At 40.2% G+C, this 59,617-nt stretch overlaps 2 protein-coding genes across 8 annotated transcripts; both read right to left on the bottom strand.

Moving 5' to 3' along the window:
* Positions 1–610: 610 nt before the first annotated feature.
* LOC310924030 (cilia- and flagella-associated protein 298-like) lies at positions 611–6,630 on the bottom strand. 2 transcript variants are annotated; one of them, XM_083885049.1, is made up of 7 exons: positions 6,477–6,630; positions 5,213–5,380; positions 3,944–4,011; positions 2,079–2,237; positions 1,611–1,742; positions 1,094–1,189; positions 611–1,004 (listed from the first exon to the last, which is right to left on the bottom strand). In XM_083885049.1, exons 1-7 carry the CDS (start codon positions 6,613–6,615, stop codon positions 894–896), a joined length of 873 nt encoding a protein of 290 aa, XP_083741175.1. In that variant the 5' UTR covers positions 6,616–6,630; the 3' UTR covers positions 611–893. The 2 variants fall into 2 exon arrangements, with proteins under 2 accessions (XP_083741175.1, XP_083741176.1); XM_083885050.1 differs by lacking the exon at positions 6,477–6,630 and adding an exon at positions 5,773–5,818.
* A 727-nt stretch (positions 6,631–7,357) lies between these two features.
* Positions 7,358–59,153, bottom strand: SYNJ1 (synaptojanin 1). 6 transcript variants are annotated; one of them, XM_083885047.1, is made up of 32 exons: positions 58,901–59,153; positions 57,540–57,685; positions 50,762–50,848; positions 50,112–50,379; positions 47,569–47,794; positions 46,266–46,349; positions 45,672–45,733; positions 45,315–45,411; positions 43,861–44,030; positions 42,069–42,150; positions 40,758–40,910; positions 37,559–37,724; positions 36,305–36,328; positions 33,127–33,318; positions 31,809–31,893; positions 30,651–30,791; positions 30,114–30,306; positions 28,707–28,865; positions 26,737–26,893; positions 26,285–26,402; positions 25,962–26,177; positions 25,252–25,330; positions 24,079–24,241; positions 23,271–23,477; positions 22,510–22,641; positions 21,887–21,925; positions 18,784–18,831; positions 17,232–17,270; positions 17,099–17,139; positions 14,256–14,364; positions 13,084–13,295; positions 7,358–9,979 (listed from the first exon to the last, which is right to left on the bottom strand). In XM_083885047.1, exons 2-32 carry the CDS (start codon positions 57,661–57,663, stop codon positions 9,128–9,130), a joined length of 4,725 nt encoding a protein of 1,574 aa, XP_083741173.1. In that variant the 5' UTR covers positions 57,664–57,685; positions 58,901–59,153; the 3' UTR covers positions 7,358–9,127. The 6 variants fall into 6 exon arrangements, with proteins under 6 accessions (XP_083741173.1, XP_083741168.1, XP_083741170.1 ...); XM_083885042.1 differs by lacking the exon at positions 21,887–21,925 and having other exon boundaries at positions 7,359–9,979; XM_083885044.1 differs by lacking the exons at positions 17,232–17,270; positions 21,887–21,925 and having other exon boundaries at positions 7,359–9,979.
* Positions 59,154–59,617: the final 464 nt, after the last annotated feature.

Genomic DNA, 59,617 nt, shown 5'->3' with positions numbered 1-59,617 from the left:
TTAAGATTCAAGAAAAACTACCAGACACCAAACCTCCCTAAAAGTAAAAAAAATCAGTGATTGAAGTAAGACTAACATGAACAGTTCACTGAATGGCATTAATTATCTTTTCTGCATCCAATCTTCAAGCTGTGAGTTCAGTAAACACTTGACTTTTAACTTAATCAGTGTTTCTTCAACCATACTAATACAGAAAACTATTATGATTTTTTTACTTCCACCCTAAGAGATTTGGTCCTAATAAACTTGGCTTTATCCAATCTACCTGCAAATGATGCTTATTTTTGTATACAAATTACTGTCAACCTCTATATACCAGCAAGAAAAACTAAACTCAAAGAATGAAAATTAAGCATTCCACGAGGATGTAACTAGTGTTTATATAAAAACACTTCCTTTAAACAATTATTAAGATGTTCACTCATTTCAAAATGACAGCTTGGAAATAGCTATGTTGAAACGTGAACAAGCACATAAAAAACCTTAATTCTCCCTGGATTAGTTGGGGGAAACTGATTTCCTATAAAATAAATTATCTTCTCCAGAGCCCACAATCTAATAGTAATGCAAGAATGAGGACAGAGTATAAAGACCACTCTGAACAACACCAAACATTCCAGTGCACATTTACTAGATCTCTTATCTATGAAACAGATTGACATTTCCATATCCAAATTACAAGTTTCTAATAAAATACCAGACCTCAAAAGAATTTGTCCATTTCTTTGCAGAGAAAAGTGCTGCTGCAGTGACAGAGAAATAGGAACTTTTATTGAACATCTAAGGCCACAGAAGTGACAATTTCATCTGCTGTCAGAAGAATCTACCGCACACAACTCCTTGCTGCAAACAAGAGCATCAACCAAACAGCTTAAGAAGGGGTTTGCAGAGCTTCATCTTGGACCCCATTTGATGTCTTTTACACCATGAAATTGCCTTTTCAGAGCATGGTTGTCTGCCCACGCAGCATTGAGAAACGAGTCGTCGTCCTCCTCCTCCAGTTTCTGTGGCAGAGAGGAGAGGGAGGCGGTGAGGGACACAGCCTGAGCTCTGCTGGAGCAGCCCAGCTCTCGGGCACCAAGGGAGCACTTACCTTCAGCTCCTCCTGCTTCCTGTAGTAATACAGCATCATCTCCTTTTGCTCTTCATGACTGATCACAGGCTCCCGCCCCGGAGCTCCTTGTCCTTTCTGGAAGGGAAATTGTACATGTTGCTGACGGCATTTGTGATACAAAGGAGAAGCTGCTACACAAAGACATCAAAAATCTTTCTTCAGACAACTGGATTACTCAAATTTAATAATGCATACCTACCTTCCAAACTTTTCAGTTTGTATTTCGTCTATTCTTTAAATACCTCTTTGTTGTACTTCACAAAAATACTATAGAGCAAGAAATAGCAACTACAATATGTAAACGACAGGCAAAGGAATTACTAAAGAACAACTGAAGAGTATAATCCATTCAAACCTTAAAATAGGTGTACAGTTTTAAGATGCTCAAGCTGGAACTAATCTAATCCATTTTATACTCCTATGCATAGTTCCCTTCCACAGAAAACAGACAAGCAAGGGTGAGGAGCTTGTAGAGCAATCTCCCAGTAATACTCACTTTCTGTATCTTGACAATGATGGTTGTTTTCTCATTTTTGCCTACATAGTCAGAGAGCAACTTTGTTTCTTCCAACTGCTTTCCTGCCCACCATAACTGTGCTTCTGATTCTTTTATAACTTCAGTTCCAGCCTGTGACAAAATAAGCAAGGTGAAGAGTTGGGGGCTGTTGTTTCTTGCTTTTTTAATTTTTTTCCAAAACCAGATTTTTTTTTTTCTGAGGGGTAAAAAAAATAAAATCTTTCTGAAATTCCTAACATGAAGTGTAACTTTACACTCTACTTCTACATCTTTGTCCTCATACTTATCTATGGCATTTTTATTTATATTCCATTCAATCTTAATCTAATATAAACACTTTGGGCAACCAATTCTCCATATTGGAGAAAACAGCCTTCACTAATAAGAAGAACAGCATAGCCACGTTTAACCCAGGACTACATATAATGGTAATACATTAATGCCTACATGAGTTCCTGACAAGTCTTCTTTATCTTCGAATTCCATCCTGATTGGATCGTGTGGAGGCAATCCCATTGGATACACAATCATCACAGCCCCTCGGAGCTGCTCCAACGCATCTTTCACCGTCTCCACAGTAACACACACATTGGCCTGAACTTGTTTCTGAAATACAGACAGGGGTCATTGGCCATACAAGCAAACCTGCAGAAAGACTTTGCTTTGTGGCTAGTTCAGAGGTTAAGTGATGGGATATCTGAGCAGAGTTAACAGGCTGCACAAAGATATCAGGAGGGCAAATTTCCTCATTGGAATATTGGCTTGTAGTGTCAGTATATTAGTGGCTGTTAATAAACCTATCTTTACACCTGTTAAGTTTGAGCCTGTTTTGCTTTCTCCTAATCCCATCTCAGAGCAGAGAAAGAGTAAATGATTCAGGTAGACACTCAAACCACTACACTAATTTTGAGAAACAGGAATTGGTGAACGTGAAGCCACTACACAAATACATCTCCCATCTTTGGTCCCTCTGTTTAGCCTGCTTACGTGGGGGAGGAAACAAAAAAGGGAGATAGATCTTCACTAAACTGTGCAGGAGACAACTGCCTTTGGAACACCTTTGGGCTCAAACCAGAACACATATGAGCACAGAAGCCAGACAATGATGCTTTGGCTCCAAGCACTTGTGATTCATGAGCATAATTTAAGCCAGCAAAATTAAAGTGAGGGATGGAGAAGGGGCTCAAAACTTGAGAAAAAAAAATAGAGCACATGTGAGCAGAAATGTAAAGCTTGGCAAACTGCACAGCTCATGCAGAGATCTGTAAGACCAAGTACTTGACATCATTTCAAACCCGATTGCAAGGATAAAGGAGAAACATGACACAACTGGAAGAAAAGAAATAAAGATCTTCCCTACAAATTTAACAGTTTCTTAAGTACTAAGGTAAAAGAATATTGCCTCCTTGTGGACATTCTTGATCTGGTTAAGTGGGCATTACAACCTCAAACACATGGCACATTTCTTCTTTTTTGTCATTATAAAGTAGTGAACCAAACAAACAAACCACTTCCTAAAATATCCTTAACTCCATTCAAATATATTACTAAATTTGTGTTTCAAAGTCATACAAAAGCTGAAATAGAACACAGAGCACCTACAGATTTGGCAATGTGAATCTGACTGTCTGAGAACACCGTCCCATTAGGACAAACCTTGTGCTTGTCTTTGAAAACAAACACTCTGCAGGACTAAGCAGGAGTTCAAGTGCTTGCCAAATCAAGGCCTAACCCCTGCCCCATCCCTGAAGTGTTCAGTGCCAGGCTGGATTGAGCTCTGAGCCACCTGTTCTAGTGGAAGGTGTCCCTGCCCATGGCAGTGAGGTGGGACTGGATGAGCTTTAAGGTCCCTTCCAAACCAAGCCATCTGTGATTCTGTGATATTCTAAGAGATTAGAACACATTTTTCAATTAATTACACATAAAAATCAAAAGACTTCATTAACTCCAAGAACAGCACAGACTGCAGTTAATTTTTCACCAGAAAGCACGACAAGCATTCGCCCAAAGAACACATCAATAGCAAATTGCAAGGATAAAACTGAATGTGATTTAATCGTTCCACATGGGCTCAGCTGCCAGCATTCCCTTGGAGTTTAGTATCTGACTCCTTAACCTGCTGAACCAATTGCCAAAACCCTTAAAGAAAATCATTAACCAAAATATCAGGTTTCATTAGACTATTTATATCACTTCATGGCATTTCTCAACAACTGTCATCCCTTGCACTGAAAAAAGTCCAATTTTATTTAAGATGCCGAACTCCACAGCACTTATTAGGAAAGCCCCAGAAACCACTTGAGAAAACTTACCTTAGAGATTAATGCCTTGGCTTCTTCTATTGTCTTCTTTATAACTTGCTGCATTTTTTCATTTGGAGCTAAAGAAAGAGACATATTTCACAATCTACACTTACTGTAAAGAAACTGAGCACACATCCTGTCCAGACTCCACTGTGAGCAAATGGAACAGTATCAAATCATAAAGCAGGAGAAACATCACTATGCTGCAGCCCATTTACCACATACGTGGTTCACTTCCGTATTTCTTACTAACTTAAGAAACAAGCAGTATTTTCATGGGACAAACTTACTTTTCCCAATGACATGTGACTGGTATATGCCTCATCCCTGGAAGTGTTCCAGGTTGGACAGGGCTTGGAGCAATGTGGTCTAGTGGAAGGTGTCCTTGCCCATGACAGGGGGTGGAAGTAGATGAGCTTTAAGGGCCTTTCCAACCCAAACTACTCTGTGATTCCACAGTTCTATGGAAATCTGGTTCATGGCCAATCTGGAATTTCATTTAAGACAAAGGTCCTCAGTAGGAAGCAACAACCATAATCCCATACCCTCCACAACAAACCAAAGCTCCTTCCCTGCTGGACTATTGTGGACTGTACTGGCAGATATGCTTTAAAACTGGGCATAAAAACTTGCAGTTTTCTGACTTTTCCAATTAAAACCTCAATCTAACAGTGACGACAGTTTTGCTAATACACTGCACATTTCATATCACAGTTATCTATTTTGATTGCTATAAAAAGTCTGTTCTCAAAAACAAAAACTCAGTTAAAGCATACTCATTCCCAGTTTATGTCCCCCAAATGATGCACTTGAGTGCATCATTTGATAGCACTTGGTTTGGGTTACATATACACACTGTATAATATTCTAACTTTGTCAATATCACAAGGCTGTTCCCTCCCACCTACAAACACATGCTCAGTGAATCTGAGTCCCAGTCAGTGAGAAAAAGAGAGAAGTATTAGATATTATATGTAAATGTATCTTGGAGTCACCGGGGAAAACCAATTCTTAAGTGTCCATTTACAAATGGAGGGGAGTAAACTAAACTGGAACAGTCAAACTTGCTCCTGGTGAGGGTTTATGTGCTGAAGAGAGATGCTGCTCTTTAGGCTTGTTAACCAGCATTACCCTGGATTCTAACCCAAGACAGAATTCCTGTGTCTGGAACTTACAGTTTGGCTACCCCATTCCAGAATTAGGGATTTGTTGTTCCCTGTTACATTATGGATTGTCTTTGTCTGAAGGGAAAGAATTAAGAATTGACATTTGACTTACCAAATCCATTTCTTCGCCCCATTTCATCCTTCTTGAAGACACTTCCACCACTTGGGACACACTTCTCTGCCCACTCATCCTTTAACTTCAGCTCTTCAATCTGCTCATCTGTCAGTCCTTGCATGTTGTAAGGTAAAGAAATACCATGCTCTGCCAGCTCCTCCATCTCTTTAGAGTGTTTAGAGAACAAGATTAAAACTCTCTGTTACTATAGTCCATTGACAAAAGCTTTTCACATGACGTACATGCAGGTAAATCTTGCCCTTGCTTTGAATTTTTGAACAAGTACAGGGAATAAAGAAATATAAACTCACATATATAGATAGAGATGGTGTAATTATGTTGAAATTTATACATTTTCCATAACAACATAATGGATTACACTTGCAGGGATGCAGCCCCTCATGGCACTTAGTGGCCATAAGCCTTTTCTGTTTGGTATTTCCAGGGTCAGATTTTTTAAATTTCAGAGCAGCGTCAGTCTGGCCTCAGACACCCACAGACACTGTGGCTGTTTGCACAGCAGGTGTGGGTGGGCTGCACCCCCAGGTCAGGCTCACCTGCCAGGAATCTCTGCTCTGACAGCCCCATGGTGGGGTAGGAAATGTTTTTTAAAGCTGCCTCAGAAGCGAACTCTGCACTAATTCAGACATGTCACTGACTCCATTGCGTGGCAGAGGATGCTGGTGGTGGCCAGTGTAACCTCACACACACATTGGGTCACTGCTGGTCATGAGGGAGCACTTCACAGTGCCCTGAAGGAAGACTTTGGACAAGGGCCTAGAGTAACAAAACAAGGAGTAAAGTCTTCAAACTGCCAGAGAGCAGGGTTAGATGGGATACTGGGGAGAAATGCTCCCCTGTGAGGGTGGTGAGGCCCCGGCAGCGAGTGCCCAGAGAAGCCCTGACTGCTCCCGGAACCCTGGCAGTGTCCAAGGCCGGGCTGGCCGGGGCTCGGAGCCACCAAGCGGGGATCGAGGACAGCGTGAGGTGTCTCTGCCCACACGCCAGGGGGTGGGACTGCCTGAGCTTGAAGGTCCCTCCCTAACCAAACCATGTCGCGATTCCCTGATTTAAGCGGCCGCTACCGGCACACGCAGCGGGAGTTTTCGGCGCTGTGCGGCGCCCTCACTAAACACCAAAGCCCGGCATTCACAGGCGGTCGCGCTGCGCTATCACGGCCCCGTTAAGGGCGGAGGCGGCGCGTTGCGTTGCCAGGGCTTTCCTGGGCGCCGTTCCCGCCCCCCGCGGCCCCCGGCGGTACCTAAGCACAGGCGCTGCACCTTCAGCCGCCCGTTGTGGATGCGGGCGGCGAGCGGCGCCAGCTCGGCCAGGCGGGCGCTGCCCGGCGCCTCCAGCAGAAACTGGCTCTCGCCGCCGCGCTTGACGTGCAGCCGCACCATGGCGGGGCCGGGGCCGCCCCTCAGCAACGGGGCCGAGTCCCTGGATACCGGAGGCAGGGAGGGAGCGCGGGAGGGAGCCCACGCCCGGTCCTTAAGGAGGCGCTGAGGGCGCGGCGGGGCCGCTGCCACCCCCGCCGGTAGCACCGGGATCCTTCGGGACCCGCAGGAACGCTCCGGCCCCGCCGCCTCCGCCGGTCCCGCCGCCGCTTCCACTTCCGGGCGCCCCGCGAGGGGACGGAGCCGCTTAAAGGGCCCGCGCGCCCCGCCCGGTGCGGCAACGACAGAACGCCTTACTGACCGCAGGGAGTTTAATAAGCTTTGAAATTAATTGTTTCAGTTAATCATCACCTGTATGTATGCAAATTATCAACAGTGGGCTATTATTAAATTACTCTCAGCCAGTATTTAGCGAAGTTGTTGTAAGCTACTTTTGTGGGGACAGCTGAGAAGTCCTGAAAGATTCAGTGTCGATAAACTCTGATGTGTCCAATGAGCAAAGCCCGGGAGAGAACGAGGGACTGGTGTGGCTGGACATCTAGAATGCAGAATTAATGGATCACAAGGACACTCTGCAGAACTACCAGATAAAAAACTCAGTATATGCACTGGAAATTCCCTGCTAAAGGGAAAGATATAAAAAGACTAAAAATACGGACTAATTAGCGTAAGAAGTGAGAAATCAATAACCGTAAATGACAAAATACTAATTAATGAAAGATTATGATGCAATTTAGAACCAATGAACGTTAATGCCTTGGTTTACTAAAAACGTGTAAGTAAGTGGAAAAGTTCTGTGTCTGTGTGGGGGCTGGAATGCTGTCAGCCCCACAGCCCCTGGCGAAGAATGAAATAATCAATGCCTGACTTGCTGACACTAAAAAGATGGTTGTAGAGGGTTTTATTTATCCTGAAGATTTAGGAGGATTTGGGAACATGAGGGGCACAGAGGGAGCATGACCACCAAAACTGTGAGTGGGAATATTTCACGCATACCAGGGGACACAGCCACGGAGAGGTGAGTGGGAACACCGGGACAGGAACACCGAGAGTCCAGGGACACACAGGGAGTGGGTCTCACCTTGTCCTCTGTGTTCTCAGAGCATCTACTGTAGCTCATCGCTCCCGTCAACATGCGGCAGAGCCTTAATACAGCTCATACATACATATATAGACACTGGAATTTTGGAGCATCATTCCCTGTGGTCCCCACAGTCCTGTGAAGTGCAGAGGTGCCGCACGCCAGGTACAGTTCAGACAGATAGTTTTTAATCACTGCAATTAAATATTTGACAACATATTTATCACGTGACTCCCACTAGCAAAAGTTCCCACCTGATTTTGGTTTGCTAATGTAAGAATATACCAAAACATCAACCACACAGATGTTTGCAGCAACAGCATAAAACAAGGTAACTCACACACTGAAGCACAAGTAGTACCACTGCTGTTCCAAATGTACAACTTGAATGACCTGAACAGAAAAAAGCGCAATAGAAAACTCACTATCACTCCTCTAGGCAGCTGCAGCTCGTGGCTAACCAGGGGCTGTCCGAAGGAATAGTGGATTATTTCATGGATCATGTTGTGAAGCATTTGAGGATTTAAAAAGCGTGGTGCCCTGGGATATTTCACTACTCTAAACACAATCCAAGCGTGTTGTTTCACCCCCTGGCTGGCAGTCTACATAGTCTGCAACTGGTAAATACTGCTTTGTATCTCAAAGGCCAAGGGGACTTTTTTCCAGAGGTTGAGGAAAAGCTTGCTGTATCAGCTGTTTCAAATTTGTGGGGAAAAAAAAAAGTAGTATAGTTAAAACAGTAATGAATAATGGATGATATGGAACAATTACTCTGAATTAGTGCTAGTGAGTGTATGTCAAAACAGGATTTAGTAACTGAAATGTACTGACACAGGAGATTAATTGAATATATTAATATGCAAAGTTCTGTTTCTATTTTGAACGTAAACTATTTTTGTTGTGCCTCGAATTCAAATATAAGCCTTACAAATATCCATAGCCTCTGTTATAAATTAAACAGTTTCTAAACAATACTTGTCAACATTCAAATCTCAATAAACTTTGGCAGCTCTTTGGTAAATACTTATAAATATCAAATACCAAAACAAAACAGTCAAAAGGGAGGGGGGAGGCTACCAGCAGGGAGCCTCTTCTTGTGAAATTCCACAAAGGAGAACAGAAATGAAAGAGCTCCCTAAATAAAATCTGTGTCCAGGATTGATAGGTTTTAGTGAGACAGTAGCTCACCCTTCTTCTCTTTTTGTCTATTCAAATACTATTACACGAGATTTTAATAAACTTCAGACCATTTTTTGTGCTCTACCATATATACACATTCAAAATTTATACACAAGCAGAAGTGGCTGTTTATGAGCAGAGTTAAGTTTCAGTGCATTTAACAATTAATTATTGCACACAGAATAATCTCAAATGCCCAATTATTCTACTGGATAAATGTAGCAACAAATATAACCTTCTGTATCTCTGACCATCTTATCTGTCTGTAAAATCACGAGTTGGTGACACCTTGGGTGCCAGGGAGGGGAAGGGATCTGCAGGGGACCTGTTGCTGGTCACTCTGGATGGCACAGGGGGTGCGGGTGGTTTTCTTGCTGGCATTGTACAGAAGCAATCAGTAGAACTTTTATTCCAGTCACCATCAAAGTTAAAGTCTGAACAAAGGAAAGCCTTTTGTTCAGTTCCCAGCAAACCTGGGCATCCAGCTGATTTCCCGGAGCCGAGTCGCTTAAAATCCGGAACACTCGCAGATGGCTTTAGCTTCGTGGTAAAGTTCTCGTCTTCATCAAACGTCACCCACCCTTTGGGCTGCACGTTTTCTACCTTGAGAGATTTGCTTCGCAAGCAAAATGTGTTTTCAGCTGCATCCACAGGAAATACAGGCTTGCTTGTGCTACAGCTGGGGGGGGGCAGAAGAGGGACTGTGTGGGAAGCAGCAGGTCCTACCAGTACCTGTGAGGGTATCCCAGACTCCCGCATTTCCGTCCTAAATGGATTCCCAGCATTAGGAGTTCTTTCAGTGAATGGATTTGAGCAGTTCAGCCCAGTAATAAATGGATTTGGAGAGTTGTGCTGATGTTCCTGTGATGAGTGAAAGGTTGGAATAGGAGGCATCGCTGGCATGCAATTTACAGTATTCGAATTATCCGCATTTCTTTGCCTTGCTGAAGACAATTCTATCAACTCCTTTTGGTTTAAGGTTGGAGCAGGTGATGTTCGGACAGACGTCTGCATCTTGGACACGAGCAGCTGAAATGACAGGTCTTCAAAAGGGTCACTGCTGAGCTGGGGTTCAGGGTTAGTGCCATATGTCCCGTTGGGATTCAGCTGCAAAGGAAACAACATGCTCAGGAATCATGCAGCTGGTTCCAGGTTATTCCTACTGCCCCCCTTCTCACTGCTCAGCTGAAACTTTAACCTGGTTTTGTTTTAGCTAGAATGGAAACAACGGCCTGAACCCTCTGTCTAACAAAAAGCCTGTAAGTTGGTAAACACCACTCCCCCCTCCTCAGTGGCTGATGAAGCTGGAACCTACTTCCTTCAGGTCCCAATCCCAGCAAAAAACACTAAGTGAACTTTGGATAAGAAAATGTTCGGGAAATGGTACTGTATTCTAAGCAAGGGATAGCCCAGCACAACTATAAAATGAAAAGCTCCAAGTTACATTGGGAGTTTGTCATACTGATGTTACAAGCAGCATTAAAGCACCACAATGAAAGGAAACATTAGTGTTATTAGTATATGCAGTCAGACATTTCTATGTAGACAGGCATTCGTAGGCACCTCCAGTATTTCCCGGCATGGAAATGGACAATCACTTGTTTCATAATTAAAATAACAAGTTATCCTTGGAGAAGACAGTTTTCTCCACAGAATTTCTGAGCTTTTCAAACCAAAATATTCCTGCTTTTATACACTGCTTCAAACAACAATGCAACTTTTTTACTTTTTACTGTCCAAAAAGGTGGATTACCTACTTTGTTCAGTATGCACGCTGACAGAACAGAGTTTGGAGCTTCCCCTTATCAAATGAATTAAGCTTAAGTTAAAACAGCTTCTAAGAATTCAAATGTCACAAAAAGATTTTATGATTTTAACAAATAAACTTAATATATCCAAACAGTTGAACTGACTGCCTATAGCTGAAGTTTTTTGCAGAATAATATTAAAACAAAGCAACTGAGTAACTTAGGGAAAAATGTGAAAAATTGAACTGTAGAAGGAATAGAAATCAAATGCAGATTGGCACCAGCTGCTTAAGTCCTGCAGTCATTTAAAAGTACAAGTTCCCAAAGAAACTATGAATCCAAATTGTTCCTTGCTCTAAGTAAAAATTTGCTTTGAGTAATTCTGGAACCAAATGTTTTTAAAATTGCAACAAACAGATTGTTTCAGTTTGGGTCACAGTAAGTCCTCTGTTCCTTGAGAAATGTGATAGATGGGATTCATTTTGGAAAAAAAAAATGTCAGTGCAATAGCATCAGGATTTATTTGCATTAAAGAGAACATTTATTGCCAACACTGATCTTTTTTTCCCCGGACAGACCAAGATCAGGAGGTTCAGCAGTGACTAAGCAACATAGGTGAGGGTCCAACTGTTTCATAAAAGATGATGACGCAAAATAGCTGCTCTGGCCCTAATAAATGCAGTCTCATTTTTAAATGTACTATGAAAGGAAAAAGCAAACTATGGTATGATAGTCAATCCATGAATGCAGACAGGTGGTTTTTAACGGGGATGGGACTGCAGATGTATGAAAACAACATTCATACATCTTTTCTGCTTGAGTAGATGGAGACCACATACAAGATTTGTAAATAGTCAGATACCTGTTACCCTGATGGTTGCTCCTGCTTGTGAAAGAGAAACAGACATCAAAGGAAAGAAAATTAGGAAGAAAATCCAAGTAACAAAGCAACCTCACATTAAAAATACTTTCAGAAGTTTTCACAAAGCCGTTTTTTGAGCTATGAATACAAACCACAAGTATTTACTACACACTACAGTAAATTTTCAATTTCTGTTGTCTTCTGCTGTAAGCTCGACCATTAAGAGTCATAAAAAAACAACTCAAGTCCATTCTGATGGTATTTCCATACACATACTCATTGTGCAGCTGATCGTAGTATTTTTTGGAGATGAGAAATAATAAAGATTTTAAGAATCTGAGAAGGGATGGTCTGATTCTAGTCACCTATTAATATAAAAAGCCCCATAGCTCTCATTCTGGGAACTGTGTTGGTATTTTCCCTCATCTACAGTAACAGTTTTGCAAGCTGAAAAACCATAATGCCTCTTCATTCTGTGGAATTCTAGAATCCCCTTTCTTTACAATAAAAATATTTATTTAGAATAACTAATTCTCTTTTTCAATGTATGGATTGTATAGAGTCCTGAATATTCACACTGTACAAGCAATTATTTTTATAAGGAGAGATTTAGTTTCTTCAATATCACAATTAAGATTTGCATGGAAGAATGGGCTTGGAATTCACTACCTCTCAAAAGACTTCGTATTTTTTTAAAGACCTTTCCTCAGAAAACTATTTTTTGGTCTAATTTTTCCAAAATGAAAAGCAGTTCACAGACAAAGAAAAAGGTTCAGGAGAAAGAAAGGAAAAGCATTTAAATATTTTTTCAATTCGAATTCAAAAATCAGCTCGCTGAGGACTGAATTTGGCTGCTTCACTGTGGTACAAAATAGGCATGAACTATTGTAGCAAAAAAGGGCTTCAGATACGGGCATAAGGAAAAACCTGAGCAGCACTGAAAACCTGCTTCTGCACTTTAAGCAGTAGTAAGAAACTATGGCTTTTCCTAGAAAAAGTCAGTGGTTTTTTTATCATAACAGTCTAAATGGTCCCAGAGAACAAATTGTTACTGTATGAAATTTTCACATTATGTGGATAGGTTTCTGTATTTTAACTGACTAGGGGGAATGGGGTGAATTCTATTTCTCTTAAGTATTTATTAACATTGACTTAATTTATTAACTTATTTATCAGTATCATCTCCCTTCAATGAATGATCACCAACATAAAGCATCACATCATGCAGTAACTATTTAAGACCTGTGCTAGGTACTTACTATTCAGCTTGTCATGCACATATCATTATAAAATTAAATTTCTTAGATTGAGTGTTTTTCCATACAAACACTCCATTGCCAAATGACAACATCATTTTAAGAATGAGCTGTCCATAAATTGTAAGGCAATCATAAGAAATCCTAAATTCAATGTTTAGTATTTAAGATGTTAGTTATTCATGGACAATACATAAGCAATTATTACTCTCCTAGAGCCCCATGACCATGGACCCTTATTTTTGTTTCTGTGCTTGCTTTAAGGGTCCCTCACAAGTCTGCAGTACAAGCTGTGTTAATTTACACAGTGAAAAGAAGGTACCTACAACGTTTTTTTCCACTTACTTGCTGCTGGGAGGGAGCAGGTTCAGAAGGCAAACTGTGAGACGAGCGGCTACGAGGTGGCGGCTGGGGGGGCTCCAGACTTTGCGGGGCACTTGCCTGAGATGGATGCGGTGCCACAGGGATCAGGGGCTCCTGCATCCTTAGCACAGGAGTGCTGGGCTGAGCAGGTCCAGCAGCCTGAGGCTTTAGTGGTTCAGGAAGCAACGGTGAGCCTGGAAGTACATTTGCAGTGATTTTCATGGTTAGGAATTGTAACGAATCTTAAGGATGGCAGGATGGGGAACCACCCAAGAGAACTGCAGAAAAGGGGCCGTGAGAACAGCAGGTGTTCATGGCAATGGGACTGGAAACCATCAAAAACTCAGCAGACCTCCATTAAAAATTTTTACTTAAGTTTAAGCCAACAGAGGGCAGGGTTAGATGGGATATCAGGACGAAATTCTTTCCAGTGAGGGTGGGGAGGCCCTGGCACAGGATGTCCAGAGAAGCTGTGGCTGCCTCTGGATCCCTGGAAGTGCCCAAGGCCAGGTTGGAAGGGGCTTGGAGGGGGCTTGGAGCAACCTGGGATAGTGGAAGGTGTCCCTGCCCATAGTCAGGGGCTTGGAATTAAATGACCTTCAAGGTCCCTTCCAAAACAAACCATGCTGTGATTTTACACAAGACACAGAACCAGAAGCCATGTCACTCCAAAATGTACTTCAGTTGCATTGAAAAGTATTTTGGAGGTTACTATTATAAACCATATATTTTTATACATATAAAGATAAAGGGGGTTTTTAAACTATAAGTTTAGGAAGTTGCTTTGAGAGTCAGACATAAATGCTATTCCAAATTTTATGATTACCAAACTACCAGTGCATAGAGTGTCTGGTGATCAATAGCCAGAACGGGACACACCAGCGTGCTCAGACCAAACACTGCAATCTTTGTGCAATTTCACTGATATCAGGAAATCTGTGGGTCAAGATCTCATGTGATCTTGAGATTAGCCTCTAGAAAGGGTCTGTAATACTTTTGAATGCTTAACACAAATTGCCAAATGCTATTACATCCAAGAAGCTTAATTTCTACTGAACAGTGGAGACATCTGTTGAAAAGAAAGCATTCAAACCATAGACTGTAGTGCTTGACTGAATAGTGACATTTATATTTAACTTCTAAAGGAAACTTACCTCTTGGTGGTTCACTTGGTTTGGTCTGAGTTTCAGGTGCTGGTCTTGCCCCTGAGGGACGGACATGGCTTTGTGGGGCACTGATAACTCCAGCTCGAGGAGGAATAGTCTGACAGGAAAGTTGGTAAAAAGAAAGTATTTTAGTTCAACTTTGGATCTACTGCTAAATGATTCAGGATAATCAGGATTCTGTGAAAAATAAGTTCTTTGATAACAGCTGCTGAACTGTTTTTTTTACACATATGCAAGAACAAAAAATATATTTTCAAAACATGATGATGGTTCAATTCAAAAGGATTTTTACAGTGGTTTTCAACTTTATATAAATATTTACCTGTGCAATGATGCTAGAAACAGTTACTATTTTACTAGTATTAATAAGACATTTTACCTAAGTCTGTGAAACGTAAGCAACAAAACCAACAAGAGCAACTACTCTATTTGGAGTTCTCCTATTTCTCAGCAAACAGTATTAATGAAACACACATTGTGCCTCATCTGAAGGCTAAAGTCTTCCTGAAGTTGATGGAATAGAAGTTAATATGCTGGGAATGTAAATTTAAAAGTCTACATCAGTATTTAAAGACACATAGGAAGCTATTCCAGATTACAGTTGAAGCACAGTAAATTACAAACAACACACTGAAAGCTGAATAAAAGGCCTAGGGATAAAAATGCCAGAGATCAAGGGAAACAGATCAAGGATTGTGAGACAATATAGTTTGTAACATTTGTTTCCTGTAAAACGCTGTGTACCAGTGGACATTCTAGAAATGGTTTTCAGAGCAAACTCTATTGCACAACTGTACACAAAAATTAATCAGAAACAAGCAAAGAAACTTCACCACTATAAAAAAAAAAGTATCATTCTTGATCTAGTTTTAATAGATATATGTCCCTGAGTGTGTATCACATGATTCCTTATGCTTGGCTGAGTCCATTTACCAACTTTCAGCCACCTGACCTCATAAATTCCTATCTGATCTGAGATTGCCAAGATGCATTTTGTTATTCATTTCAATATTCTGATAGTAGGCAGGAGAATAATAATGGATTATACACCAAAATGTATTTAAAAAAACCAAAAATATATCAAAAAGGAAAAGAAAAAAAAGATAAAGAAAGTGTAAACCAGCCCTCAGGAGGATCCCTCACTGGGAAGCAGGTCCACTGCAGCTACTGTCCTTGCTCCTGAAATCCTTGAAATGAAATCCAAAAACCACTCAATACAAAGGCAAGAAACACTCCTAGAATCACAGAATGGTTTAAGTTACGAGGGACCTTAAAACCCATCCAGTTCCAGACATGGGCAGGGACATCTTCCACTGTCCCAGGTTGCTCCAAGCCCATACTGGCCTGGCCTTGGACACTTCCAGGGATCCAGGGGCAGCCACAGCTTGTCTGGGCACCCTGGGCCAGGGCCTCCTCACCCTCATAGGAAAGAATTCCTTCTTGCTATCCCATCTAACCCTGCTCTCTGGCAGTTTGAAGCCATTCCCACTTGTCCTGGCACTCCAGACCTTTGGAAATAGTCCTTCCTCCATCTTTCTTGTAGCTCCCCTCAAGTCCTGGAATGTTAGATAGGAAATCCAAACGAGGGTTGAGCTAAGGCATTCTGGGAGATATTTTTCCAGGCCTTCTAATATGTTTGGGTTTTTTGGGTTTTGGAGCCTTTTTGATTTGTTTTTCTTTTTCTGTTTTGATAATATGGACAAAAAAATGTTGCTTTTATGCCAGCTCTAAGACACTGGTGAAGTCTCTTTTGTACATCAGATTTTATTCTGATTTAGAAATGGCAAATCCTGTGCTAGCTCCAGATTATGAGGAGAAAAAAAAAGGAAGCATACAGTGAAAAATGAATACATTTTTTCCTATATATACCAGTTTTTCTTTATCCAAATTTTAGAAGAGGCCATTTTACATTTCCAAGAAAATAAAAAAAGAGCCAAGGTCATGAATTGACCACTGTGAGAATCAATCTCTTTGAGAAAAATCAATCAATGAAATTCATTTCAATGGAGACTTCCAACAGCAGTTTTCAGCAGTTCCAATACTGGAATATGCTGCAAAGTCAAAGAATTATCAACAGACAATTCCCTTATTTTGTAATTCTTTAAGAAGACCTGTAGCTACTAAAACACTTTCCTCTTACCTCATGCAAGGTTCCTACTTGCTACTGTTAAGAAAAATTAGGCAGATATATATTTTCTCTCTATTTCCTGTGTGAAGCATTTGAATGCCCATAAATCCCTTCGTTCCCTTCCTTCAGTTCAGTTCCACAAATAAAGGAATGAAACACAGTACTAATATTTGCTGAAACAGTTGAATGTTTCATTTTTATGTGAAGACCTTTATGAAAATTAGTCTTTAAAACAAGGTACAAAACTCCACGACACATCAAGTAATCACAAGATGTCACTTGCTTATGTAATCCGTTAATGGCCTGTAAGCAATTAACTGCCATCACGATTTATGTTCCAGTAGAGAAGATAATGCATTTTATCACACCAAGTCAGTAAGGACATACAATACAAAGAGTAACATTGCAGTTGCTTGAAAGGAGATGCAAAATGTGTATTTGGGAGCCTATCATGTGATTGCAGAACAATCAAGTCACATCCAGTGTGTACATTTGTGGTGGTTTCCTCTCCCTGCCTCCCCCCTCCCCACCCCATAATATTTTTAGTCAATAGATAAGAATTGTTGAGATAATTAACTCATAAAAACTCTAAACTGACCAGTCAAGTATGCAGATTTCTCTACATCTGTTATGAACAACAGAAACCTTAATGTAATAAAGAGTAGACACTTAGCAGGAAAAATAAAATTAAAAAAATACCTACCGGTCTGGTTGTACCCGCTGAATGTGGAGGCTGATTACGAACTGTAACAGACATTAGAGATTACTGACTTAGCACTTATTTCAAAATCAACTTCTATCTGTATTATAATTAGTACAAAGCATGTATCTATTACCTAAGTTATCTTTTCTTTGTGTTCCAGGGCTTTTTTGTGCTTTGAAGCATGGAAAAAAAAATTAGATTATCTGTGTTAGATAAGCCAGAAATGGATATTAGATGGCCATGTTACATTACTACTATGGAGAATGGAAGCAAGGAGATACCAGTGATTTTTTCAAAACTTATTACATGTCCACCAGCTGTCACTAGCACACTCCTATCCTATGGCACACATAAAGTAATTTGACCCTTTTTATTACAAATTATTTAAACAACATCCTATTTGTTGCATGCTAAAGACACCTACTTGTACAGGTACCTTGTGTTTTCAATCATGTTGGAAGCTGTTTTGTTTTGTGTATATTCTGTACATGTTCTACCAGCAGTGGCTAAACCAAAGAGAACTAATCTGACAATTCCTGACCCCACTCTCTGTGTTCACAGGATAAATCTGTTAGAGCACCAGGTTCACCATGGCCACGCTGATGACAACCTCAGGTGCAACATTCAAACTGGGTAGTGCAAGAGATGAAAAAACTCTCTTTAGCTCAGACAAGTGCATAATTTCTAACAAGCAGGGAGGTTTAGGATTCTGGCTTGAGTTTCTGCTGCTTATTTTCCAGGAAGGCAAAGTCACCATGCCAGTGACAGTAAGTGGAAGGAACTCTGGTGCATCACAGTTTATCAGATTATCTTCCAGCCATCAGACTGCCCTGGAACCAGTCAGAATGGGTTTCTGGGTACTGTTCTTAGTGAAGCAGCTCACACCCTGAGCAACCTGGTGCCAATTTACCCTCCTTGGAGCAGGAAGCTGGAGTGGATAACCACCAAAAGTGCCTTCCAATCACAAATATTCTGTGCATAGAGTGATTTTGCCAACTTATAAAAATGAACCAGCAATGCAGCCAAAATTAATTGTAAATACAGGAGGAAACCCTGCCAGTGACTCTGTTAGGACCTGTATTGCTATTTGCTGTGAAGGACACATTCCTGAGGGATAAGGAAGAAACCCAAGCCCATGACTCTGCTGGCATGGCTAAAGTAGGACCCATCCAGCAGTAGTCCCATGTACTCCAACCAGAATGGTGCAAGAGAAATGCTCCTCACAACTGTGTGCTGCACACAGCTGGCTATTTGAATCAAAGTACCTACATTGTGCTCTTCAGAAAGAGGCAAAATATTAAATTATAGACCAAATTGTTTCAATGGAAGTTTATCCCCCCAAAATACACGAATGCATGTAGTTCTTTACGAAAAGTCAGGCTCCCTAGACTCTTGATTTAGTTACAAGTATAATGATCACTCTGATGACGAGTCAGCCTTCAAAGCATTCTTGATTAGGGCACTCTAAGTTTTCACTCAGCTTTTCATAAATGCCTTCTGCAACAATTCCCACCAGCACTGAAAACCAGGAAGCAATCTGGCTGGGTGAAAGCTATGCTAAATAAAAGAAAGATCCTACATGATAAATACCTTCGTGAAACCACCTTTAGTATCACAAGGGCAATAATATTACTCAGTTGTTAAATTAGAAATCCATTTCTAGAACACAAAAATTGTTATGTTACCTTCTACTTCTCTCCTAGCTACCCCAGGACTGGGAGGAGCTCCAAGACCTTTTCAGAGAAAGAAGAGAAGCTGTATATTGCATAAGAAAAGTAGAAGATTGAGAAAGAAAAAACAGAAAGAACACTGCCACAAGACAGCTTTATACAATTTAACTCTGGTCTAGATAGATTACAGTCACTGTAGGAAATAACTGTTTGTAGCAGCATGGGGAACCAGACTGGTGTGAATTACAAATCATCAAGTACAATCATGTTTAATAACATCTATTATATTAATTTTACATTACAGTTGAAAGAGAATTTAATTCCTTCAGAATGTTCACTCTCCACAAACTTTTGGCTATCCAGTGTGATCTGACATGCTGGTCTTGAACCTCTCATGAAGCAGAGCACAGACCTGTACTCAAACACTGGGGAGTAAATGAACAAATGAAATGAGCACTTACACCCTGCAACATTAAGCCTGATCTCTGTCATTCAGAACACTGAATAGTCTGTTTCTTCTACAGTACAGCTGAATAAGAAATTCAATTAAAGCAATGCTTCCCACTTCCTACCATGTGCTGTATCCTGAAGAACTGCATTACTAAGTTGCCTCCATGCAGCACTGTGCACTTGGGACAGCTGTACCAATTGGTTTTACAGTTCAGATTGAGAGAAAGATGTACCATCATGCATAACCATGCTGATTTATTTTATTTCTGCAATATCATCAAGCATATACTGGGCTCCTAAAATTGTATGGCAAAAACATGGCAGGACATAGACATGATGGAAATACTGAAGGCATCCCTTAGCCATGACACAGCCTCCTGTTTTCTCACCATGTGCCCACGTGTGCATTCTGCCCAGGAGAAGATCTCAAAGGTCTCTGTGATCTGTGAGTTCTGTCACAGAGTGGGCAGAGTGACGGCTGCACACGAGGCTGAAATGGGACTGTCAGATCTCTGCTTTGGCTGAACATTTGTTTCAAAGATGCTAAATCCTAGCATGTGGTGTCTGTTCTGGCTGAGATCCAGGCTCTGCCAATTGCCATCATAAGTTTCTGACTGTGAATGGCTCTGTGAGAGGAGCAGCAGTGAAGCTGCACAGGAGTAGGGCACTGCCTACAGAAAACATTGCTCTGCTCTTGTCTTTATGCAGGAGGACAACTAAAGCCAGCTCCTTTCAGCAGAAGGGTGACACAGGCACACACTGCTATGTCAGCACACCACTGGCCATGAGGATCTGGCAAATAAAAAAATATTAACTACATGGGAGACAAACAGCACAGAGGGTAAATACCTGAGATTTTTTCACTTACTCATAATACTCTTCAACAGTGAGAAAGCAAAATTATTGTGCTGTGATAATGCTATCACAAAGGGCAGCATAGGAATATTTTAATCTTATGGACAATGAAAAACAGTTTAAAACGAATGATAAAAGCTTTGGCCGCAACAATCAGAAAAACCCTGACTACTAGTATTAAAGGAAAAAACCTCACAAATGTTATTTATTAACTTCAATTGACAATTAGTAGCCTTTATAGTTTTTAATGTTCTCTGAAAATTTAATATGTAATGTATTAAAAAAATATTGGGTAAACAGAGTCCAACATCTTAATTTTTAACTATAAACAATTGGAGCTTATAAAATCCTCAGTGAAATTTTTTGTGTATTAGCATACAAAAGGTTTACACTTTGTAAAGCCCTGCAATGAGTGTAGAGCCTTGTTCACCTGAATTCTGAGTTACTTCTGATATAAAGTATGACCAAACAAAAACCACTTAGATGCCCAAATCCTCCTCTCATCTTCAAAGCATACTGAGCCATTAGAAAATAATGCCATGGGCATCGAAGGGACTGAAATACTTGGGGGAAAAAAGGTCAAAACACATGAGAAAAAAAACCCCTAACATTTAAAAGGCACAACATTTCAAAGACATGATCAGTGTCCCTTTGCATGTGCTATGGAAGTCTAAACCTGAAGTTTGATCCACTTAGACACTACACAGAGATATTTCCACAAAGCTTTAGGAGCCCTCCTCCTAGGGAGGAGACACAGTTGCCCTTTCTCCACTAAAGTAACCCATAAGTTCATTTATTTTGGTTCCAGCCCTGTGCTAACTTGCTTGGAGCTGAGCTCAGACACCTGTGAAAAGCAAAGTCTTTTTGCTTATACATGTACACCATGAGTGGAAAATGGAGAGCAGAAAAAAAGAGAAGAGCTTTTGGCTGGAATAATATATGAAAAAATATACTAGAGTCTCAAATGACTGCATAAAAAGCAAGTTTTATGCAAGTTATGACTCTATGGAAGGCTATGTTGGGAAAGAGGACAAAAGAAGACAACTGACTAGTCTTTGCACAATTGAGACAAACTAGGCAAACAGGACTGTGTCAGTGCACAGAAAAATACACAGGACTGAAGAACAACGAATTAAATCTCACCTATATTGAATGTGGTCTACCAACCACTTCCTAAAGCGCTTATTTCTGCATTTTAACTCATCTGAAATACTACACATTGGGCAAAAAAATTTCCTTGTGTCACCAGTATCTAGGAGCCAAGTACATTTTTGCCTGACACCAAAGTTAGTTGATAGTTACAGACTATGTAAAATAGTTTATGTATTTTCTGAGATTACTCAAAACTTTGGAAGCATCTTGTCAAAAACCCCTTTCCAACCAACTGAGAGGCAGTGCCTGGAAGTGTCACTAACAATTCTCACTCCCTCTCATGTACTGATGAGCTGATTTAAGTCCAAGCAGGACACCAAAATATGTGACACAGAAGGACAAAGGCTACTTTAAAGAAGCACTGCACAGAAAAGTTAGCTGGATGTATTAACCCAGGACAAAGTAATAAAAACCTGGAACAACTTCCATTTCTGACTTTAAAATACCATTTTCTGGAGAAATAATATTTCACTGAAAAGTCAAACATAGTTCAGAGGGGGAAGAAAGAAATGACAGTGACATCCTTGAATTATTCAGTTCTATAAATTTGAGAATTGCCCATTTTTATACCTTTGGAAATCATCATGTTAAGTATTGTCACAACAGATCCCCACAGCAGTTTTGCTGTACAGTCATATTCAAAAACAATTAAAGTCATTACCTCCAAATTCTTTTCTAGCAGGTGCAGGACTCCTACCGCCTGACAGTATTTAAGAAATGAGTGCAGCAGTAATGAAAAGTATCAGTATAGTAGGAGGGAAGAAAAAGAATGAGAAAGTTAAAAATCACAAGGGTCAGTTTGTTATTAACTACATTGCCCAAATGCTTCTGAACATCCAGTTTCTCTTAGTGCTCAATTGTTCACATTGTCAGATGATACAAATGAAGTCTACATTAAAAACTTGGACATGATAAAATACATATATACTGATGCCAAAATTAAAGAAATAGCAATGAATCAATGAATGCACAAGTTTATTTTGATTTTATATTAAAATAGATGCTATAAAAAAAGGAAAATGTTGAGTAAACATTGCTGTAAATTTTGACATTTTTAAAAACTGTGAAAATAAGTTTTTATAAACTTATTCACTAACAATATTTAAGTGGCAAATATGCTGTTATTTCCCATGCTGTTACTGCTATTAAATATACCAATTAAACATTTCAGTTAAAAACCAGGGAGCCCCAACTGTAATACGCAGTTGGGGTTTGCACTTTCAGATTCATCTCACAGACTTGAAAACAAATATTCCTGAGCACCTGAAAAGGTCCCCATGTTACCTGAGGGTGGAGGTGGCCGCTGTGGAGGAGCAGGACGTGCAGGAGGAGCGACGGGCCGAGGGGGTGGAGGACGCTTTGGCTCCAGGCTCTGAGGAGGCTCCTTCTGCTGCTGGGCACCAGTCTGGAATTCAGCTGAAGGACATGACAGAAAACAATGCAAAAATTAGTATTTTTAACATTCTAAAACCAGCGAAGCTTTTCTAGTTTTTCTCACAGAGAGGACAGTCAGTTCTCAGCCTTGGAAAAAACAATCCGGAAGTTTTTGAGAGAGGGAAAACAAGAGCAATGAACCAATGATGAAAAGCAGATTTCCTAAACCAAAACTTTTGCCTCATGAGTTTTAATAAATTTATGTTTTCCATGAAATCTTGAAAAATCTTACCAATTTCAGCATTCCAAATTTTTATTTTTACCCTCACCTGTGAATTAAGTTCTCTGGAAGAAATGCTATGAAGGGAATTCTCAAGGCATTTGAGCAGTTAAAATAAACTCAATTAGAGGCCATTCCAAACACCATCATTGTGTTCACATGTTCACTTCATTATTTAAGAAAAGGCTTTGTTTAAACGGAAGCTTTCATATTGTGCTCCCAGTTTACAAATGCGCTGATTACAATATATATCTTGGAGCCGACAGGAGTAGGGATTGCCAGGGGCTGTACTCCCAGAGTATGACTGGGATGAACCAGGATTCTACAGACACACTGCAATAGAACTTGGGTGTGGTCAGTTCTTGAGGCAGTGGAGCCATGCAATACACACCGTGTGTGGACACAGGCGGTCCAGGAGCTTTTCCTGGGGCTCGGCTGGGTCTCGCTGGGAGCGTGGGTCCATCCGACAGCGTCGGGGACTGGCAGGGGCTGGAGCGTGGGGAAGAGCTCGGGGAGGTTCCGAGCCCTGAGCTTGATGTTGGCTGTAGGTGTTGAGGAAGGATTTCTTCTACTTCAGCACTGTAGTCATCGATGTCTCCTAAAAAACAAGCCCCAGAGAAGAAAAGCACATAAAAACTGATTCTGGACATGGTATTTTATGCAAATTCCAAAGTTCCAAGGAAGTAGCTCAGCAACAACAAAAGGATGATCCTTGCATCCCAAAATGACACATGGTATTCAAACCACCTAAAAATACTTCAACTGCATAATATATATCATAGATCTTTATTAGAGGTAATTATAACAGTGTGGCAGCTGTGAAGTTGATTAATCTAAGAAACAATTAGCTTTACAGGTTATTCCCTTGGTTTGCAATACAGCAAGCTTCACTCGTTCTTCAGAGACTGGGCAAGGGATTTCAAGGTATCTGTTATTTGTAATAACATCTGCTTGCAAAAGGTGGAATGGTGTTTAAAAAAAAGGCTCAACATGGATGTGCTTTTGAAGAGTAAACTGTCAATTTAGAATATACATAAATGTAGATGAGAGTGAAGCAGATTGTTGAGATACTGTTGGAAATAATGTGATTTCTTATCTGTTTCAGATGGGCATAAACTTGTTATGTATGTGCATTAAATTAACCACATTATTTAGGACTGTAAGCATTTCAAAATAAGGAATGTCTTATCTCAACAAACCTTCCATATCATAGTCTGCAGTAACCTCAGCATCTTCACAAAGCAAAGTGGAGCTTGTTGATGAAGGCAGCCCAATATTAATCTTCTCTAGATTCATTTCATCTTCCAAACTTCTGATCCAATCGGGATTTTTCAAGTTGATGTTTATAATCCTTCCTTGTAGCTGAATTGCCAAAAAAAGGTATGCACAAAACAGAAGTCGTTAAGAGTGGGAATATTAAAGCTCAGCATTCTAGATTTAAAAAGAAAAAAATAATCCCTGAAAATATCACAAATAAGGTTATCAGAATTTCTGCACCTAAAGAAAAATAATTCTGATTTTCACTTAATTTTGATAATAACTACATTTATGTAATTTAAACTATTTATTACAACCATTAAATTGGTTTTTTTGGTAGAAAAACTAGCAACTCATCTCCTATGGTTCTCCTTTTCAGTTATCAGGAAGCTTCTGGTTTCTTTACTCTGACAGAAATGCTATTATTTATAAAGAAAAGCAGACGAGCTTATAAACTACATGAATAAAGTCATTTTTAGAGGCTGGTACAGAGCAGGTCTTCATTCTGCAAACTGACATTCTACTCAGGGTCCCTTTCCTGTCTGAACTGTCAGTGACATCTCAGTAGATGCAAGGATCCATCTGTAAACATAACATATTCTAAGTCTTAACAGCCACAGACTAGTAAAAATTTGAATGTCAGAAGTTAAATTTTCACAGATTAAATACTGATTCCATGGAAGTCAATGCAAGTTGAAATTTTGACATTTTTTAGAGTTTGCAGTACAGAAGTGCTAAATGTTTAATAACTGCAGGCTATAAAGATTTTAAACTGGTTCATTCAAGAAACTAAACTCTGCTTTTTAAATCATAAAATCCCCCAAACCCCTCATTTGATGAGCATGTTCCTCAGTAGGAGATCTTCAATTCTCTAACAATACTCCTCCTAAAAATAAATTAAGTTTGATACTTCTTTTATATGGCTTTAGAAACTCAACACACTGGTATGTGGCTATCAAAATGAAAAAAAAAAAGGAGGATGCAACAGTCTAGTAGGGAACAGAAAAAACTTCTAAGAATCAAAGAAAAACAAAAAATCCAACCCACTCAAGAACACTTAAAAATGCTGGATTTTTTTCTCTTGCTACATGAAGGTTTCGTCATTTTTACATTACCTCAATGCCATTCAAATTCATAACATTCAGAGCAGAGCTTCCTTCCAAAAATGTTACCCACATCTTGTCTTCCACAAACCTGCAAAGTTCATTGGAAATAATAACCAGCAAAATTCCACAACACTTAACAGTACAATTGCCAGCCTACTGAAAATGCAACATTCTCATTTTCAGTTCATTTAAAACTACTAACTTAATTCTAGAATACAAAATTTGTGTAAAATTCTCAAAAATAAAGAGTATCTGGAAAAATCTGAAAACTGAGACATATACAGGTATTTAAAATTAATTCTAAAGATGCTTAAGTTGAAATTTGAATGTTAAAAATTAAACAGATCATAACAGAAAAGCTAGCTAAGGAAATTTTTTTTTCAGGAAATTGGTGGGAACAATGAAGATAAATTTTGGGCTTGCTCCAGCAGTTTCAAGTCCAGATAGGACAAAGTGGGAATGGCTTCCCTCTGCCAGAAGGTAAGATTGGATACTGGGAAGAAATTCTTTCCTGTAAGGGTGCTGAGGCCCTGGCACAGGCTGCCCAGAGAAGCTGCAGCTGCCCCTGGATCCCTGGGAAGAGTCCTAGGCCAGGTCAGAGCAACCTGGGATAGCAGAAGGTGTCCCCATGGCAGCAAGTGGGATTGGATGATCCCTTTCAACCCAAACAATTCCACGATTCCATAAGCAGAAATTAAAAGCAAGGAGGTTTTTTTTACCTTATAAGTATAACTTCACCATAGCCTGCAAATTTTTGAAGAAGATCATCAATCAAGTTATCATCAAAATAGTTTTCTTCTGCTGAAGAACCTCTGATGGAGACCATCACAGTACCATCGGGTGGTCCTTGCGTTGCAATCACCTCCTTATACACTTTTTGTCTCTCTTCTGCTTCAATTTCAAATATGTCAATGTCAATCAGTGCAACCACAGGCCTTTGAAAAAACACACAAGAAAATGCTGTCAGCAGAGTATCTAAGCAACAAAATACGGAGCATGAGTATTAAATCTTAGGAAGTAATGTATAAAATTAAAATGGAACCTATGATCAGATGTTTTCAGCTCTGCTCTTCCATAGTGCAACAAAGTGCCAGGATTCCATGTATAAGGGACATTACTGTCACTGTGAAAACTTGCATTCAGGAGATCCAGGTCTTCAGCTACAATCAGCAATGAAAACAAAAGAGGAAACATATAGTGATTGCAAGGATGTGCTATTTATAAAAAGAATAAACATAGGAAGTAAATCCAAATGTCTTACAAAAATGCCCCCCCTCAAAGTTCCTTTTCCACTCCTCAAATGTCAGTAACTGGGATCGGATTCATGGCCCTCTCTTCAGCATCACTGTGTTTACTGAAGGTCTGTTACAAGTGTTCTGTCTCCTACCAAGCCAGGAACAGGAGCTCAGCATCACTAGCATGGGGAACATCACTGAACGGATCCTGTAAGTCACTTAAAGAATATTTTGAACAACTGAAGGGAAACCCTCATACCTGATCGGTCAAATGGCCATTTTCTTCTCCTCCAAAGGATCCGATCTGTCCATGCCGGTGTGCGACACTTTTCGCTGGTGTCATAGTCATCAGAGAACAGATCATATTTGTAGGTAGGGGCAAAATTGATTTTCCCTTCCAGAAATCCCCTAAAAATCTGTAAAAAAAGAGGACAGAAACAGATGGGAAACAGTGTGAAACTAATCAGAATTCTCTATTCTAACACTGACAACCTCTATAAACATCTCAAAATAAAATAAAAACCCCTGTTATTTGTTAAAATGGATTCCTCTCCACATTTTGTCTGCTGAAAACATTTGACACTATGACTAAACAGTGACCCAGACAATCATCAATGAGAAGTATGCCAGCAGTCATATCTTAAAGCCCACGCTTACGAACAACCCTACTGTTGCTCCAATGTCATTACCAACTGCAGGTCACCCAGAACACTGATGGTGTACCACAGCATCTTAATCTGGTGCTTAGTTGTTCCTGTGTCAGCAAAAGTTGGGAATTAAGGCTTACATCTTATCTATCTGAACATGCCAAATGTTCTCACAAATTCACAGACTCACAGACTGGTTTGGGTTGGAGGGGACCCTAAAAACCATCCAGTTCCAACCCCTTGCCATGGGCAAGGATGCTGTTCACTAGACCAGGTTGCCATTCAGCCTGTCTTGAACACTTCCAGGGAAAAGCCGACACAAGATGCCCCCTCAAATAAGTGGGATTTAAAAAAAAAACAAATTAAAAAAGGAAAAATTAGAGTCCTTAATACAGTCAATGTATTCAAATGAGCTTTTCTCTCATTAAGTGTTTAAACTGGACACAAGCTAAAACCCTTTAGCTAAGTCAGCTCCATTCTTGAGTTCAACCTTTTGTGGGTATCTTTCCTTCACTTTGGAGATCTGTAAAATAGAAATCTAGCTTGGATCTTACAATCAAATCTGCATCAAGTGATAGGCTGACCTGCTTTTCTTGTTGGAAATACAATTTGAAATCCAGTCAATTTAAAAGTCAATGTCAGAAGATCAATGTCAGAATGCTAGAAGTTCCACAACTTCTGAGACAATTAATTTGCTTGGCTTCAGTAATTATTTTCTAACCTACTTTTATGGAGCAAGTTTCTATGTAAACACCTTTCCTGAACAGCAGGTACAGAAGTGAACCTGCACAGCCATAGAGCTCCCCCAAGGACACGGCTCTGGTACCCAGCCAGCAGCTTCTGAACCATGGAATAGCACCCCAACAGTGCAATGCTTCTCCTGCTCCCCAGCCAGGAGCCCTTTTCATATTCTGGCAGTTTCCATAGGTTTCTCCAGCTTTTTAACTGCTGGAGGTGTCTCCAAAACCTCTACACATCATATTTTGATCTATTTAACAGACAATCAATGCTGCCTGCCCATGTGAACGTACATCTTGCTTTCTCTAGGAAACAGCTTTTAAAAAAAATAAAGAGAGTAAAAATATCCAGTGTTTTGTCTTCTGCTCTGGTGCACAAGATACCAGCACAAATGGAAGGGAGCTCTAAATCAGCAAAAGCACTGCTTGTGATCCAAGTGCTGGCGAGCAGACAGAACCAACAATAGAGGACTGTCTCTCTTTTAACCATATCCAGCCTTCCCATGCAGAGCTGCAAAGAGAGAACAAGAAACCCTACAAATCTAAAAAAATGTAGCTTTCTTCAGACTTTGTTATTCTGTGTCTTCTTTGCATATAAAAAAAGCTACTATTTGGATTACTCCTTTTCCCAGCAGTAACAGCATTAAGCCTATTACAATTTTACTAAAGAGTAACATCACCAAACATTACAAATATTCTTTTTAAATAATTACACCTGACAAAAAGAAAAATATTAGAATTAGAAAACTCCATGCTGAGCATACAGATTTACAGGAGCATCATATAATTGCTAAAAGCAGTAAAAAACCCAAAGTATTCTCAAGTATGGTAATGTTTGAACACACCTGTCCAGAGTTTTTTTGATTGATAAGCTGGTCTCCTGCTATGAGGGGATCCCAGTTCTGTTGTCGTATTAGGTCCTTCACCTCCTCATTGGGCAAATCTATTCGATAATTGAAGTCTCCACACCAAAAAATATAGTCATGGGAAAAGAGCATCCTTCCCTGTAAAACAGCAGCACACACTGGAGTTAAAAACAACTGAGTGACAAATTTACTACTTCTAGGTTCAGAAATTCAGTTTTTAGCTGTGAAATATGTATAATTTCTGGGTGATGAAGGCAACTGAAATACATCCTAGTATTTAGTGTCCGTATGTGTAGGACAGCACGATCAACAGTATGGTGTTTACATATGGAACACAAGAGAAGTATCATTTCCCATGGAGTTTCCATTTCTAAAACACGAATCAACTGAATTGGATTCTAAAATTCTTCACCTTCCTACTCCTGTTTTAGAAGTCTGCTCAAAGGCAACGGCTGCTACCTGTGTCAGAGGAGAACAAAACACCTCCCTGGCACTTTGTGGCACAGTCTCCTGGCAAACTGCAAATCCAGAGCTTTATCATTCAGACTAAAATGAAGACTTTTCAGTTACATCTGATTTTCATCACTAGAGAAAGACATTAGTTATATTAGTTATAGAGGGCTTTATTAGTTTAAACAAGGCCCAGAGTTTAGAGTGAGAACTTTTACTTCCCCCTTTGTTTTGATTTTTCCACTTCCCCTAAGTAAAACCAAGCAGATACACTGGCAGATTGAAATTGCAGCATTCAGTAAACTGCTGGATACAGCACTTGCTAGGAGAACTGAAACATGACAGTGGGGACAAATTTAGAAAATAAAAATCCCCTGTAAAATAAGATGTAAGACTCCTGCACAATGTCACAGAAATTAACAAATTACAGTTTCATGACAAAATTTAAAACAGCTTTAAGTCTCAAGGAAGCATTTTGTTGCACTGATAATGTTTTCAACTTGGTGTTTGATAATGAGAACATGGTGTTTGTTTATGAGAACGTGGCATCATCCCTGTGTACTGAGAACAGTGCTGTTTCCCAGTGATTCTTTTCTCATAGGTGGTTGGTCTCCTGTGCCTACAAAAGTTTGACTGCATGTCAGGGATCTTTAAGGTCTCTTTCCTAAGCTAAGTTCATGATTCTGAGTGCAAGTGAACTCAGGTTTCATCATCTCCATCATTGCATTGGCAAGGTCTATTCTGTCTGCAGCCTTGTATTTTAATAAATACTGTGGGAACTCCGTTCCCTCTGAGATCTCTAATCCAAGGAAACCTGACTTCCAGAGGAAACTGGGGAGGGGGAAAAATGCAAATGGAGTTTGGGATGACACTTGGATGCTGGAGCTCCAAGGGTTTCACTTTTCATTTGTTATGGAATTTGAACACCATGCTTACCATCGGAAAGCCAAGCTTGCGAGATATTTCTACAAAGTCTTCGTTTCTCTCCTTGACTTGGGATTGCCCTGCAGCAAAATGACTGCACACAAAGCAAAGGCTGGAGGTGTGGAACAGCATCCGGATGGCCACTGCACCTTTGTTCCCAGTGGCTCCTCCCATGCCAGTCTTTACAGTATCAACAGCAACATCCCTGAAATAGTGAAACAGCTATTAAACCTTCTAGGAACCTGGCACAGATGGCTCTGAGCATGACATAGGGCTGGGAGGGACACATTGTTCTTGCAGCCACAGGGTTAGTTTTTAAAAGTTCCAACAGCCACTGAGCAGTAACAAGATAAAATGTCAGCTTTTCAAGCTCTCTGGGCGACCAGCGAGGCATTTAAAAACTAAGATAAAAGAACTTAAACAACTTCTTCACCAGAAGGTAGAACAGCTCTTTCAGAGCCCCACATGGCTCTGAGGAGGTTTGGGTGTTATCTTCCAACACAAGGCAAGCTGAAGTGACCCAAGCTGCAGCCAGTTGTACTCACTAACCTGATAAAGGGAGCGTGCTGGGGCCTGATGAACACGAAGAGGCAGACACCCACCAGCTGCTCTGAAGCCAGCAGCACGTACTTGTAATCTCTGGAGATGGTCTTCTGCAGCTCAGCAGCCCAGAGCTTCTGATTCGTGGTGCTGGCAGTGAGATTAAAAACACCAGGTTGAAATAAACCAAACTGAGCAGGTTTCTAGATGGTGATTGAGCTGACTAAGCTACATCTAAGAACCTCAAGTAAACCTTGAGGCAGTAAATCAAAGCCAAGTTGGGAATGGTGCTCAAATGTCTCCCAGCAGAGTCGCAGGCTCCAGAATGTCATGACATCATTGTTTCAAATTCAGCCTCTACAAATGCTGCCTCAACTTTTCCCAACACCACAGACAACTTTAGGAGCCATGGCTATTTTGCTGTCTTTACAAGCCTAGACTAGAGGAGGAAACCTAAGAATTGTTTTAGAGAGTTACTTCCTAGCTCAGTGAATATTGGAAAACGGGTGTCCATAGTCTTAGATCAAGAAGAAACATCCTCAGAGACTTAACAGACTATTGTTTTCAGAGTCAGCACTGGATAGGAATGAAAAATGCCAGGCCTGGAAACAGCATTAACTACACATAGGGTGAAATTAGGGGATGACAAGCTGACACTTGGTACCCAAAAGACAAAAATCTGCACAAAGGCTACAGCATTATAGGCTTTAGGTGCTCTTCCCAATGAGTTAAACCTCCCCTAACACCAGGAAACATGTAAAGCAGGCAGAGAAAACAACGGACAAAGGGAATGTGGTCCTAGGACCGAACACACATACATCACTGGTATCACCTACCACTGGCAAAAATGTATTTCCATAACCCAGTCTGTTAGGAGTGAAAAATCTCAACTCCACAGTAATATAACCACGCAATACATGGAATGGCAGTGAAAACTAACAGTATGGAGGGAAGCCTGCCTTTATACAGATCACAACCTGTTAGATAATGGCATTCCAACAACACATTCTTTTGGAACGATTTTCTCAGGTTTGGCTGTTCCCAGCAATACAAGACACACAACTGAAGAACACTGCAAGCATTGGCGAAACCAAAATTTTAAATAACGTATGGCTTGAAAAAAGTGATTATCAGCCAAACGAGAACTGTGAGGATTGGATCACGCACCTGGCGTTCACAATGTTTCCTGCATTTAACTCCACCATTTCTTCAAATCCAATGGCAAATATGTCCACAGGTTTGCTTTTGCGATCTGGAGGTAAATAGGGAAAAAGTTATTTCTTTTTTTAAATTAACTTAAGCACCAAGAGCTCATATATATATATATATAAATTTTAAGAAAGAAATTCCTTACTTGGAAAGAAATTCTTCTCTGAGAGAGTGGTGAGGCCCTGGCACAGGGTGCCAGAGAAGCTGTGGCTGCCCCTGGATCCCTGGAAGTGTCCAAGGCCAGGCTGGACAGGGCTTGAAGCAGCCTGGAATAGTGGAAGGCATCCCTGACCATGGCAGGGGGTGGAACTGGATCTTTACAGTCCCTTCCTACAGAGTTCTACACTTCTGTGATACCTGTTTCAATGTTTGTGATCTACTTAGAAAAATCAGAGTGTTGAGGGTTAGATTTGGGTTTTTTTCTTACAGAATTTTTCCTGTTAATTACCAGGAAACTAACTACTGAGGACTTATGGGTGCTTGAGGAAAACAATGAAGTGGCCAAAGGAGATGCAGCGCTGTGCTACACACTTTCTTTTTTTTTTTTTTTGGTCTCTGGGAGCTTTCTCTCAGAGGGGAAAAGATACCTCGAGGTTTGGAGGCAGGTAAAGGACCAGGGCGGGAGCAGCTATGCTCTCTTGCTCTCGCCATCAGAGAGAGGACAGCCAGGCTGTTGCTTGCTGCAGGAGGAGTTCCGGTCACCACTAAGTCCAGTCCTGGGAAATCTACCACCATCTGCCTGTGTGCCCAGGAATTCTGAGCTCCCCTCCCCCTGCCCTGCTGGAGCTGGGCCAGCCCTGCCCTGCTGCAGCTTCATGGGCACTGCTTTGAGGCTTTTTGCTACACTGTGGCCCTTCAGTGCCCTGCCCTGCCGGGACATCCCTGCTGTTCCAGCTACCACCGGTGGAGCTTCTGGTATATCTCATCCACCAGTGTGGGATATTCCACTGTTCCAGCTTGGTGCTCTTAGACTCCTGCAGGGGCACTGAGATCAGACTGCCCTGGGCTTTGTGAAGCAAAGCCCCTCAGGGTCCTTGGTTCTGTTTATTATTAATGCTGCAGTTGTTGTTTGTTTGCCTTGTTATGCATACTGGTAGAGAACTGTTACTCCTATCCCCATATTTTGCTGAAGAGCCCACTTAATTTTCTAAATTATAATAATTCGGGGGGAGAGTGTTTGAATTCTCCATTCCAAGGGAGGCCCTGCTCCTCCCTAGCAGACATCTGTCTTTCAAACCAAGACACAGAGTTTTCAAGAAAAGAACACAAATCCTACCTTGGAATTCATGGATCCCAGCTAACTTTGGTGCATCCAGAAGCCAGTCAGTTAGGGTTTGATTTCTGAAGGCAATACTTCGAAACTGCTTTCCCCCATTGACGTTCCACGTCCCAACGCAGACTCGGATTTTTTTCGGTTTTGCATACTTATAGAAGTTCTCACACATGCTCTTCAGTACTTTTACTGATGCTGGAAAAACATTTGAAAAGACATTACTTTTACAGTGAATGTATCAGAAGACTTGGCTGTGAGATCTTTCCAATGTACGTGCACAAGATTAAACTCTGAAAGCAAGAGGAATGCAGCTTTCCCAGGGGAAAGTACCCTCAGACACACATTACTTGTGTGGGTAAGATACTGACTGAAAAACAGCAGCAATTTGTTCAAAATTATATAGAGAAAAATCATACAAGAAGGAAACAATTTCCATGTTTTATAAATATCTGCTGTTCTTTTATCTCATACGTGACTCTCTAAGGAAACCATCATTTTTTGTACATATCAACAAGGATATCTATCTCATTTTCACAGATTAAATTTATGAAATCAAATCTCTGTTACAGAACCAATGTGCAGATATATTAATTTCCGGAAGTGTAAAAGTTGCTGATAAACTACAAGTACTAAAATAGAGAAGGTACATTATTTCACCATATCAGAGTATGTCTATTTAAGCCACAAGTCTGAATTATTTTTAGGTCAGCTGAATTCCTAAAGAGCTGCTTTAGTGAGGACAGTGGGCTGGGATTCAAAATAATTAAACTCATTTTTCTGTCCCATCAGCCTTCCCTGTGCCTTGTTTTCATCTGCCAGATGAAGAGAGAGGAATGACCCATATCTAAAGGACATTGTGAGAAACACAGGAAGAAAAAAGCTGATTCAATGGTCAGGTACTTTACCTAAGTTAAATTAGTTTACCTATTTTGAATGTTCTCATGGTTATCAGACTCCAAAAGAACAATATAAACAATATTAGATGGAATTCTTCCCTTCACTTGTTACTGTCTTGAAAAATAGTCAGTTACTGGGAACAGTACTTTCACTTAAATTCCCCAAATAAGATGATTACTGAGCTGCTGCTGTCTTTTCAGTTATTAAGTTTGTCATCTTGGCTACCTGGTTAAAACAAAAACAGGTATTCTCTATCCCTATTGGGTTTGAAAAAAAATGGAAGCAAGAGAAGAAAATATATTGTGTTTGTTGTCTGTGAATGTTTTCCCTGCTGAACAAATCACACATCCATAAATGGCCCAACCACATAGAAAAGACAATGAACTGGTTGGTGTCTCCTTGGGGTGCTCCAAGCAGATCATGCTTTTCTCATCAAAATCCAGGGAAATGAAGTCTAGAAAACAGCAGTGAGCCAATGGTATACTTGAGCCCTCCAGGTGAGAGTCAAATACTGGGTCTGCTTCTGACCCACATCTCAGGTGATTCCAGGCAGGAAGACCAGCACATGCCCAAAAGGCCACAGGAGCTACCTCAGCATGTGGCCAATGAAGGGAAATAATCCCAGGAATGCTGCAGCCACAACACATCCAAAACCACAAATCATCCAAAGGGTTGGCTGAACCCCAGGAACCCAAACCAGCATTGTAGGCAGCTGTGCAGACCTGCAGATATGAGCCTCTGCAGCACTGAGTTTAAGAGCAGAGTTTGGATGTTTCTCATCTCAGGTTCCATCTTTTTCTTTTGAAAATGTACTGGATTTCAGCTTCATTTTAGTTACTCCAAGTCATTCTGTTGCTACTGAGCAGCTTTTAAGAAAAATGCAAAATTTCATTATTGCCTATTTAACTCCTGATATTATGAGAACCGATTGTGAAAAGCCTTACAGGTTAGACTCTCACTTTAGAAGTGAACTGACAAGCTCATTACAAACAAAAAATTTCTATGTTTAAACTAGCAGTCTTCTTAAATTGTAGAATGACTCCTTATAAATTTGAGTAATTAAAAATTTCTACTGCTTTCCAAAATACTGAGTGAACCAAGTGTTTTTCAGAGCTCCTGAGACTGATTTTCCTACATATTTCTAGTTATTTATCTCTTCAGCAAAACTGTGCCTCACTCTACAACATCAGAAATCTCATCAGATACATTTTTTGTTATTTGCAGCAAAAATACTTTGACTGCTGCTCTTACTAGGCAAATAGAAATTTGGAAATCAGTTCTACAAAGGGAATGTTAATTTAAAATTCTGTTTGGACTATTCTGTGCAACTGAATGGAACTGCTGGAACTTGATGGAACTGTTTTACTGCAACCAAACTCCTGTAGGAATATTTCAATATATGCAATTCATTCCCAGGTGAAACCCTGAAATGCTAAAAACCAGTTGATTCATAACTCTTACAAAAAATAGGCATTCTAATAAATAATAAAAATTAGACATAAATAATAATAACAACAACAATAATTTATGCATATATAAAAATCATTGTCTCTTCTTTCAGAGTTTTAAGATATAAGGTAATACCATCAAGTGAGAGTGTGACAGATCATTCCAATAAGCACTTGATTACACTGACAAAATGCCAGTGGATCACTTAATTTCAGGCATACATTACTTGTGACTCACATTTTACTCTTTAGATACTAAGAGTTAAGTAGGTAAAGTAAAACACACATAGGAAAGGCAAAATTGGCAAATGTAAAGGCCACTTGAATTTGCTCAACACACAGTAAAATCTGAAGAGCATTAGGAGTATTTTATTTTAAATAATAGTTTCTGGGAACAAGAACATGAAGTGCTGCACAGCTGATAAGTTTCCTGCATGAGCGCAAGCATGTTAAGCCTTCTAGCAAAAACAAGATAAAATTACAAATTGTAGTGAAGAATTTCACCTCTTATCCTAAACAAAACAAAAATATAGAAGCCTCCAAATCAGATAAAAAGGAAAACTCCTTTACAGCCAGAGCATGTGCAAAAATAAACCCCTGCAAATTGGTTACCTCATTTCCTAACTTGCACCCAAGCTCAACTGCAACATTTTTCACCTCTTATATTCTCACTTTTCTTGGATTAAAGGATGTTAGGGCACAGGGATGCCAGATCCAAACACCACCAGGAAAATGTGAGCCCATAGCTAAATATTACACAAACAGACACAAAAAAGCCAGAAGACAACAATAGCTGGTCAGGTATTCACAGCTTATTTTACTCTACTATACTATACCTGATTGTAATGATTGCTCTGAAACTACGGATGCAGTAAGAGGGAAACAAGAAAAGATTAGTCAAATAAGTCATTGGTTTTTAGGATTTTCCAGCAATGTGTGAGGAAACATGCTGTTAATACACGATTTATTACACATAACCATTTGCATCAGTTAAAGCACATGTTTTATGCTGCAAAATCTACCAAGTTTCACAATGGGATTAGTAAATTTTCTTTTCCTCCTCTATTAATAACAGATTCACACATGTTGAAGTACCCCACTGCTTAACTTTCCACCTAGCAGAGAATGCAGAGAGATTTCAGAGAAGAGGGATTAATGCTCCTCAGCTGTCAGGAGCTGCAAATACAAAAAAACCAGCTTGCATTCCCAGAAAAAGTGGGAAGAAATGAAAACAAATTTTAACTAATTTTGAGGTAAGGCTGATTTAGCAGGTCTTGGATGTAAGAAAAATCACAATTATGTGAAACCTTGTGCTAAACAAATGGGACAAAACCACTCCCTTGGATTCCGTATCGGATCAAGATTTGGACCCCTGAGATGAAGACTACAACTGGGCAACAATTTACTTCTTGAGCCAGAGATTTTCACTGAAGCTTTGACATATTTTTCCTCATTCAAGGTTAAGATGTGTCCAGCAGAAGGAAAAAAAAAATGACACGGAAAATTTAAGAATGTTATTAATCCCTAAAAACTGCAGTAACCCAGAACATTATTACCTGGGATCTTGGAAAGAAGGCTCAAATTTAAGCTCCTTCTTTGCCCAAATTTGAGCTCCTATATTTTTGATGTCCCAAGGGAGGACTGAACACAGCCCCATGACTGACCAGACCTGCAGAAGATGGGATTGAATGCAGTCCTGGGGACCACACAGGCTACACCTCTTTGGGGATGCAGGATGCTGGTTCAGCACCCTGTTCTCACGAGGGGAACCACCTTCCTGGTAACCAAACCCCCAAGACTCAGTGGCTGCTCTGCACAAGCAGAGTTTATTATAGAAATCTCTCTGGTTTTGATGTAGAACTTCACCCACAAATCATAAACAGGTAAAGCAATTTCTGCAGCACATTACTTTGGCACTATTAGTAAAGCAGAAGTAATTTCCATTTTTTAGTAAGCCCAGAGAACACAAAATAGCATTTATACTTTCCAACAGTGCTTTGAAAACAAACTCTACACTTTTGAAAACAAACTCTACACAGCTTTCTTACACCAAATAGTTATCAGAGATTAAAATCCTGAAAGACACATACCGCGTAAACTGCTGGTGGTTAAGAGAGCCCGTGCTTTATCTGCTAAATCACTATTTAGGGTATTTCCCAATAACAAAACATCAATGGCCTCCTGCTTGGAGCTATCAAAAAAGTTATTTTGGATCGTTCTGGTCACAGAACGAGCACCATCCTTCAGCTTTCCAGCCTGTTAGGGAGGAACATGTATAAAATATTTTACGTCGGACACTGCTCACAATACATTGGCAATATTCAGTAGATATATACGTAAACAGTGTTAATGATTTTAAGGGCTAAGGCAATTTTCTCCTTTAAGTATTAAATCAAGTTGTCTGAGCCTACTGAGCTACATATGTTTTACCCCCCACCCCCAAATGCTAAAAAAAACACAGTAATACCTACAAGGCATATCTAACAAGCAGATCTAAATTAAACTAAATAATGTTTAGCTTATATAATACTGCAGGGAGGAGAATTTTTTTTCCCCTATACTCTAAGTCTTTACAAATTAATTTGATATAGTGCCATGTTTAGACCATGACAGGGATTTTGGGCTTTTCCCCAAATAGTGAGAGATGAGCAAGCACTCGAATCCAAACACTGTGATACATGAATGTATATGTTTATGCACTTAGGAGTTAAGAATTTGCATTCTGGAATATCCATGTTAAAAAGAGAGAAAGCTTCGACTTAAGAGCCCCCTATATTTGTTGAAATAACATGCAAGTCTCATGCAGCATCCCAGAAGGAACACAGACACTAATCCATGGCTACAGACACACCCAGACAGTCTCTGCACACTCTGGCCTGACTGAACTGCAGTCCAGAGGAACAGTGCCCAAGCACCTGGGCTAAACAAGGGTCTCCAGAAAAATGTGCTGCTGATGCAGATGTACCCAAGGGTCACACATACCTAAAGGATAACGTAAATAACACATAATGCAGTCTGGTACTCAATTCCAAACCCGGCAGTGTTGATTTTGGCACACAAAAACACCTTTCTGATTACACATGTTGTTGCATGTGCTTTGCCTGTGAGGTGTCTGTGAACATACACTGCTGCAGGTCCATGAAATACAGACTGTGATCCACCAGGAATGCTGCAAGGGATTGTGTCATAAAAAAAATACTCCCAAGTTTACACCTTGCATTGTCCATGAAAGCCTCTTAAATGCATGTGGAAGGAAAGAAGGCAAAAGCTTAAAAAACAACTCTAGGATTTAGTTCTATGAATTGTACTGGACAGTGAGACAGAAGCTACTCTTTTGGCAAGGCTAAGTGACTTTGGCAGACAATAGGGATGAACTGTAGGGAGCACTTATTGCAAGAGGATTTTGATAGGATGCACCCCCTGGCAAACAACGTTCAACTGATGGTCCAAAAAACCACACTCACCATTCACATATCAGGCAATTAATTGAAAGGAACCCCAAGAAAGCAAAAGAAAGAGCAGGTAAGGAGTTAGATGTAACAAGTATTACAATACTTTAAAAAGAACTGATTTTCATTATAGAAAGGTATATTAACACACTTAAGGTTAAAATAATTTTCTCCTATGTGAAATTTCTATATTTTTACTTCTAAGTATTCTTGGGCTTTAAAGAATCAAACAGACAAGTAGGAAATGAAACAATTTCAGACATCAAACTTTTCTTTTGAGAAATGAGAATGCAACTTAAAAACTACATTTTAAAATATATACTCAGAGTACTCAAAACCATAATGAGTCAGGTTTAATTGAAACAAGAGCAAGTACTGGAAGGCTTTGCAAGCATTAAAGATCTTCTTTCAATAGATGGGACTCGAGTCAGAGATGTCTGATTTGATTTATGAGATGTGATGCTAATTAGAGTTGTCTCAGCACAGGGATCCAGAATTATTCCAAACAGCAGAGCAAATGTACTGTTCTGGTTTAATAGACTGAAACCAGAACAACTACTCTGTGTTTCAAACATTAAAAATGGAAATGTAAATACATTGAATGCATTTTTAAAAGTAAAAAAAAAAAATAAATAGCCAAATGAACTAGATGAAATAGGTAATTATAAATTTAGGAGACGGAAGAAAGAAGCTTGAATGGCAAAGTCAAGACAAGGGGAGACACACAATAAAATCTTACTGCAGTTTTCCTAGCAGTTTAGGTGACTTTTTTGTAAGGAAATAAAACTAAACATCTTGAACCAAATTCCACTCTATAGTAAAATACAAGCAATTCCCAAATGAAGAAGTCTTGTATGCACCAGTCAAGGGGCAGAATAAGCAACAAGTTTATTTGATTCTTTTGTTTTTACGTATTTTGCTGTGATACCTCTTACATGAGCAGAGAAGAACCCTGACATACTGAATGAACAAATGATGGACAATCCAAAACAGTTGTCTATGGGTACATAGGATATAACATGGAATGAGAGTAAGCACATTCTTTACCAGAAAGTTCTTTCTTTAGAGAACTAAGGGCAAAATTTGCTAGGGGGCAACATTTGTCTTGACAGGTATCACCTGGCAAGGGACAGGATCAGGGAAACAAAAAAGCAACATAGTGAGAAAAAAACAAAAGACAGCATTAGAAAATGGGAACAACTCAGGCATCAAGCCAGACAAAACAAGTTGAAGAGAAACATTACACTGTCACAGAGCAGGGAACTGTTCACACAGCGTTAGAAAGCAGGGTAGAAATAAAATTTGGATTCTTTTCAGTAATTGCGAAACTAAAAGGAAAAAGCTGACGAACATACAAACAAAACCCGCCAGGCTACAACTAGATTAGTATGAGCACTATTAAACACTAAAACCACAAGCATGTTTCCCATCAAACATACTTGAAAAGGAGATACAGTGAATGGAACTGAAATAATAGCAGGAGAGGTACAAAGAGGAAAGTACAAATATTCAAAGAAACTAAAGCTGATTTGAATATACATTCTTCTGAACTATGTTCTAAATAAATGGAAGATTTCAGCCTTATCCTTTCATACAGAATGGTGTTATGTACAAGGCAGAAGCATGGCTAGGAAGGGATGTACAGAAACACAACCTGGTTATCAACAGAACCAACCATTTTAAGTTAATTTTTTGGTTGGTTGGATTTTGGTTGGAATTCTTTTAGGATTACAAAGAGCATGTTTTTTAAAGAACAAACATCCCCATTGATATATTAATGGCAGAATTTATTAAAACCCATCCTGAACACCACTAAAGCATTTGAGAAGATGTATTTTACCTTTGCTTTTCCTTCAAGGGCTCCAGTTCCAGCATAAATTTTACTGACAGAATCACCATTCACAGACCACATGGATCGGAAAACTTCCTGAAAGCGAGTAACTAACTGAGGCTTCTCAGCTAATCCTAATACCTCCAGCTGTTTTGTCAGCATCTGTAACAGGTGAAGACAACAATAACAAAAAACCCAACAAATCAAACCAAAAACAAACACCCCCTCTTACCCTTTGAAATACATTTCCTAAAACAGGATGTTTCTTAACATCCTATTTTTCAGCATATATGCATAAAACCCCACAAATCTTGGGTTCATATGTACCATTCTGAGCAAACTGTCAGCATGTTACACTTGAAAGGCTGCATCATACATGTAGTTTAGTACCAACACTTCATTTTTCTTTGAAGATAGGTAGTAATACAGGAAAAATATAATGTAGCTGATTTGTAAATTATTTCATCTTAAAGTTCACCAAACTAAACACAAAGCTATTTTCAAGAGCTTTTAAAAATCTTTAAAACCTTAAGGGGTCTGACAGCAAGAAGCTGCCTCAAATAATAGACACCGAATGGCAAAGGCAAAATTCTGAAGGTTGGGCAGGAATCAACAAAAGATACAAAAGGAAACTTGCAAAACAAAATTAAGAAGAAACATACAAGAAATTTTAGAAATTGGGTGCTTGCTTTTATAATTTTAGGGGGTCATCTAGAGTCCAGTACCTATTATTTAACACAACAGATACTTAAAATAAAGTAAGAATTCATATTTCTCATTTAATAGAATTTTAAAATTAAGTAAGCAGTTCTTCAGGTTTAACCATTTCCCTTCTTATTAATTAGTTTTATGCTTTTAGCTCTCATACTTTAGCTGAAATCATAATTTAATTCTCATTGCTGAAAAATCTGCATACCTGGTTTAGGGGTTTATCAAGGGCGTAGAAAGATATATGCCATATATATACCATAGAAAACTTGTGTCAAAGCAGCAGCCAAGCACTACATATTTCAGAATCAGATATGTCTGTTCTACAACCAGTGCCTTGTAAGTTCTCAAAGAAACTTCTCTTAAGAGGAGCATTTTAACTAAATAAAATTCAGAAAACAGAAGGATAATGATTTTCTTAGGTTTGACTTTACAGCACCCATAGTTTTTCATTTTCAAAGATGCTGAAAGTCTCCTCTCTGGAAGTCAGAGTAACAAACAGCTCACACTAGAAATCCACCTACAAAAAGTTCATTCACCCTTCCTAGGGAAGGTGACACTACTTTTACAGCCTATGTGCCCCAGAAGCAGCAGCTGGATGTGGTTTCCTACCTCCAAGCCAAAGAAGGCCTGCACACTGTTTGTTCTATCCAGACAGTCCAAGCAGTTGGTCCTGACAGTGCCACTCTGGGATCTGTGCCAAGGACAACAGGAGAGGGAAAACAACAGAAGTAACTCATTTAACACACATCTCCTCAACAGAGGCAGGGACAGGGAGATCTGAACCAGAGCAGTAAATCAGGGCATTGTAGTGCAACGTTCCTGCCCCACAAGGACATTTATAAATGTATCAGCAACAGAGGGTGAGCCTCAAGTGCTCACTGAGCACAGCTCAGGCATTTTCGGCAAATAACATTAGTCTTTCTGCTTCAGTTTCTCCCAGTCCTCCTTGCTTGCTTGGTGGAAGTTTTAGGCAACATTAGGTTTCTTTGAAAACTTTCTTTTCAAACAATTCAACTAACACACTTCCAAAAAACCTCAGAAAGAAATAACTTAGTTACAACAAAAATGAAAAAAGTACTGATACAGTTCTTGAATTTTATTTAACTAAAAGTAACTGAATTTGTGATGTAACTAAAGCCAATTCCAACACCTCATTAGTTGCCCATAAAAATGATAAACAAGTCTCTCCCCTTTAGCTCAAGGGATGTTTGAGGCCCTCAAGCTCTCAGAACTGCTCCACTTCCTTTGGGAGAAGCCCAGTAACTCCTGCTAGAAAGGTCTCAAAAGGATCATGTTAAGTAATATCCACGTGCTGCTTGCTCAGCCAGGAGTTCAGAAGTCTAATGACTCTCCCAAGGACACACACTTATCCCCTACTTTCGTCATTCCCACTACACACTTTGTCCAAAGTCAGTATGGTTTCAGCACCTCTACTTAGAGACCTAACCACAAACTGCAGCAAGTTCTGAAGAACTTTCTTCAAGACTTTTTTTTGGGCATTGCTATCTCTGCATTTGATTTGAAACAGAAAGCCTGACATTTCCCAAAGGAGATTGTCCATAAACTCACAAGCATTATAACTGTATCTTTTATTAACACAAGTCTTTGAGCTGTCACAAGCCATAACTTTTTTTTTTTTTTGCTTTCAGTCTGCTGCATTTTGATTTTTGATGGCTTTATTTGAATCCCCCAATAAAAAAACCCCAAAAAAGCCATTTTTAAAGCTTTTTAAATTCCCTCATCATTCTGTAACTCTTTCTCAGGGAGAACCTTACTCAGCACTTTGCTCTGCATTAGTTAAAAGGAGGAAGGGTGTGGAAGGGAGAAGAGAGTTGCCTACTTCTACCCCTGCTTCTCTTTTCCTGCTTCGATAAGCACAGCCTTTGCTCCAGGAATAACTACAGAGGAGAGCAGGAAACATGTATCTTGATCCTGCTTTGAGAGAAAGGAATCTTTCAAATGGGGGATCCAGGCACAGTCAAAAACACTGCCCTGAACATGAACATTTGCAACACAGAGAAAATAGTACGTTCCACCACTGAGGGAAATACTCAGTATGTTACACAGGAAGATGGAAAAATAGTCCATGTGACTGCCTTCTAGAAAGAGGATTGACCATTTTCACAAAATCCTGAGGTCAAAGGCCTGAAATTACTTCTTGCCCCTTGAATGTCTCACAGAAATCTTCCTTAGAGACTTTTAGAACATACACAAAATGAGACAAGATCTTACCAGAGTAAAATAGGTGACTCATATTTCAGCAGTTAAGGATCACCCAGGATACACTAAAACCACAATAACAGAGGCAACATTCTTTCTCTTATCTTCTGGCAGAGGGGTGAAACACATCCCAGCACCACAACTTAATCTGAGGAAATATAGGGAAGTTACACACACAAACCTTTTCACTTCCTTTCCATCAAAATAAAAAAATCCACACTCTAGGAATTTCTGGACTTGAGGTTTAAGCACACTGTGTAGTTTTTCTGCTTTTCCACCTTTAACCATCTGATGATAGTCGAAGTTCACCATTTTGATATCAGCTGCATGTTCAGATGCTTTCAAATGGCTCTAGCATGGTAAACAGAAAAAAAAAAAAGTATAAATATACCAGTACCCGAATAAACAGAAGTACGAGCTAAACAAGAGATTACAAGTATTTTAAAAGTTGTTTTATTAGCTTTCTTTTTGGTAAAATGAAACAACTTTTATCACCACTGAAACAAATCACTCAGAACAGATTAATATTTCACGTGTATTTTTGTTTTCCTTGTCACAAAGTCAGATTTTTCCCTTACTACCTCAGGGATCACCAAGGCAGCCTATGGCCTCTTCTGCTGTTCAAATGCTTTCACTTGCAAAAGGCCGTTTCAGTGAAAAACCCCTTTTCATCAACAGTCGCTGACATGCTGGTCAGCGATGGGGATTGAGTCAACACTTCATCAACTACTATGGACAAAAAATCCACCCAAATTACTTAGGCTGCTGTGGAGAGTGGCTTGAGCAAAACTTTCCCTAATATCCCCTGAAAAATCTTAAAGTGCCCACACGATGTTTGTGGGCAAAGCCCTGGGTATCAATGCACATCTGGGAATGCTCCTGTCTCCTACCACAAGAGCTGGACACAGCAAATGCCCCAGTGAATGCTCCAAGCTACTCCATCACTACAATACAGAGGGAAAAGGGAGAGGGAAGTAACAGATGGCTACTGACATGTTCTCTGGCTTCAGACAGAACTCCTCAAATGGTTGGTATTTATGAACTGCAAAGTGAGGTTTTCTTTTAAACTAACCAGTGGGAATTAATGAGAGCAGCCACTTATAGTTAACATCTTCTGAACAAACATTTCCTGCTAGTCATGAAGCAGCTCCATATTTAAATTGATAAGTTTTGTTTTTTAAAATTAATAGGTATATCCCTTAATTAAAAAAATTTAAGGGATATAGCTATTAATTTCAACAGAAATATCCTTAAGAGAAACATCACAGCATTAGATATCATAAAGTATAATGTATTTACTCATCAATTTTGTAGTATAAAAAAGACTTATGTTTTCAGTAAGACACCAGTAAGCATGAAATACGAAAATAACTTAAAATTCCTCAACATTGTCTACATAGCTGTTATAATTTTCCAGTACAATAACCAATCTGAACACAAACAAGAATTATGTAGAGAACTTTTAACAATTAATTTCACATCATGCATCTTAAGCAGTGCTGTTATGATAAATCCAGTTTTAGCTCCCAGAGCACAGCATACCTGGTGGTTTGGTTTCCAAAGGCTATGTAAAAGCTTCATTGCAAAAAAAGCAAATTCCAAGCATATGCATAGTGAAAGAACTGTTATACTCACCTGGAAAGCTTTGCTGAGCATGTGCTCCCCTTCTTTTGCCCCAAGTAAATTTACAATAATTTGCTTGCCATATAAATTTTTAAGAGTTTGGAAATGCCTGTTAACAGAAGAAAAATTCCACACTCATCTTCTGGCACACAGAAGATTAACACCAATGCCTGCAACGCTGAGAAGTTACAAAGTATTCAATATAAATTTTATTCACACTTTCCAACAAAGCATTGAAAGGCATAAGCAATCCCTAGGAAGTTCCCATCTTTGCTGAATCCCACATTTGTACAGACAAACCCTCCCATCTGGATGCAGCAGAACTTATCAGAGTTTTGTGCATTAGCAAAAATTTTAGATGTTTTTTACCTGTCAAAAGCTGGTGCATTCGCCTCGAAACCCCTTGACATCCTGACACGATGGGATCCCACCTACGACACCAAGATTACATTAAATTCTCTTGTTTTGAGTAAAAAACACATGAATGTTTCAGCAGTTCTACTACAAAATGCTGGTATGTCTAAGGAACCTAGAGTCCCTGTAAGGCATAAACTTTTTTAACCTTTCCTGTAAAAAAATGTGTCACAGCAGCAGTTACTCAGTCAGTCCCTCTTTCAAGAAAAGTATGATGAAATTCTATTACAGTAACTCTTGATCCTTATTGACTTCTTGAAAAGACTTCTCCTCAAGAACAATTCAGAAATCTGTCTCTTAGATAACCCATTTAAAAGAGGAAAAAGAACTACTAAGAGAAGACATGGAAAAAAGAATGGACATTCAAGTTGTGTGCAAGTTCTAGACTTGAGAGGAGCAGGCTTGGTGAGTCACAATAGCACAAATGTGCTCCTAAAGGATCACCTCATCCTCCCAGGCACTGTGAAGAAGAGCCCAAAGGCTAGTAGATGATGTTTAAAAGGACATAAATAAGAATTATCTGTATAATTAAATCTATCTCCTGCATACCTGCAGTCCTGGCTGTTCCCAAAATAATGGAACAGATCCTCGAATCTGTATGAAAGATGACACAGAGTCATCCAAATATATCACCTGTTAAGGAAAGTAAAGCATTGTATTAATAATTATCACAGTGTAAGATTTTAGAATTCTTAGCCTTAACTAAACACGGAGCAAACAAAACATATTTACGTATTACATTTTCCACACTACAAGCTAAAATATTGTTTCCAAGACTCTGAACAATTCCTACAAAAAGTTCTGTCATTCTCATGCTCCCTTCCAGAACCCACAATTCACAATGTCTAAGGAAATACAGCTTTTACTATTTGGGCTTGAGTAACTTCTGCACTAGAAGTAAGATGTTTTAAACAATTTGGTGAGACTTTCCTGCAGGAATAGTTAAAATGAACACCTCTGCACAGAAAATCACCATGCAGCCTACTCAGAACACTTGCACAAATTTTCTGCATCAAAAACCAACATAGCATGGGGTCCATGAAGTATCCAAGAAAGGAAAACTAAAGTGGAATAACACACCACAGCCATTCAGTGACATTGACACGCTAGGAAACTTGGGCAAAGAAAGTGCAACAAGACTGTTCTAACTAAACTCCTGAAACTGGAGGTGTACAAGCAGAGCCCTTCCTGCACAAAGTCCTCCTTCAGTCACCTGGGTTCTGGAAGGAGTCAGTGAGTCAGCCAAAGAAACCTAGAAGCACGAACACAGTTGCAGGAACAACCCCTTGGGAATAGGCTACCATGGAAAGTGAGCCAAGGAAAGCCAGCAAAGAAAGATTTAGCAGGTTCTCACATTTCTGTGTAATGAGGGCAGAGCTATGAAATCCAAGGCAGGAGAACGACAGTGGCTTTACAAGCTGCCTTTCAGAGGAGCTGTGCTAAGTGGAATGCTTTTATCTTTCCTGAGCCACAAGGTACCGTTGTTTTGGTATCTGCCAAAAATCCCTTTTGCCTGTTTCTTTTACTTTAGATTAGCTCAGGCCAGAAGTGGAACATGCTGCCATGCAGCTCAAGGGGCTCAGGGGAAGCACAGCCACCCACAGGAGTTCAGCACCTTCTTAAGCTACTGCAACTGAGAGGCAGGCATGCCCTGACCATAAGCCACACTAAAAACCAAGATCATCAAATTACATAACCTACTTAACCTCCAAATTTAGCATCAAAGAAACTATTCCAATATATGCTGGTGGCAGATGTGACTCGTGATTTCTTGATTTAGAGCAAAAACCTAACCACATGGGGGCTTACATTGGCTTGTCAGCCAAGCTACAGGCACTGGAGCGTAACATACCTGCTCTGTTTCAACAAAATTGGCAACGTGACCATCATCATTTGTTCCCCGGACGTTAAATCGTGTCCCAGCCCGTTCACAGCTTAGTCGTGAAATGAGACACGCCTTCGCCTGCTTGTGAGCTGCGTAAATGGTCCTGATCTCCACTCCTCCACACATGAGACGTAACAACCAGTCATCACAGTTCACGCCGTAGTGCTTCAGATGTAAATGCAGTGACTGGTTCCTATCAGAGAGAAAAAACCCATCAAATAACCGGAAGGAATTACAATTCAGCTCAAACTGTTAAGTCAACTACTAACTCCTTACATTTCACACCTACTAACACAAATAAGACCAGGAAAACAGGCATGCTATAATTTTGTGATATAACTCTCATTTCCATGTTCCTGAAATAGCAAATAGCTATTGGAGTGAAGCTATGAATTTCAATGACCTGAAAATAATAACCCTTATAGCCCTTGCTTGTCACACACCAACAAAGCAACACTCCAAGCTTGTTTATACTTCTCTGCTCAGCCTTGTTTTGAGAAGCCAAAGATTACAGACTCTAGGAAAGCAAGACAGAATTCTAGTGACAGGGTTACTTTTTTCCTAGTGTGTGAAGCACCATTCAATCTCAACACGACCGCAAAATAAAGCTAGAAAAGAAATTCTTATCAATATATATTGAATACTTTTGTTATATGCTGCCATTATACGCCACCTAACCCTAACCCCATGCTGCTCACCAGACAGGCTTCCAGGAACACATTCCCAGCCAAGTGGTTCTCAAATTTCTTCAAACACCATTTTCAGGGTTAAGTGCTGGTACTTTATATACTGCGTATCTCATTCTCTAATAGCAATTACTGTTCAAATGAAAGATCCACAGTTTGAATGTACCAGCACATTTAGCAGCATTAATCAATGCTGTATTAAGTAAGTAAGACTAAAGTTCGGGTTTTGTGAAATTTTTTGTTTGCCTCACTCTAGTGGGGCTTGGCTTTTGATCTTCTTTGGAAACATTTACTTGGATAAAAAAGCAGCAAAGTTTTCTGCATAGCAAAGAAAAGTAAACTCCAGAAAGATGTCTGGTTGTGTCTCTCCCAGAAAATTCTACTGGAATTGGAAACAGCATGTTCGTTATAATGGTGGAAGCTCTTTAATGTTAGTCTTTTCATACCAAACCTAAGTATACAGGTGCCTTATAATAGGACACTGCAAACAAACAATATTCTTTCCCTGGGCACTCTGAACCTGGATGTTTGTCACAGAAAAATCCCCAGGAAGCTCACTGAAGTGCATACGGAGAATACTTCCCATTCTTGACTTTTAGCAGTTACATTTCTAGCTTTTGGAATCTGGACATTCCAGCTACTTCCTGTGAGGATTGATTCTTACTGAAAGAAACAGAACCAGGTAACTTCAGAAGTTTTACAATAGGGGTCAGAAGCAGCCCAGCTTATTTGGACAGGGTCAACAGGCAGCATTTCTCAAGCTTTGAAGTACTGACTGATCAATGGAGAGCCAAGTCTTTTTCCAGATGCATACACAAACAACAAGATTTCTACAACCCCTGTAAACCTACATCAAGGAAATAATGTTTCTGAAGACCTAAGCTTCTTTCCTACCTTAATATTTTTTTAATATATACTTCACCCTGATCAGATTCCTCTACTTGACCAAAATAGCAGCTGGGACTAGAGAAGCAATGGCTCATATGCCAGAGCTGGTTTGGTGTATTTTGGCCAGAAGATGGGGACGGATGTAGCTTTTCACCTGTTCTGACAGTATAAAGCCAAGTCCTTAGCACCCTTCCAAGATTCCTGGACACATAGAGCATTTTAAAAAAGGCTGAATGGAACAGAATTTCTCACATGTCATTGTGCATTACTGGCATTACTTAAGCTGCTGATCGGCAGAAATAGCAGTATTCCTCTCACCAAAAATTCTTTGTGTGAAAACCTATACTTTATTCAAACATATCCAGTAAAAGGATAGTGAGTGCAGCAGCCAAGCAAAAGGCACTTTGTAGCAGAGCCTACCTGCTGTCTCAACAAAACCAGCAATATCACAATTTTCTGAGTAATGAAACTTTTGAAGTGCTTTCATATGTTGGAAACTGCTTTGGAATCAATCTATCAACATCACACCATTTTAGAATCCAGAATGTTCTAAAAAATAGTATTTTTTTTTCTTTGAAGCCTCATAACCACATCCATTTAAAAAACTGACACAACTGATAAAGAATTGCAAAGAGGCACCAAAACTGAAATACAACATCACAAGAGATGATCAGATGAAAATGCAATATAAACAGTGAAAAATCTGTGTACTGTTTCCAATTAAGAAACTCCCAAGTGGTCACAAAAACATCCTGTCACTGGTAACATAATTGTGCCCTTAGTGTTTGAGTAATGCTATTCTATTTCTTCAAGATTTAGGGGAGAAAGGTGTACATGTAAGAGCTGGGAAAGAAAAGGATAAAAACTTGCCAGGCATTAGTTTGTAGAGGAATTCATTACTCAATGTGACACCTGCTGAACCAATTCTGAACTCACCAGAAGAACCTATTGTCAGTGGTGTGCTCCTGCATGCTGCGGTGAGCACTGAGACTGAGATCTAAGCTGACACCAGTCGCAGACCACGCAAAATAAAAGTTCCCGGAGTTCAACACTTTGCGCACTTCTGAAATACGATCCTCGTCCGTTGGGTCAACTCGCAGTGACACAAACTCTGTGGAAGTCACTCGGAAAACCTCAGAGTCCTGAATCTTTCCCACTGACATGCATCCTGTTACTAGAACCAGATAATGTAACAGTGTGTCTCCTGCAAAACAAGGAAGGGCACAGGTAAGAGAACGGATCTTAGCAGAGCAGGACATTGATTTATGTGCTAAAGGCACACAGGCCCACCCCAGTTTGCCTGAAAAATGTACAAAAAGAACCAATGCCAAGAACACATTTCTACAGAAGAAAGGAGAAACTATGCTGTGTAAGAACAGGGATTGCAAAAACCGAAGTTATTTTTGTCCACTCCCTCATTTCTGGGAGTGCTCCAAACTTGTAAGTTATTCTGCAAAGAGGAAACTAAACCAAACAAACAAATTGAAAAAAACAAGCCCTGTTCCTGTTGCAAAGATCCAGTCTTACAGAAACAGCACAATATTCTGCCCCAAATGAAAAATTCAAGTTTTACATATTTGACTCACCGAGGTTTAATCTTAACACACCCAGGAGCCCATAGGCATCCATGACTTTGGAGTATGTATTCTTGATTGTGTCTTTTTCTGCAGCAGCTGTGGAGAGAAAATGAAACATTTGCTGATGCAAAAGCCCCAATACTATGGCAGCGAGAACAAGCCATTCCAAACCAAAAACCTGAGGGATTACAAAAGCAGAGCTAACGTGATGCTTCTGGAAAGAAACCAAAATGTATGAGCATATGGCACTTTACAATGGAAAATGAGGGTTTGATTCTGTGACAAAATTATCATCATGCTATGTTTTTAAGCATAAAAAAGCAAAACTCCAAGTGATATTAAAAGAGAACACTGGCATTTTTAACAACATCATTTCTTATTACAAGAAGCATTTACAGCACAGATAAATAAGATGCCTGATAATGCTCTCCTGTAATTAAAATTAGTGCTTAATGTTGCTTTTTTCATGGAAAAAAAACCTTACTCTTTTTCTCCAAGAATAAAACCATGATGTGGCAGTATTACCTCTGAACAAGACTATCAGAAATACATTTTAACTATCTTAGATATATATTCCAAGCAGATCAAAACTCTTGCAGGTCCATAAAAACTGCTATTTAAAAGCTATGTCTTAGGTGAATTAGGAAGACACAATTTTCATAGACAGTTTTGAAAAAAAAAAAAAAAAAACCAACGAGAAAAACCAAGCCAAAACAACCCTGTCATATTTTAGAAGAAATTAAAGTATGTCTGCCACTGCTCTCCTGGGAGTTCAGTGTACATTTTAGGCCCACAAGCCTGGCTGCAGAGCCAGCTGAGAGACGCTGCAGAGCAGCAGGAGCCTCAGCCACCCATCCTGAGCTATTGCTCATGACTGAGACTGCACCGGAAGAGCAACATCAACAATCCCAGCTTTGCCACTGGATCTACAGGGATCAAGATTCCATGGTTACCAACAATCAGCACCATTTTGCTTTGACACTAAAAACCTCAGAACATGACAGGAAGAAGAGTAAATCAAAATGCCTGTTTGCCCTGGCATTCTTCTGCGCTCTCTCTCACATTAGCTACGTCATTTAGAACAAAATCTCTATTTTATTTAGAATAAAAAACCCCCCTCTATTTTACCTAGAATTTCTCTTCCTAACAGGTATTGCCTAAGATGAATATAGCCCTGCCTGTGCACAAGCCTACTGCTTCTGTTCCAATATTTGCCAGCTCTTTCATTAAAGTGGATCAGACAATTTAATACAGATGAAATAATTATTTAACCACAGCTTGAAATCCAATCCCATTCAATGTTTTATTAAGAGGATTTTTAAAAAGTTTCTTTACCTTATTGCACTGATACCTATTGCACTAATATTCCTGTAATACAGATGTAATAAAAAGGGTTTTATAGCAGCATGAGGATTTATTTCTGAAGTCCTCACCTATGGTGAGTGTTAAGAACCTGCAGCCAATCTAAAAACATTTGGTCAGCCTCACCAAACTGTGTTTTTCTTAACCAGAAAACCACTGGGCTGGAAAGAACTTCTAAATTTCAGACCCTGGTTCTTTCAATCTGTTTTTTAGAAAGGGTTTAATGGTACCAGCATACTCTTCTAAACTCAAGCTTTGCATAACCAGAAAGCTGTGGTGTTCTTCCTCCACATTTGAAATTATTACAGAAAGTTCGGGTTTCATTTCAAACTTCTCTCAAGATTTTTCTTAAAGGCGCCTGCTGGGATTTAATGACATGTCACAACAGTGCCTATTCTGTCTTCTATGGATTTATTCTCTTTTTCCATTGCAGAGAATGCTGGCTATCTTTGTTAAACCACAATAAGTAAATGCTCAAAGTAAATTAAGTAACATGGGCTTTGCAAATCCAGACCAAAGAGAAAGGCCAACAAAGGCTAATAAAGCAACAAAGGGCTGCAAAACCAACCAAGTAACCAAATAAAAACAGAGAAACTTACTGTGGCTAGTCAATTACTATTTTCTTAAAGTGCCCAAGAACCAACCAAAAGCATTTCATGACATGCTTTTCATTTACAGTGGACCTAATTCAGTGCGAACGCCAAGCTCTTCCACAGTGACCATCTAAGTGTTTCTCTCTCATGCTGCCCACACTTTTCCCAACTCAATTTGTTTTTTAAGGCCAAAATTCACATGGGAAAATGTCAAATATGGCATGACTTCCTCCATCCTGCCCTGGGGTCCATGCTCACTGAACTCAGGCTTTTGCTTTCAAGGCAGTGCCCAGTAAGGAACTTCCCAGGGTCAAAATCAAGAAAAAGCACTTGAAGCTTTTGAAAATCAAGATGAAATCAGGAAAACACAGATTCACCACACTCCTTTCCATTCTCTTCCCAAAGGACTCTTATCCAGCCTCCTGAATAGGACAAAGTCTGCTCTCCAGAAGCTCAAGGCACCAGTCATACTGACCTCTATCTTTAGCCCTCCAGAAATGGAAAGAATTTATCCTTTCACAATCACTATTAAGCAGTAAGAAACCCAAACGAAACTAACAAAAAACTCCATAAAACCACAACACTTACAAAGTGATTTTCAAATCAATTTGTAATGTACTTCTGGAGAAAGCCAGAAGGCCCCATTTGTAGTATCAAGAGGAAAAGAACAAAATTTCAAGCCACTATTTATTAAGGATTAACAGGTAATAGTATTTTAAAATGCCAGCTATAATAAGCATGCCTTATCAATCACAGACTCATAAGAAAAGTGACCAATTCAATTATTTTGAAGTGAATATGTCAGCCCTCCCAGCATTACACAAATGGAACCCCATTAACAGGCTTGTTTGCAGGATAATCTGGATCAATTCTGTCTCATTCCAGATCCAGAAATCAGTTTCCCAGTTTTAACAATTAAAAAGTTCAGATCACATCGAAAGTCACCATGTAGGCTTTCTATGGCTGGGTTCGCCTCTTGGTGAGCTCACAGGGTGCCATGAGACAACACATTTCAAGTCAGTGACTACAGTTTCCAGGCAGAATATGGGACTCTGAGCTGGGAACAAAACCACAATCCTGAAATAATGCGCATTTCCTCCAAGCCCAAGATTTCTAACTTACATTAGACAAGAAAAAGTCCACATAACCGTCACTTTAAAAGGTTTAGAATCTGAAAAATCTGAAAAAAAAAAAATCTGAAAAATTTATGAACACGATTTGGTTTTGATCTTTTAAGACTAAGATTTTCAAGGGTTTTGTCAAATTAGGACAGTTAAATTTTGGTATTTAATTTAAAGATAACACCTGAATATTATGACAGAGGTGACAATAAAATCAGAATAGAGTCAACACTTTCATTTATTAAATTAAACAAGCAAAGAACTATTTTATTACTTTTGATACCTCTTTTTTTGACACACCCCTAGTACTGCTGGAGCTCAGGATGCTGAGGATGAGGAAACCCTGCCAGATTGCTTTTCAAGGCCTGCTGAGACCACCTTGGTTTAACTGTGTGGAAGAATATTCTTACTAAGAAGTGGTCTGAGTAGCACTGCTAACATGGTGGTGAACAGCTCAGAGGGTGCCTGCTGCTCATGGGTTACCACAGCTCTTACTCCAGCTCCAGAGAGCCCAGGTGGGCAGTGTGCCTCCTCCTGCTCACACCTGCTCTCTCCTCAGCCCTACTACGACACTGAAGTCCGAGGATGTGCGTGACGCTCCCGGCTCAGTGTTTTCCCAGACAGAATGTTCTCCGTGGCAAGCGACAGGAGTAAAGACAGCTTACCACTCGTTTGGGATGACTCACCAGCAGGAAGGAGAGAACACACTCCTGCTCAGTCAGGGAAACCTTCCCATCTCAGAGAGCCCTATTTCAAAGAATAAATATACTGCCCATTTTGTATGGAAAATAAGAAAAAGAGATCTGTGACACCCTCCCACTAAATTCTAAACAAACCAGCAGTGAAGCTGCTGACATTTAAACCCAGGTGCTCTCACCAGGCTTTGAGAAGGATCCCCTCAGACACCAGTGTCTCGGGCTAACCCAATACCAGGACTACGCCAACCAAAGAGGTGTTAAATGTACAAAGAAAAGCAAAATATTGCTCAGGTGTTTCAGTCACACCAACATCAGTTAATTCACTCAGAACACCTCCAGCAAAAGCATGGCCTGGGCTGCTCCCACATTCAAACTGAGTGGTTACACAACTGCCACCTCTGAACTATCCCATCGACCCTCTTCCTTGCTTCCCTCCGACCTGGCTGACTGGAACAGCACATGGCACACACACTGAAAATCACCCAGCACCGGAGCTGTGCAGCATTTCCTACCGAGGCTGAACTAAATCCTCTGAATCATCTTGCAGTGCCTCACGCAGGGCACAGGGGAGGAAGGTTAACGCAGTTATCCTTCCCTCAGCAAAATGACAGATGTGCTTCCTTTAAGATGACGCTGAAGATCAGTAAGCTGCCATTCCTTTCTCTTAGCCCACTTCAAGGCCAAATTTCTGTACATGGATATTCCAGGAGGTGCAGTTCACTAATGCTCTCACAACTGAACCATATGAATCAGTTTTAATGCTAAAATGCATTTCACTAGGCTGTGCATATATTATCCACTCTACATACAGGTAAGAACTATGATCAGGTATAAGGCTAAACACATTACTTAATCTCCAGTATTTATTAAAATATTTGGAAAAATGTCTAACAGTTTTGAGGTCAGTATTGTCAATATTTGTAGTCTGAAAAGTGGTAGCACCATCATCAAAACCCAGAAGTTTTACACACTTTAAAGGGATGCTGTTCTGGATTTAAACTGATATATACTTGATCTGGCCATTTTTCTATCAATTCACACAGAGTTTACAAACATGGGAAATCTTCCACAAGGGACAGTAGTATTTCATTAACTTTGTCTATTATTTGTACAAAGACCTGTACGTTTGTACAACTACAGGCTGGAATCTTCTGGCTGGATTCTGTGACCTGACCAATGAGATGGAGAAGTAGCACTTCACAAATCTTCCCCAAGTGCTAATAATTCTACTCCTTTAAATATGCATTAAAAAGAACAGATATCAGATGGGAACAGCAAGCAGAAAAAGAGAAGGAAAAAACCTGACCTAGGGAACTCTTGGGCTTTTTCTGCTGTCAGTTTAAGATTGTGATCTTCCAATCATCAAGTATCAGTACCTAAAGAATTTAGGGATTTATATGGAAATAAAATAGAGGGAATTAAAGAAAAATGCCACTGCTAAATATTCAATGGAAAACTATGCCCATGTACCAGACAGAAAAGGAGTAAGCAGTTTCCTGATTAAGCTTACTGAAAACAATACTTCCAGCTGAGTATGAACATTTGCTATGACGTAACCCACCAATTAGAATTCCAAGGACAGAGCTTTGCAGATTAATAACGAGCTATCACTAAGTACAGAACCCAAGAGGAGAGAGGCTTTCAAACTTCCTTTAGGTCTAGCTTCCTCTGCTTGGTAACAACAATGCTGGGAAGCAGGCAAGAACTTTGACATGGATTTTAATTTTTAGGGAAGGACATTTAGGCAGGTGCCTGCAGTGTATCCCAGCACAAGAAGTGACTTACTGCCCTTTCTGAGCATAACCTTCAGGAATAAATAATTTTTCAACTGCTGGCCCTTAAGTAGCTCGAGCATGTTCCATAATTACTAGACACAGGCTAAAACAACTTGTTTCACAAATCTTCAACATATTTTATGGCTTGCATTAAAGTTGTTCACTACCTTTACAACTGGACACTTATTCCCAATCCACACTGGAGTGCCTTATGGATACTGCTACCAAAATCAAGGAGATTACTTAAATACATACTAAGAAAAAACTGTACCAGAAAAAAAAAGAGAATTTTAAAAATAGGAGAAAAGCACCCACTATTCACCTGGACCACCACACAGTTGCAGCAAATATGTCAGTCACTGCCAGGCCTCTAATAGGTGCTGGCTAAGGAGAAAGCTACTTCCATGGAATGAAAGCTTTCTATAAAACAGCCAAAATCAAGCTCAGAAATCCTGTGCAACCAGGTGCTTTGGCTTCTTAAAAACCACAAAAATATTTTATAATTTTATGTATTTTAAAAGCCTATATATAGGCCTTATGGGTCTCTTCTGCACTTCTCATTTTAGTATCCTCCAACAAAAACCAAAACAAACAAAAAACCAAAACAACCCCCCCACAAAAAACCCCCCACAAAAACAAAACAAAAAAAAGGGAGTCAAAAATTTAGGGAAGTATCTCCTGCAGTTTTCACTTAAAACATGTAAAAATAATTTTGCAATGCAAGACACTTTGCTCCAAATATTACTCATTTTATTACAAGACAAAGCAATACAGAGTCTTGAGGGAAGTTAAAAATACAGGGACAAAATAATGCTAAAAATCAAAAAGCCATCAAAAATCACACAAAACGAGATAAAATTAAATTATGATACTGTATTTAAGAATATAGCATTTATTGCTATGAAATGCAACACAAGGATTAGCTTGTCAATGAGTTATCATCATGTGCTCAAAACAGGGTTGTTCAGAACCCAAGAAACAAGATGATGCTGGAAGCAATTGTAAGAAAATTCAGTGGACACGAAAATATAGCTGCATAAAGAAATGTAATTAAACGTGACAAATCCTCTCTCAACAGATAAAGATATGAAAACATCTCTCATTTAAATCAGAAGCCTCTCCATTAGCAAACAGAAAAACAGAACAGTTGCTTCTTTACATTCCACAAATAAACGGCTCCCACAATGTTCAGTCTGGCACCTTTCTAACACAGGAATTATCAAAACAGATCGACTTACAGAGGACAGCCACAGCTCCGGACTCAAACATGAGACATTCTTCTCTGTTCCTGGTCTCCACGATGACGCTGAAGGGAAGGGGATCCAGCTTGTGATAGACACGGTATCCTTTACTGAAAGCCATTTTGCCTCAAGCACAGGCAGCTCTGTCCAACACAAGACGATGTTAATGAAACCTCCCTGTGCTTCCAGACACCTCCTGCAAAGCTCGTCTGACCCACGGATTTTACGTGTTGAACAAAAACAAACAAAACTCTCTGCTCCCTCATTCTACCTCGTGAGCCTTAGTTTATCTATATCCAAAATAAATTTAGGGATTACCTGATGATGACGTAGGAGTGTTTCGAAACCAGAATTACCCAGAGAAACACCTAAATATGGATTTATTTAAAAGCCTCTTCGAGACAACTAAAATTTTACAGAATCCCAGACTGGTTTGTATTGGAAGGGACCTTAAAGTTCATTCTGTTCCAACCCCTGCCATGGGCAGGGACAGTTTCCAATATCCCAGGTTACTCCAAGCCCCATCCAACCTGGCCTTAAGGCATTCCCAGGGATCCAGGGGCAGCCACAGCTGCTCTGGGCACCTGTGCCAGGGCCTCCCACCCTCATTGGGAACACACCTAAATCTAATCCTACTCTCTTTTAGCTTAAAGTAATTTCTTTCCCAGTGCTTAATAAAAATAATTTCTTCTCAGGGAAATTAAAAAAGAAAATATTTTCAAGTTATAGGGAATCAATAGGGAAGAGCAGCAACCACCTTAATGATAAACTAATGCCAAAAGCAGAGGGACAGCCCTGAACTTTTAGATCTATTTTACTAATTTTGACCTTGTACAAAAGGACAGCATCTTTTAAACACTGAAACCATCAAGACATTTTAAAGGCATTTGATGTACAAAAACGGCAACCTATTCTCGGCTTTCCTGCCCCCTCTATTTAAGGAGAGCAGGGTTTATTTGTGTGTAAACCCTGCCCTGCGGCGGCCCAAACACCGCGGTGCCGCTGGTGACGCTGCCCGTGAGATGTCAAAAAAAAAAAAAAAAAAAAAAAAAAAAACCACAAAACTCTCATCACACTGCAGCAAGCCATAAACAAATGGCGAGAGCAGCAAAATTTTCCGTGCCAAGGCTGAGGAAAACGTAGTGAAGGAGGAGGAGGAGGAATGCTCGGAGCGGGGTTTTCGGCCCTCCCTCCGGGCAGCTCCCCGGCCCCGCTCGGCCTCTCCCCGCCGGGGGGCTCGGGCACGGCCGCATTCCCGCACAAGGCACCGGGACACGCCTGCAGCCCCCGCCCCATCCCGCCCGGCGCCCCAGCCCGCAGGGAAGGCTCCCGCAGCCCCGGCCCAGCCCCGCTCTCACCGTCCGGCCGGCCCGCCCCGCCCGGTGCCGCGGAGCCGCCGGGATCCGCTTCCTCCGGGCCCGCGTCCTTCCGCACCCGCCCCCGCCCCGGAACGGGCGGGAACCGGGCAGCGCCGGGCCGGGGGGCGGAGCCGGGGCTTAAACACACAGGGGGGTGTGGGGAAGGCAGGGAGCTCCTCAGTGCCGCTACGGGATTGTTACGGGCGGCAAAACCCAAGGGACGGGCTCAGGAACAGCCTCAGGAGCAGAGTGAGGCCCTCAGAACACCTCCGAGCCACCTCCGAGCCACCTCTGACCACCGCGCTGCGGCCCTCACGGCGCCCCGGGTCGGGGGGGAGGCGGCTAAAGGCGGCCTCTTCCCAACAGCATCACGGAATGGAATATCCCGAGCTAGAGGGGATCCATTGCGTCCAGCCCCCGGCCCTGCACAGACACCCCAACAATCCCACTCTGTGAATCCCTGGCAGCGATATCCAGACTCTCCTGGAGCTCTGGCAGCCTCAGGGCCGGGCCCATTCCCTGGGGAGCCTGGGCAGTGCCAGCACCCTCTGGAGGGAAAACCTTCCCTGACACTCGGCCTAACCCCCATTCTCCTGCTGCTAATAACTTAATAAAGGAGTTTATCAGCTCTTGCTCCCCTTCACTGATACTCAACGCCATGAAAATTTGCTCTACTGTCCTAAAATAAACACAGATTTTAGTCCTCCCTCATTCTCT

The sequence above is a fragment of the Zosterops lateralis genome (genome assembly GCF_965231275.1).
Source record: "Zosterops lateralis genome assembly, chromosome: 2".
In the NCBI taxonomy this organism is placed as follows: domain Eukaryota; kingdom Metazoa; phylum Chordata; class Aves; order Passeriformes; family Zosteropidae; genus Zosterops; species Zosterops lateralis.
This window is presented reverse-complemented; position numbering and strand designations above follow the sequence as displayed.

What these genes read in the sequence shown, in the direction of transcription:
- LOC310924030 (XM_083885049.1), bottom strand. Translation starts at nt 6,615, where the DNA reads ATGGTGCGGCTGCACGTCAAGCGCGGCGGCGAGAGCCAGTTTCTGCTG. An exon ending in AAGACTTGTCAGGAACTCAT is followed by an intron (nt 1,743 to 2,078) that starts GTAGGCATTAAT and finishes ATTTTGTCACAG; the next exon opens with GCTGGAACTGAAGTTATAAA. An exon ending in GGAAGCAGGAGGAGCTGAAG is followed by an intron (nt 1,005 to 1,093) that starts GTAAGTGCTCCC and finishes TCTCTGCCACAG; the next exon opens with AAACTGGAGGAGGAGGACGA.
- SYNJ1 (XM_083885047.1), bottom strand. Translation starts at nt 57,663, where the DNA reads ATGGCTTTCAGTAAAGGATACCGTGTCTATCACAAGCTGGATCCCCTT. An exon ending in AGAGCAATCATTACAATCAG is followed by an intron (nt 33,319 to 36,304) that starts GTATAGTATAGT and finishes ATGTTTTTCCAG; the next exon opens with CATCAGTAAAAGTACTGAAG. An exon ending in TGAATTTGAATGGCATTGAG is followed by an intron (nt 24,242 to 25,251) that starts GTAATGTAAAAA and finishes TTGGCAATTCAG; the next exon opens with CTACAAGGAAGGATTATAAA.